Source organism: Medicago sativa, chromosome 5 (genome assembly GCF_051527215.1).
Source record: "Medicago sativa cultivar Bolivia chromosome 5, Bolivia_mono, whole genome shotgun sequence".
Classification (NCBI taxonomy): domain Eukaryota; kingdom Viridiplantae; phylum Streptophyta; class Magnoliopsida; order Fabales; family Fabaceae; genus Medicago; species Medicago sativa.
Window position 1 is genome coordinate 55,636,291 of NC_140753.1, and position 69,394 is coordinate 55,705,684.

Below are 69,394 nucleotides of genomic sequence, written 5' to 3' on the forward strand. Positions count from 1 at the left end.
GGGATGTCTTGATTGGAAGCCATGAGAAATTGATCCAAAATGACTCGAAAAAACCAAAGAATAGCAACACCATAAAACAACCTAAGAACAACGCCACAACTAACAAACAACACTAACTGAAATCCAAATTGAACCCAAAGGAACACAGAACATGAAAGAAACAACCAATTAAAAGATAAAATGCAACCCCCAACAACATTAAGTTCGTAAACTAGAAGGATGTCCAAAAAATTAACCTAGAAAATATAAAGAGGATCCGAAAATGAGAAGGAGATCTACATAGCCCAATACCCACTTGACCCATAAGAAATCTGGTGTGGTGGAACATATAGGATCGAAGAGAAAAGGAGATCTCTTGAAGGGAAAAACAAGAACCACTGATTAAAGGTTGTGGTGGCTAGGAAACAAACAACCCAACAAAGAAAACAGTCATATGGGTAGACACTATAAGCGCGCTCACTAAAGGTGAAAGCAATAATTCTGACTATCTTAAACCTCTAAAAAAGGCGGAGAAGCAGAAGAAACTTTTTGGGTTACTGTTCATTTATTGATATCATTAAAACTATGCTTTAATTGTTTGATATAATATCGGATTATGTCTTAATCCATTTAAAAGATAAAACGCAACCCCCAACAACATTAATTTATCACGTACAAGAGATATGATATTATTATATGATAATTTATTACCATATGTTCATCAAACACGTGACATTACAATCATTAAACACGTAACATAATACAAACTTACCATTGTGTTGATAATATATATCTTGACTCATCTCTTATTATATAGACATTTATCCTGACCATCAAATTCACCAAAAATAAAAATTTAAACACTCGTGTTGAAAATAAATTATGTTATCGAATAATAAAGTATACGTAATACTTTGCCTTATTAAATCTGTTTGGAAAAAAAAACATTTAATCAAATCACCATCAAATATTATCGTGGCATTGTTTCCTAATTTTAAGCATATCAAAACAAATATTCATTAATGTTCAAACATCATCAATTTTTCTCTAGTTTCCAATCTAAACCCCCTTTTTTATGGCATCACATCTAATATCATAGCTTTAATTGACCCCTTCATTTTAACTTGCAACCCTAATTTCCACGCATATTGGAAACAATTTGGTCAAGATAAATATTAGTCCTCATATAATTAACTCTACTCAATTTACTCATAGAGGAACCATGCAAATACTTCCAAGTGAAATGATGTTCAATTAAATGGAAAATAAATCAATTCAACTACATCGATTAATTTATTAAAACTCAAGTAATCTTCATCTTACACAAAAACATTGCTATCTCTTTCCACATAGAATGTATTGAATTAAAGTCTTAATAAACACACCGATTAAGGTTCTTCTTTATAAATATGGTGTTAGTAAGATGAGTCAAAAGGTATATCTTCCCACCATTGTAACGTGGAGCATATACATTCCCCACAACCACCCTCTCATCAAACTTCCATTTCCCCACAACGACGACTAAAATAAGGTTAATACATATTGAATATTATGCATGCACTAAGTCATTGTTCCATATAATAAAAATCTTCACTAATTTATCATTTGAAGATTTGAAACAAAAGCTTTCTTTCTTAGATACCCACAACATTTCACACAAAAATTCATATATAACTTCCATATATTTTTTCTTTATACAAACTGCATGTTGATATATTGCACCAATCAAAGTTTTTACCTGCCTCTTTTTACAACATCATCTAATAACTTTGTAATATTATGAATCACAATATTCATATTTTACAATCTACTAATATTAACCAAACATCACAATCCACACTTCAACCTTTAATTTCACCATTTTGTAAGATATTATTATATGTTTTCTCCATAGCCACAATTTACTTCATTGTATCCTCATTTGGTCAAAATAATGTCTTCTTTTTAGAGAAAAAACACATTTAAAATTGTTTTTAAATATGTTACGGTTCATGATTGCTTCACACGGTTAAGTTTGGTATATTTATTACACAATTATGTTTATTACTACCTCCGTCCCTAATTATAGGGCGCTTTTGAAAAAATAACGGGAATTAAGATAGTGGATATTTGTATTAAATATGTTTGTAATTACTATTGTTAATTATAGGGCCCTTTTGAAAAAATAACGGGAATTAAGATAGTGGATATTCGTATTAAATATGTTTGTAATTACTATTGTTTTTACAATTTTATCCTTTAAGAGAGAGAGTTGATTTATGTTTTCAGTATGTTATTTATTGCTGATGGAAGAAAAAGATGTATAATAAATAGGGGCATGAATGTAAAGAAATAATTAATGTAGTTGAAAATAGCAAAGAGGTCTTATAAAAAGGGACACAATTTTTTCTCAAAAGGGTCTTATAATTAGGGACGGAGGTAGTATAATTTTGGTTTCATAATAAATGCACAAGTTTCTTTAAGAAAAAAATAAGTATCAATATTAAAATATTGTTTATTTTGCAAAAACATTAAAGACTTGTAATTGAATGAAAACAGGACAACTATATACTCCCTCCGTCTCTAAATAATAGTCGTTTAAGGTTGATGCACGATTATTAAGGAAATGATTAATTGTGTTGATTTTGATGGTAAAATTAGTATCTTTTACTAAAACACCCTTATTAATTGTAGTTAGTGGAGTAGTTAAGTTGGATGAAGTTCAATAAATAAGGGTATTATAATGGAAAAAAATAATAAATGCTGCATTGGTATTCTAAAGTGACAATTATTTTGAGAAAAAGAAAAATGGGTAAAGAGACAATTATTGTGAGACGGAGGGAGTAGTTTACTTCATTACAGTAATTGATTAACTGTCGTAAAGGTAGTTATAAACTATTCTAGCCATCTTATATTAATGTTTAGATGTATAAAAAATTAACAATTAGAACATCTGACCAACAAAAACTAATAAAGAAATAAACAAAGCTTTGGGGTATTACACTTCTAATTTTAATCACTTAAATCAAGCATTCATACTTTTCTAGTCAAGTAAATTTAATCATTATAATAATACTATTATATTCAATTGCTAATATGAATGTTCTTTTAACTCATAATTTTTTGTGTCAAGAACATCAAGACATGAACCACAATTTTTTTCATCTTTAATCATAATCTTTCCAACCTTAAATTCAAAAATACAATTTAATGTGATAGAATTGAAAACTTATTTCATCATATGCAAGTATTGGAAAAGGGAAAAAACATTGATCTAACAACTAATTACTAATTATAGTCGTTTAAAAGAAGATATCATAAGATAAACTGTCATGATTTTTTTGGGTTACATAAGTTCTTTATCCCTATAAATATCCCAAAATTTATTTTTAGTCCCTCCAAATAATTTCATAAAGTTTTGGTCCCCCAAATTTTTTGAAGGATACACATTAGTTGACTTTAAAATAAGAACCAAAAGTTGTGATGGAAAACATTTGAAAAACCAAAACATGCTGAAATTTTTTTGATGAGCTAAAAACAAAATTTAACATATTTATAGGAAGCCAAAAATTATTTAACTTTTTTTTGGGTGATGGGGAGAAGAGGGGCCATCTGTTGCAACATCTTAATCATTATATTAAAAAAAAAAGTGGGGGAAAGTACAAAGAGAGTGACATAGACCAAAACCCTCGAGAAAAGCAAAATGTGTAAAAAGAAAGATCAACTCATCAAATTAAAACTTTTCAAAGTACTTGCTTTGTATCTGGTAGAGTAATTCCCTTTTCTAGCTTCAACCTGCTACTTTTGCTTGTTCTTTTTATTTGAAACCATAAATTAAAGTTATTGGTTTGAGTTTCCAACATTATGAACTTGATCAATTTTAGTCATGTTAACCCATGAGTCTCTCGTAAATTCCATATCTTATTGGACCAAATTAGGAATACGTTGAACTACAAGAGAAATTGGTAGCCCTATCAATCTCCAATTCTTGATCATTATATATTTATGTTGCATCATCAAAAGCAATTACATCGAAGGATGCCATACCACTCCAAGATTAGGGATCTTGACAATAATTCATCTTGGTCACTGCATCACATCAAGAACCACTTATACACATATAAGGAAGCTTACAACTTTGTTGGTCCTCATTCTATTTCTCATCCAGATCAGTATTGATGGACAATTTTGGCAAATGTACCAAATCATTCACAAGTAATAAAGTGATAAGTGAGATCGTATCCACAAAGGTTGTTGTGTTGACTAGGTAATTAATGTTACATATTTAAGACAAAAAATAAAGACAAATAAAGAAAAAAAAATGTTGTAAATTGGGGGGAGTTCACAAGTTAAATCTGTTTGCGCAGAGCGATAGTGAGTTTATAACCTGGTTTTGAAAAAAGAATGTTAGTGACTGTTAGAATTCTTCGAATCCCCTATATATATTTGTTGGATTTAAGTAATAGTCAATTATTCAGTGATTGGTTAAATGGTACCCTTTTAGATGATGAGTTTGTGGGGTTTTATACCCCTCCACTGTTGAGTTGCACTACATTCACTTAAGGTTATACGCGCTATAAAGGATGAAGGGTTGTCAGTCATGCAGGTTCTAGACACCTATGCACGGAGTATTAGATGGGGTTTTACTCTCTCAGAGGTAATTGAAGCATAAAATGAACAGAATTCCTAAATTGTCATCTATAGGTTATACTTCGTCTATGAATCTTAAAAGTACATCAACATATCCTATCTTACCTTAGTAGTTCTACAAACGGGCATCCCTATCTCGTCTACCTTACCAAAGGGAAAAGAGTAAAATCATTATGCAACGTTCAAAATAGAATTTTACCCTATTTATAAGTTTAGACACCTTCCATAGGTTCGTCACCTCCCTAGGTCGAATGAAAGCATTAAGACCTTTGCATAATAAAATTAAACAGCACTCAAAAGATAACTGAATAAAATGACTTAATTAAATATATCCAACAAATAAAATGGAGGTTAGTCTTAGAACCATACCCCAATTAGAATTTAGTTACTCATGGTAACTAAATACAAATCACAAAAGAAATAAAACATACCCAAGAAACTAAGGTCGAAGAGAGAGACTCCTACCTTGAAGCTCATTTTGCTTGCCTTCCTCTTGAACGACTTTGTTCTGAATGAGAATTTGTGAATGAGGGGAGTTGTATTTATAGGCTAATTTCCAAGTGGGTTTGGGCTTAAAATTGGGCGTTTCCACTCGAAGGCGCAAGCGCCTCGCGCGTTGGTGGGCGTGCAGCAACTCACCTGGTTCGTGCTAGTACAACCTGACAATATGTTTTTTTGCCTTTTTCTTGGTCCTTATGAGTGTTTTCTTCTATGAAACTTGTCTTGTGACTTGGAATATAATTTTTCCTCTTTGTAATGTCTTCAGAGACTTCTTGAATCTTCATTCATTATCTTCTGAAACCTCTTGAGATGCTTTACTTTGCTGATTTGCATGATTTTGCATTAAATTACCTCAAAAACACCTAAGAATTGTTTGGTTTCAGGAAAACTAGAATTACATGATTCGAAATGAAAAAAATTACAAAATGTCCCAAAAATCGTAGGTATTGTTCTAAAACTCCTCTAATTTGGATCAAAACTAAAATAAAATGAGTGAAAAATATGCTAAAAATAGTGTAAGATGATCTCTCATCAAGTATCATGAACTAAGATAACTTCACATACTCTGGTTGCACAGAGATTGTTCCAACAACAATATAAGGTTTATCTTCCTCAAGATTAATGATGTGTCCCAAATGATCAGAAGTAGACATCTCTTTAGACCTTATTATAACAATAAAAAACAGGAACCTCCTCAACATGCATAATTGTTGGGAACTGAACCTGTACAAAGTGTGATCACTTCATCAACTTTCTCAGGTTTAGTGTTTAATGCATTAAGCTTAGAAAGGGTACGCACTTTGTGCTTGTGCACAAATACTGAACTTGCAGAAGTATTTTGAATATATTATTTGTAATTCTTAAAAGTTTCTCGTGCTCAAAATCCACATACAAATCCAATCCATTCCTTTCAACAAATATTCTTTCATGCAAATTCAAAATTTAAAACAACATATATTAACACTCTTGCAAAGTCCCACACAATTTTAAACAAATTTTTTAGCCTCCATCATTTACGGACAAGTCCATAAATGTATATCCATATTTAGGCATTAGTTTGGCGCACTATGTGAGGATTAAAATCAATATTCCAAGCTAAATTCTAAGTAAACCCGGCGATATGTTCCAAGATCCTATGGATCTTACAACACTTAAATTACACTATGGACCATAAAGCATTTGTTTTCCACAACTTTAAGATTCTGCCATTCAGTTCTAGCATGAAAATTGTGGGAAAACCCTTTGGAAAAGTCAACACCTATCAAATATTCATCCTCAGATGTTCAAATTGAAATTTTTTCACCTTTTAAACACAATTTAGGTAAATATTGCAAGAGTTGGCCAAATCTTGAGAAAACATTTTTGTTGCTAATGAAGAACTCTTTAATAGTGAAGACAGGATGGTCTGATCTGAAGCCATGAGAGAGCGACCCAAAATGACCTGAAAAAACCAAAGAATGCAACAAAATAAAACGGCCTAAGAACAAAGCCACAACAAACAACATAAACTGAAATCCAAATTGAATCCAAACGAACACATAACATGAAAGAAATCGACGAACACATATCAAACTCATATGAATGTTCGAACACACAAACAACTGGTCAAAAGATAAAAATGCAACCCCCAACAGAACTAAGTCTGTAAACTATATGAAGACTTACAAAATCAACGTAGAAAATACGAAGAGGATCAATAAACGAGAAGGTGATCTAGATAACCCAATACATACTCGACCCATGAGAACTATGGTGTGGTGGAGCATATAGGATCGAAAGAAAGGGAGATTTCTTGAAGGGAAAAACGAGAACCACCGACGGAAAGTCGTGGTGGCTAGGAAGCAAACATCCCAACCGAGAAAAGAGTCGATTGTGGATGCTAGAGGCGCACACACTAAAGGAGAGCGATGGTTCCAACCGTCTTCAACCTCTAGAAAAGGTGGTGTTACGGAAGAATATTTTTGTGTTACTGTTCATTTATTTATATAATTAGAGCTAATAAGATAAACTATCATATTTTGTCTTAATCCATTATTTTGCGAGTCAATAGGGTAAAATGAGTAAATCTAGCAGTTGATTCTATTTTGTCTCATCAATTAATCATGTACATAAGATATGATATTGTAACACTATGTGATAATTTATTGTCAGATGATCATCAAACACATGACATAATACAAACTTACTATTGTGTTTATCATATTTATCTTGACTCATCTCTTATTATATCTATATTTATCATGATCACCAAATTGAGGAAAAATAAAATTTAAACACCGTCAATGAATATAAATTATGTAATCAAATAAAAAAGTATATGAAAAAACTTTAATTTATCAAATCAGTTTTTTTTTAAGGGGCAAATCAGTTTGAAATTTTTTTTTTTTTTTTTGCACAAACCAAAATGATATATGTATATATTAACATCACCGCTGCCAATCCCCGCACAAGGTGTGCTAAAGAGAGGCAACGATCAAAAGTTTACAACTGGCACGTGCCTAGAAAGGAGAGGCACCTCCAAGCAAAAAATAAAAATTACATTCGAACACCCAAACAAGGGAACGGGTGTTGCCACCAATCATGATAACAAAAATTGAGGGACGGCCACTTAGCTTTTAGCCACAAAAAGGAATTCAGCTTAACCTTCTCAAATAAAACCGAATGATTTGAACCTGTATTGTTAAAGACACGGTTGTTGCGATCCTTCCAAATCACCCATACATAAGCAAACCAAATTACTTTGAAAACATAATGTGAGCTGCTAGGCATACCAGCCATTAAAGTAAATTGTGTAAAATGTTCGCGCATCTGACTAGGAAAAACAGTAGATATGCCTACCCAATTTTGTACCTGTAACCAGACCATAGAAGGAATTCCGCATTCTAAAAAGAGGTGAGTAGCGGATTCCACCTTGCCACACCCATAAGCACAATCGATAGCATTTGCAAGGATAATCCGTCTACGCAGCAGATTATCTTTAGTTGGCAGACGGTTTCGAAGAAGACGCCAAACAAACATAGACACCTTTTGTGGAATGTATCTATGCCAAACATTGATGTAAGATTATTCCTACACGTCATATAACTATGTACACGTGAGTATATATAGGATCGTTTCCACAGGGAGTTACGTTTAATCATAAGCATTTACACAATCGTTCACATTAAGGGTTTGGATATAATTTGTTTGTTTGTAACACTATATCCATATTTGACACTAAAGTAAAAACGATAGGGGATCGAACTATTTCGCTTGCGGTATAAGATAACGAGCAAGCATAACAGCAGCAATCTCTCGATCGATTAACAGACTCTAGCTTTATAACCAATATTATCACAATCATTTCTACAATATCCTTCGTGTCCAAAGCGACATCGTTATTTCCAAGTTAGCGTTTAAACATTCGTGTCCAAATTCCTTAAACGATAACAAAGTCGATCGGATAACTTAATCGACCGTGTCCAGCCTGATTAAGTATCCGAAAGCATTAAAATCTTGATTAAAAGTAATTATCAAAGGTTTACAAACTTGTCAAGAGTGATATAACATAAGATAGATTGTTATTCTAGTTCTAGATTCAAGAGTTTGTGTCCAAATCATCTTGAATCTCTTTGAAAGCATTAAAAGCAAGAATAACAACAATATTGAATCATATAGCTAGAACCATATATATTAAAAGATCAAAAGATTACATAATAGCTTGATTGTTACCTCAATACTACAAAGAAGGTTAGTTACATATAGACATGTAAACTAATGCAAGGAATGAAGGAAAGATGAAGATTCCATGCCAAGATCCTTGATGTCTCAATGAATCTAGGGTTGAATCTACTCTTTAATCACTTGCTTTGTGTTTCTCTCTATGAAATAGCTCTAACCTCTCTCTAGAAATGTATAAAATGTTTCAATGGAATAGTGAATAGTCCTAGAGAGAGGGAAAACTTGTATTTAAATGGGCTAAAAACGTGTAATCTCGCTTAAGCGAGATACATCTCGCTCAAGCGAGAAGCCTAAATATCCAATCATGGCCAATGAAGTCTTGCCACGTAGCCCTGCTCCTTGATGAAGTTGCATCTCGCGTAAGCGAGTTAGACCTCGCGTAAGCGAGGTTGCTTGAAACTTAAACCGCCTTAGAATCCTGCTTGAGCGACATGGAAGCGAGATGGAAAGCGAGATGCTCATCTGATCCCTGGAGAAATCTCGCGTAAGCGAGATGATCTCGCGTAAGCGAGTTTCTAAGATTGCACAAGCGACCTGGAAGCGAGTTGTAAGCGAATGTTTAGTTTCTCCCTGGAAGAATCTCGCGTAAGCGAGATGACCTCGCGTAAGCGAGATTTGCTTGGTTCACACAATTGAGTTTTGGTCCTTGCTTGTCATTTCCTGCATAAATTGGGTAGAATTAGGCATATAAAGCATAAATGGTATAATTACAACAATTGATTGCTTTTCCGTAGATAACTTGCATAACAAGTCACTAAAAATGCCTCTTTTTCCACATGAAATATATTACTTTTGAGCACTTATCAAACATCATCAACAACAGATCGATCCACTTGCTCTCCGGTGGTTGTTATATGTCGATATGCTTCCCGAACAGAATAACCATTAACCGGATCCAGGAGCCATCGCCACTTATCTAGGACATTCACCTGCAAAACAACGTTATGTAATAATAATGTGCACTCCCTAACACTGTCCTCCTCCCAAGCTAACAGTCGCCGCCTCCACACCCACGCCCTTCCCCCTTCCGCCCACCCTAATCTCGCCATCTCCCCCACCGAACACTCTTTATTCACTGCAAGATCAAAGAGCCTAGGAAATTTGGTACACAAAGGCGTTTCCCCAACCCAATTATCATACCAGAATAAAGTATTATTACCATTACCGACAACACGGCGAGTGTTCTCTTCAAACCAACTCCCCACTCCCTCACCAACCCCACCACGAATTTGACACAACATCCTCCACCGCAAAGACCCCTGTCGCCCACCCTCTTGTAACCGCCCCCCAACCTCACCATACCGGGCTTTTAAAACTCTATACCATAAGCCCTCCTTATCTACCAACATCCTCCAGCACCACTTACCTAATAATGATAAATTAAAAGTTCCCATCCTCCGCACCCCCAACCCTCCATCCTCCTTTGGACTACAAATAGAGTCCCAATTTATCCAATTTATTTTCCTATTTTCCTCACCACCCCCCCCCCCCCCCCAAAAAAAAATGTTTAAAAATAGATTCAATAGAAGAGATAATACCTGCGGGGGCCTTGAAGAAGGAAAGAAAGTAAACCGGGAGCGAAGACAGGACAGATTTCAACAATATCAGGCGGCCACCAAAAGACAAAAACTTGTTATTCCATAAGGATAGGCGAGCTTTAATACAATCTACAACCGGTTTCCAAAAGATCAACTTTCTGTAATCCCCACCAATAGGTAAACCCAAGTGTCCCCTTTCTGCAATTCAATACCAAAGCTGCTTCTGCCAACCAAGTATCAGGTATGTTAACACCTGTCAGCATACTCTTGTTGAAATTCACTTTTAACCCTGAAATCTCCTCAAACAGAAGCAACACCGCCTGCATAGATCGGACATTCAGCCAACTCTTTTCACCAATTATGAGGGTATCATCAGCAAACTGAAGGTGAGTTAACCGAACCTCACCATCACGGCCAACCCCATACCCCTTGAACATGTCCGCCCCCACCATAGAGTTCATTAAAACGTTGAACCCTTCTGCCGCCAACAAAAATAAAAATGGCGAAAGAGGATCCCCTTGACGAAGGCCTCGCTCAATCTGAAACTCCTCAGTTGGGCTACCATTAACAAGGACCGAAGCCTTCGCCGTTCCCACACACTCGGAAATCCACTTCCTCCAAAGGGTTGGAAAGTTCATTTGAGTCATCACAGAGTCAAGATAATTTAAGTCAACCGAATCATAAGCCTTTTCGAAGTCAACCTTAAACAAAATAAGCTCCTTTTTCATGCGCCTTGCCTCATCCACTACTTCATTAGCAATCAAGATACCATCTAAAATTTGCTTCCCTTTAACAAACGCTGATTGAGCATCGGAAACCACACTTCCCATCACTTCACGCAGTCTATTTGCTAAGACCTTCGCCAGAACCTTGTACATACACCCCACCAGAGAAATTGGACGGAAGTCATTTAACCTTTGCGGACTAGCCACCTTAGGAATCAAAGCTATGAAAGTGGAGTTGACACCTTTCGACAGTTTCCCATTACGATGAAATTCTACCATAAACCTCATGAAGTCATCCTTAATCAAGTCCCAAAAATCTTTGATGAATCCAAAATGAATGCCATCCGGTCCCGGACTCTTGTAACTATCACAATCCCACACCGCTTTTTTCACCTCTTCCAACGAAAAAGGTTTAGTTAGCTGACCTCTTTCGCAAAAAGACAATTTTCGAAAATTAAGTCCCTCCACACTAGGTCGATCAATTCTCAAGGATCTAAAGTGACTAGAAAAATGAGCAAAGACAGCCGATCTGATGTTTTGCACCCCTTCAACACTAACCCCATCAACATTCACCATATTAATAGTGTTACATCGGCGACGATAAGACATAACACCATGAAAGAATTTAGAATTCGCGTCGCCTTCTTGTAACCATTTCATCCGAGCCTTCTGCCAGTTAATGCTATTATTTGTGCGAGCCATGGAGTGTAAATTGGCCGATAAATCATGAAGCTCCTTCATCTCATCCTCTATGAGCGCAAAGGTCTCACCCTTAGCATCAAGATAAGAAATTCGATTTTTTACCTCCGTTATCCTGCCTTCCATGTTCTGAGAATGTTGTTGGTGCCACTCCTTCAGACAATTTTTTATCAATTTAAACTTCTGACGCAGCACAAAGCCTCCCCACCCTTGCATGTCAAAAGATCGCCACTTTTCACGGACAAAATTCGAATAACCCGGATATTCAGACCAACATTTAAGCATCCGCAAAGGCCGAAGTCCCCAATTAGCATCATCCACATGTAACACCAAAGGAACGTGATCGGAAAGACCCCGTTGATAAGCTACCTGTATACAATTTGGCCACACATCACACCACTTTTCAGACAACAGAAACCGATCCAATCTACTCATTGAAACTCCGTCACCGCGGTACCAAGTAAATAAACGTCCACAAATTGGCAAATCAACCAACATGCTGTCCTCAATGAATTTATTAAACACATCCGCTTCAACTTGTCTGAAAATTGTGCCCCTACATTTTCTTTCATCTGCGCTTCTAATGGAGTTAAAGTCCCCACACACACAAACACAAGCATCATTGTTGCTAGTAATAATAGGTACCAACCGCTCCTATAACACTTTTCTGACAACATTATCGCAAGGCGCATACACATTAATAACAACAATATCCTCCCCTGTGAGAATGACTTTACCAATAATAACAAGGACGTGATCAAAACTCATAGAGGACCGAACATCAATAAGAGATTTGTCCCACATCGTAACCAAACCACCCGACGCACCAACTGAAGATTGATAAGAATAACCACCGGAATCATCACCCCATATTGATTTGATCAAAAAATCATCAACTGTACTCAACTTAGTTTCCTGAATACACACCATATAAGGACTCTTTTCTTGGACTAAACGACGAATCTCCACCCTCTTCTCACCACCTCCTAACCCCCTCGCATTATAAGATATAATCTTCATTAAAACCACACTCCTTCCCCACTTCTCACCACTCCTACGCCCTCAACACCCTACCCCATCACCTGAAAAACCTCCTACTTCCTCACTTTCTACAGCACCCACCCTCGCTGCCCGCAATTCTTTTCTTCCCGCCCTCGACAACAAATTAAAACTATTATTTGAATCACCTCTGAATTTCACCCCAATCAATTTACCTATCTCCTTAACATCTTTAGCTACCTCTGCTGCCTTCCCATGAGCCAAAACCCAATTCTCCCAGTCGTTATTAACTGTTGGTGATGAATTTTTAGAAGAATTCGAAGTAAAGATTATAGCTGCTTTGGAATTATTGGGAGAATTTCTTGCCTTTCGTTTCCGCTCCTGATACTTAATTATTTTTAAAATTTCTTTTCTGTCAATCGATGGCATGCGAGCAATACGTTTCAGAAACCCCACGGAATGCTTACTGGCAGATTTTTTATTTGTATTTTTATCCGTTTGCCCATGCACTATCTTCACCAAAGAATTCTGCTCGGCTGCTGTTGATGGTGCTGCTGTAAAAACAGTACCGCCTTCCTCAATTGGAACATTCATTGGCCGTGAGGTACCTGCTGAAGGCTGCACCTTGTTGCATTGCTTCGTATGATCATTTTGAGTGTCAACAGGGCATAAAACTGGTTCTAAAACCAATGTAGGAGTGACATTCTGCTGTTTACAAGTTGCTGCCTTGGACACTGTACAAGTTGCTGCCTTCTGATCACAAGTTACTGCCTTCGACACATCTTCCACAATTAATTGTTTACCTCCCTTTTTGTCATTTTGTTGAGACCACTCTTTATGCAAATCAGTGACTAGGTCATCTAACTCCCACTCCCCTTGAACCTCCTCCATATCATTAGCGTCATTGAATTGCGGTGACGTTTCTGGCACAGATTCGGATTCATCCTCCCTCAAAAAGGCATCCTCCCCCAAATTACATCCCCACTCCTCCACCAACTTAATAACATACAAACATCCATCAATAGAGAATTCAGACGTCTTGTTCACAATTTCTAGGTGAGACGTAGAAATAAGAATACGTGCAAAATCCATCCGTGCCTTATCCACCGTGCATTCATCCGTACGAATAAACCTGCCTGTCTCCATAACACAAAGTCGGAAAAAATCCTCATTCCAAGCATGAGCGGGAACACCATAAACACGTAGCCAAGCCCCACGTTCATATCGGATGTCTGTCACCGACCATCTATGAATGTTATTAAATATCATACCAAAAAAATGAAGTGCACCATTGAACACTTCCCAAATATCCTCGCCATCGGTAGTATGCAAAAAAACTCTATCACCTCCCATTGGCGTAACAATTACTGACAAAAAACCTGCATCCTCAATTCTTTGTTGTAGTGACAAGGTAGATTCACCTTTGAACACAGTAGCTACCATACCAGATTGGGCCCAATTACGGTCCTCAAGTTTAGATGTATAAATTGGTACAAAGCGAGCATTTTTATCATGAACAGACTTAGGAGCTGCTGTAACAGCTGAAGCAGGCACCCGCACATCCTCTTGCAGCCTTGATAACTCTTTTACACCAACCTTCCCTTCCACTACACCCTCTCTCACCACACCTGCTACTGACACTTCCTTCGACAACCCTCCTACAGCCTTGCCACCCTCCTCCACCCTCCTCACCTTATTCTTCCTCTCCTTGTTCGCTATCAAAACCTCCACATTCCTCACTGTTAAGTTTTTTTCTCCCTCAGCCCTAGCCTCCTCCGCCTGTTTCAACATTCTCACATTTTTAATACTATCATTCTTCACCCTCACCACTGCCCTAACCTTCCCGTCCGACTCTACCCTCCTCCCTTCCACATTATCATTCTCTGAATCCGTAACAAACCGGTCAAAACGCGCCTCTCGCGCCCATATCCGACAATGGCCTATCCACACATTATTCAACGCTAATGCTAACTTATCAATATTTTTAACATTCAAAAAACGAAGAAAGCCATATAACTGTCCTCTAAAGTTCCGTTTCCGAGCAATGTAAACATCAGATAAAATACCACAAACCTCGAAGAATTGGCGAAGTTGAGGTACTGAGATACCCTCTGGAAAATTGGTAAAATAAAAAGAAACCTTGCTGCCTTTACCCTCTGCACTCTTGTCGACTGAAACTCCCCTAACAGCAGTGCTAACGCGCCTTCCTTCTGGTCTCTCATTGTTTCCATGAACTTTGGAAGCCCTACCTATCTGTTGCCAATCATCCTGCCGAGTTCTGAACCGTGAGAAATTAACTGGATCCTCAAAACCGCGCCTATCCCTAACCCTTACCTGAACTGTTCCTCCCTGCCGCTCTGAAAAGTCTGACCTGTCCCGTCTTCCAGCTTCCGGTTGCGTCGCTTTCCGCTTCCGAGACCGAACCACAGTCCAATCTCCCCTATCCCCCCCAATTTCTGCCACCCTGGCTGGACCCCGCTCCCCCTGTTGTATCTCTCTGCCGGCGATAAACTCCGGCGCGGTTGCCCTAGGTATGCCCTAGAATAACCGCCACTCTCTCTCTCTCTGTATTCTCTCATATGTGTGATCTTTTTATCTTAATTTGAAAAATATATATTAATCAAATCATCATCAAATATTATCGTGACATTGTTTCCTTATTATCAAACATCATCAAATTTTTTTCTTTCTAGTTTCCAATCTAAACCCCATCTTTTATCGCATCGCATCTACTATATCAATGTTTTAATTAATTTTATTTATTTTTCTTTGTGAATAATTAATTTTATTTCTTCATTAAATATCCTACCTCAACAAAATCTTTTCCTTTACTCTCAAAAAGTACGTTAGAGTTTATGGTAGGGTAGGGTCCACTCTCAAAACGGCGTCGCCTACACGCTGCACCCTCACACACTGGACCACACTCTATAATAAGCCGTTAAAGTGAATCAAAAATAACATGAGGAAAGGAACATGGTTATTAAACAGTTCCATCAAAACACATAAGTAACGTGCATGGTTTTTGCACACGTGGACCAATCACAAAGAAGCTCAGAATCCTTATTATTATGTTATGTTGAAGTGATCAAACTTCAACACTCTCATAAAACAGAACTGAACTGAAACAAAACACAGAAAGAGAGAGAGAAACAGAACAAAAATCTAAGTTTTTTTTCGATGGATTAACGTTGTGGTTTTTGTCGTTTCCTTTGATTCTGTGTTTTTTTCATTGTTTTCTTGAAAAAGGGTACGTATGAATCACAGTTTCTTCTGCATTGATCAGTTTTTTCTTTCTTTCTGAATTTTCTTACATCAATCATCAATGGAGGTTGATGGTGATAAGAGTGATAATGGAAATCGAAAAAGGAAAAGAGGATTTTTGAAGAGAAAGCTTCTTGTCAATCAAAAAGTTGAGGTAATGTTATATGATTTGTGATTTCTGTTTTTTTTCTTCATTTTTGATAAAGATTTGATTTTTATTTGGTTATGAATTTCTGGGTTGTTGATTTCGTTTTTGGTTTTGTGATTTGATGTTCTTAGGGTTTCTTAGAGGTTTTTTTACACAATTGTTATGATTCTTTTATATCAAGAATTTCTTTTGTTTCTCTGTTTATGATCCTTTGATTTTCTTGTAATTCTGTTGTTGATTTATGGTTTCGATGGATTTTGATGTTACCCCTGTATGATTTTTGTTTTCATAATTCACATTTGCTTAAATTGTTTTGATTTTTCTTGTTTTACGCTGTTTTGGATTTCATGCAAGTGATGAATTGGGAATAGGATAAATACTGTTTATGGTAATGTGGACTAAATGTCATTTATTTCCTTTATCAACACCTTTCCATTTTTTTAACAATTGTTTTTTTATTTGAGATACATGCATGTTGTGTGAATGATGATTTCCTTCATCTGATATTTCCACTTGAAAGAATTTTTTATAAAAAGTTTATTTTTTTTTTAATTTTTCAGTTGAGGAGTTTGGAAGATGGTTTTCTGGGATCATGGCATCCAGGGAAAATTATCCGCTGTGGGAGGAAGACGCGTTATGTCAAATACGACAATATTCTTGATGATAAAGAATCAGATTATCTTATTGAAGTGGTGGATGTTTCTAGTGTTTTGGATGGTGTTAATTCTTCATCTGCTTTAGATTGTGGCTATCAGCGAGGCTTGATTAGACCGTTACCGCCTCCAATTGAATTACGGATAAAGGATCTTCCGTTCGGACAATGTGTTGATGTGAAATATCAGGATGCTTGGTGGGAAGGTGTGATATTCGATCGCTGCGATGGAATGAAGGATAGGAGCATATTCTTCCCAGATTTAGGTGATGAAATGAAGGTTGGAGTTAAACAACTGAGGATCACTCAGGATTGGGATGAATCAACTGAGAATTGGTTACCAAGAGGGAAATGGGTTTTTCTTGAGCTGTTTGAGGAGTGTGAGAGGGTATCCTATGTTGCAGTCTCGGTGAAACAGATTTGGTATGATATAAGGATGAGAAAGGATTTTGCTGAAACCATTAGAGAATGGACTTGTAATGTGAAGGAGTTGTGGAGAGACCTTGTTGTTGAGGTAATTGGTGATTACTATACCCTCACATTAAGCGAAGTTCGCCCCGCCTTAAACCTTCCAAACAATTTACTCGAGGGAGAGTCATTTGAACCAACTGATAATGTTCATTGTGACGCTGCTAATCAAGGCGATGCATTTGGTTCTGACATTGCAATATCTGATAAGCCTGAGGAAAACGCCGACTCCTCAAACTTGTTGGTTACTGATCAAAACTGTGGCAGCACAAGCATCATTCCTTTGGTGGATGGGGAATCTGAGAAGGAAATTCTTTTACATGAAGAGCTTGAATCAGATAAAAATCAAATGGTGGATGTGGAATTTGAGAAGGAAATTCTTTTACATGAAGAGCTTGAATCAGATAAAAATCGAAAACGGAGACGTTCTAAGTCCATAATTTGGAAGCCTTTGGAACTGTCTGAAGTTGAATTCTGTCCTGAAGTTATTGATGAGTATGCACTTGGATGTAGGAGCAAGACGGTTCGGGAGCTTTTGAAGACAAAAGTAAGAAAACATCTTGTTTATCTTGGATGGACAATTGAATGGACCGAAAACAATACTCCTCCACATAGACGATACCGGTACAAGTCTCCGCATAAACTTAATCCAAAGTTTTACACTTCGATTTTTCAAGTTACTAAAATTTTGCAAGAGGATCCTAACATGAACTCAGGACCACCTCAAATTGACAGCAATCTTTCACATCTGCTCTCTGATCCACCTCAAATGAGCCAAGGTTTCAACGTTTGTCCTCCAACCAATGAACCTTCTCCAGTTAAATTTCAAGTTGAACCAGAATTTTGTCCTCTTGCCATCGTGAAATACTACTGTCACTCATTAGAGAGAAACTCGGCTGATAAGAGAAAGTGGAAATTGAAGGCCAAAAAACATCTGTTAGCAGAAGGATGGATGATTGACTACCCAACTGAAAGAAGGAAGACTACTTTGTACAAGTCTCCACAAGATCAGTGTTTAGGCACACTTCAAGGTGCATGCAGACTATACCTTAAAGAAAAGATTCCCGAATGGACCAATTCTGATCATGGTGGTGATGATGATCTACTTTCGAGTGTGTCCCAATTGCTTCAAAAAGAGCCTGAATTACGTACTATAGATGGTTCACCACCAACTGCAAAGAGAAACCGTAAACGCACAAGGACTTCAAAGGCTAGCACACAAAAGGACTTAGAGAGTGAAGTACTTACGCGGGTGCTAAGATCAAGCAAAAGGGTGCAGAAGGTTTTGGGTTCATCATATCAAAAGCCTCAAAATATTCTGTCTTGGTTAATAGATTGCAACATTGTGTTGCCAAAGTACAAGGTCTTTTACTGGGAAACCGAAGGAGGAAACTCTCCTACGTTTGAAGGGAGGATAACTCGCGAAGGAATTAGGTGCACCTGTTGTCAGAATCTATATGGACCTAGCGGCTTTGCAAACCATGCTGGTGGAAGCAGTAACTGCAGACCTTCAGCTTGTATATTTTTGAAGGATGGTAGGTCACTGTTAGATTGCATGAGGGAAGTAATGCAAGATCACAGGACAAGAGAAATCACGGAGAAACCGCACAATGATCTGTTTGAAGGTGAAAATGACAACATTTGTTCTGTTTGTAACTACGGTGGTGAACTCATTTTATGCGACCAATGCCCCTCGGCGTATCATAAGAATTGTCTTAATTTGGAGGTAGGTTATTAACAAGTTTCCTTTTCAATCATAACATATTAAGTTCTATCTTGTTGCTATATTTCCTTTCCTTTTTGTTTCCATGTAACTCCTTCAATTCAGTGCTTCATGCCATATTAAGTTTCATTCTGCATGTGTAGGGCATCCCTGATGGTGATTGGTTTTGTCCATCATGCCGTTGCGGGATTTGCAGCCAAAATAAAATTGAAGAGACCGAGGATGGACACTTTCTTACTTGCATTCAGTGTGAACATAAATGTGAGCTGATATATAGATTTTATTCAATATTCCATCCATTCCTTTGCGATGTGTTTTAGTTTGTGTGAATAACTACATATTTTGACCAATAAAAAATTTGACCAATGAAAAATGTCTTCAACTATATGTAGATCATGTTGAGTGCCTCAGAAATGAAGAAAAAGATGATTCGAGACGATATATGAAAAATTGGCTCTGTGGAGAAGAGTGTGAACGGGTAAGTTAATTCCACCCCCCCTTTTTTATTCTAGTTTAGAAATATTTTCATCTCATTTTGCATGAAGAATTGGTTTCTGCTTCTATTTATTCTGATTTGACATTCGTTGGAAGCATTACTTTACCATTTTTATTCCTTTATCAAAACTGACTACTCCACATCCAATTCAAACACTTGATACTTTCTAGTCCAACAATGAGCTCTTTATTCAGATCATGGTTGCATCTATTAATGGCTGTCATTTAATAGCTAAGTAGCAAGTCGAGAATGCATGATTTTTGGTGATTGGTAAGTGTTAAGACATCAAAAGCAAAACAGATTTAAGTTTGATGCTAGGGAAATATTTAAGGCCTTATGACTTAAATATACACTGCTAGAATTATGTTTTATGACAATGGTTTTACTCTACATTTACGCGTATGCACTTTTTGCAGGTCTATACGGGGCTCCAAAATCTATTAGGAAAGCCGGTTTTAGTGGGGGCGGACAATCTAACTTGGACATTGGTGAAGTATGTCAACTCTGAGACTTGCGGTGTTGGCGGTGCTGAAAGTGACCTAGTGGCGGAGAATTACAGCAAACTGAGTGTTGCACTCTCGGTGATGCATGAATGTTTTGAGCCCCTGCATAACCCTTTCTCTAGCAGAGATATCGTTGAAGACGTTATATTCAACCAAAGGTTAGACATTCTTATCCTTCAATTTATGTTTATCGTTTTTTTATGATTATTTGCAAACTTTGTTTGTCGCATACTCACAATTCATGTATATAACATCATGAGTTGAACCTGCTGAAATAGCTTTGCTTACCTTCAATTTTGAGCCTTTTCCATTACACCATGGTGGTAATATTCAGGTAACAACTGAAAGTAATCAATTCTTTGATCTACCAACTTTATCATCAAGAAAAACAAACTCTACTATTTTTATACAATGCATAGATATGTTAGAATTTAGGATTTCTTTTGTTGCATATATAGTGTTAGGGCAAAGTTTGCGGCTTTATGTTTATCATGCAGGATGGAATTTCTTGGACCGTAACATATTTATTTGAAGATACTAATAAAATAGTTTCCTTATTTTTATGTACGCATTTCTTCTCGTCCAACTTATTGTGCAAAATCTATGCCTATAGATGGCATCATGATTAGTGAGCCGGTGTTTGAGGAGTAAACAAAGTATTTCGGCTCATGTTGAGTATTTATTACGATTTTGGTTATTTGATCTAAATATGATTCTAATGGATATATCATATAGCTTTTAACTCCTTCCGTGCTTAGATTTTTTTTCAATCAAACAAGATGGCATGCAAAAGTATCACTATAGGTTTTAAGATTCCAACTATGTTTGCACCTCAAAACCTTAGTTATGATTGTATTTGTTTCATGTACATCTTTGAGTCCATTCACAGATGGATTTGTTAACAGGTTTACATTGTTTGTGATCATGAAATTTTATCTATAACTTGTCCTGCATTATTGTTATATTCACACTGCGCCAATGGCTGATGTATGTACTTTGGAACCTCGTAGGTCTGAGCTCAATCGACTAAACTTCCAGGGTTTCTATACTGTACTTCTTGAGAGAAATGAAGAATTGATTAGTGTGGCGACTGTGAGGTGAGTATAGGATCTGCTACTACTAAGAATCAAATAAAATAATAGATTATGCATGATTCTATGACTGCATTTCAAGTTTCCATAACTTGGCATTTCATTTTTTAGGATATTTGGAGAGAAGATAGCAGAAGTGCCCCTCGTAGGTACCAGATTTCAGTACAGACGACTTGGAATGTGTCGCGTTTTAATGGATGAGCTCGAAAAGGTGACATAAAAATCAAAGTTTGTCATTTTATCTGGTTGTTTTTGTGAACTATATTAAATTATCTTGATACGGCCTGTGGCATTTGAATTGTAATTCATTTCTATTGTGTAAGTTATTCCAAGTTTATTATCAAATTTCTCACTTTAATTTTTTTCTTTCATCAGAAGCTAAAGCAACTGGGAGTGGAAAGACTAGTCTTGCCTGCTGTTCCCGGTGTGCTAGACACATGGACGAATTCTTTTGGTTTTGAGCAGATGACGAATTTTGAGAGGTCAAAGTTTCTGGACTATTCTTTCCTAGACTTTCAAGGAACTGTCATGTGTCAGAAACTGTTGACAAGATTTCCATCTCCGGAATCGGTTGTAACAAGAGGTTTGTAGCTTCTTATGATTCCTATATTAGCTGTTAGTTTGGCATAATCACAATGTGGTAACGTTATTGTCGCAATAACTACACTTTAGAGCTTTAACAAATTCATAGTGTCATTGTGATATCGCGAAACTCACCGACAATCCAAATATGCACATAATTAAAGAGTTTCCTCACTGATTGGATTATAACCTTATTTTTTTCATATTGCAGACGCGACTCCAAAACAACAAGATGGTAACTTCTCTGTTAAATGTAAAATTAATTTTGAAAAGGCTAGTCCAGTATCTGAAGTGGATCAAGCAGAAGGGATTAGCAAAAGAGGAATGATGGATCTACAAGTTTGGAGACCTTCCTAATCAAACAAGAAAATTAATTAGATTTTTGTGAAAGAGACAGAAAGACAAACATGGAGTATTGGAGGGGGAAAGAAAAGGAGAATAAGAAAAATTGCATTTGAACAATTGTATTAAATGTAAAGTAGGAACTTTAGTGTTTAGGCTAAGTTTATCTTCATGATTGAAAAATAATGTTGGTTTTTATTGAAATGATTAACTAATGTACTGTTTATATAATGTCTTTGTTATGGGATTTTTCCTAATGAACAAAAATCTTTAAAGTGAACATATACTTGTTTAAAGTGTATTATAATCTCAAACTTCAGAAAATTTATTAGTGAATATTTCTCTTGGTTTCAAATAGTATAAGCAACATAAAGATCTCAAATTTATTTAGTGGTTCAAACTACAAGAAAATCTCAACTAATTTTACTATGGTTAACGATGTCATGCCTATAAATTATTCTTCAGTTAATCTAAATTTTATCTTCCAATAATTTCTTCTTTAACTATGAGTACATCTTTACTTTCTAGCTTTAGAAAAAAAATCCCTAGAGTTTTGACATTATCGGACATTAAATGTGAGCAATTTCTTACCAAAATTCAAATCTTAATTTATCATATCGTCAATTTGTCATAGACTAATCTCTTTTATCGAACCTAACTCCACAAGTAGTACTATATGTCTTTTAATTTCGCCATATATGCATATGGCTTTATTTGGGAGCATGACTTTATGCAAAAAAAAAATCAATTAATGAGTTCATTTGATTAAAAGAGAGTGAATTAAGACTAATAAATTTCGGCATAAAAACAAGATGTACCGTTTCTATTATGTAATCAACTCAATATGTAGATCAGATTGGGTTTTATCCTTTTCTTTTTCATGAGAAGAAGATTTTATTATTATTTTTTTTACAAAATCATGACAAGAAGATTTGTTTTTATCTTTACTATAGATATGCCTAAAAGATTATATATTATCTTCTAAATAATTACAAAAAATATGCCTACAAGAAATTTATTAAAAAAAAAGATATGCCCACAAGATTATCTAAAAAATAATTACAGATTCAAATTAAATAATTACATAATTAAGTAAATCTGCGCAAAGTTACTCTACTTGATAACTTAATTATAATCAATAGATTCACTAACTTAACTCAACCGTTGAATTTAATTAAGAGTGAGCAAGGGAAGAGTTTGAGATGGATTATTATAACTAACCATATCCATTTTAGAAAATCATAACCCGTCTCTTAAACCCTACTAGATAGTTTAGGCATAATTTTTTTTCCCGTGAACTTAGCTCAGTTGGTAAGGACAATGCATAATATATGTGAGGTTCAAACCCCGAACACCACAAAAAAAAAGACATAATTTTTTTTAATAAAAAAAAATTCAAATTTATTTAAGATGCACATCTCAGCTCTAAAATATTTTTAGTAACTCTTGTACTTCCAAAAAACATGTTTTTTGCTCAGAGAAAAAAAATAAAATAAAGGGGGTGTTAGTTTTAAGTTGCATATCTCAACTCTTAACCAATTCTTTAATAAAAACTCTTAACCAACTTTTCTCCTAATTAAAATAAAAAATCAATACTATCCCCTTTTTATATTTCAATAGTTTAGATCATTCACATTAGTTGCTCATATTTGTTTTCACATTACAATATCTGGATCTGATTCATTCTCATGGAAATAAAAGTTAAAATAAAGGAGATGTTTGTTTTAAGTTTATTAAATTTATTTCTAGGAATGTAAAGAAGAAGTTCATCGCCATATATTATAAAATAAAGATGTTTGATTAATATTATAATATTCTCAATAACTTTTATAATAGGTAAGTTAATAGATATTTATACATGAATTATTTGTTTTCATTTTAACATAAACATTTTATACTTAGAAATAATACTTATTAAATTTGTAACAAACATAAAATTGCATAATTCTATCATTTTATTAAAAAAAAAAAAATGTGTCTAGGTTCTTTCAAAAGCCCTTGGATTTCTTCTTGTTGTTTCCCATTCTTGAACCCAACCATAATTTCTACTACTTATTGGACATCGAAATAGGTAAGCGGAAGAAAACAATTTCTAGTTAGAAATTCAACCAAATTAAAAGGTATTTTGAATGCTCATTGTAAGAACTACCGAGCTGGTCTCTATTATTTCAATCTATTACTAATTTTGAATTTGTCAATAGAGGGCAAAAAAAAAAAAAATGGTTACTTTTTTGGGATCTAAAATCGGTGGTTTGCCTCCGGAATGGGGACAATTGGATAAGCTGCAAGCCTGCAACATTTGAATCCCCCATCTCTAATTTATCCATCATTTTCTTGCAATATTTTGGGATCTAATATCGGTGGTTTCTCTCCTTTTTTTTAACATTACATTTTTTTTTTCCATCTTTTTATTTCGAATGGCTACCATTGCACAAGACCTCTTCTTTGACCACGATCCATTCCCTGTTTAACCTTGCATTACAACATACATGAAAAGAATGTGGTGGATCCTTTCAAAAAAAAAAAAAAGATGGTAGTTAAATTATCATACCAATGCCAAATCATAATTTTATATATATGATTTTTTTTCTGTTAGAAATCATAATTTTATATAAAGAAATGTTGGAACAATAGAAATTATGGTTGGGGATGTCGGGATAACCTAACATGTAAGGATATGCATAAGTTAGCTAGTTTCCCACAAACTGCTACATAGAGACAGGTACTGTATATCTTATAATTTATATCCAAACATTATCTATTGTTATTACTATTTTTTTGGTAGGAAAAATACATTAAAAGACATGATATTTGTTTTGACCAAACCTATATTTAAGAATGATATATAATTATGTTTTTTTAGTTCCCTATCTATGCATAACGATAGAAATGTTAAAGAGACTTACATCGGATAAGAGACGACCAAACAATATGTTTATAAGTGGTGACAATTCTCACCTGATATCAGAATCTCCTCCAAGAATCGTTAGACCACCTGCTATCAGGTTTCCACTTCGGGTGACCCACCATATATATCTACACTCTATATGTCCAATCTTCGGGTGACCCACCATATATCAGGATCACCTTTTGAAACGGTCAAACTATTGATGGATTAACATAACACTAGTAACTATTGATGGTTATAAATTTAAAAGTTAAAGAAAAAATTTATGATTACTCTCATTAGAGCATTGAACCTCTAAGATGTTTATGAATGGTTTTATCGACTAGTTGAGTATTGATTGTTTTCTTTTGGTTTGGTGACTTTGATTGTTTTGTTGCCTCTTTTGTAATCCTTTGCTATTGTATTTTCAATATTAACACTTTTGTGTTATTCCTTAATAAAAAAATAAATAAAAAAAAACATTTCTTGTGTTATGATTATTCCATTTAACATATTCTTTCTTGACCTTGTCAAAAATAAATTTTCTCTTTCCTTAAAAAAAAAAACATTGAGCTACACAACCTCCATAAAACATGACGATAAAATCGATATCCAAATCAAAATATAATGGTATGGAGTAGAATACGTTAACAAAATCAAACCTATTTAATTGGTTTGGATCGGATCTTGTTCTTCCACCCTTAATCATATCACTCACACTGGATTTTTGGGTTTGAAAAACAAATCATTTTCCTACCATATACACCATTGTTCAAATTTTACTAAACCGCGTGAAAAAGTTGCATAGTGAGTGAGTGAGCAACCACGTTCACGTTCATCCACCTTTACATGCACACAGTTTCTATACCTTTTCTCTCAAAACAGTTACCTCTTTTTCTTCTCTTTTTGTATTAATAATACATTTTCATTTTCCCTCTCTTCTATTCTCTCTCAATGTCTCTTTCTTGTTATGTGTTTGTTTCATTCTTCTCTCTTCTTTTTCTTCTTTCTCTTCAATGCCAAATAGCTTCTTCTTTTCATTATCATTATCATCATCATCATCATGAACAAGTTTATCATCAAAAACCCAGTTTGAAAGCAAACAATAATCAAAGTAGTTGTGCATTGTTTGTAGGAAGTTGGGTTTATGATGAAAGTTACCCTTTTTATCAATCTTCTAGCTGTGATATCATAGACCCGGAATTTAATTGTCAAATGAATGGTCGTCCTGATTCTGATTACCTTAAATATCGTTGGAAACCACTCAATTGTGAGCTCCCAAGGTATAAAAAATAATAAAAGCATAGCATTAACACGTCTGATCAAAGATGTGCCTAGTGTCTGACACGGGTGTCTGACACGTGTGGACACTGACACCTACACATGTGATTATGTTCAATAATTCATTTTCTTAAGTGTCAGTGTCGTGTCTGGTGTTCGTGTTTGGGTTTGAGCGTCATAGCAAAATATTGTGTTTTTAAGATAATGTAGTGTGTGGTTTGCTTAGTATAATTTGAATGATGATGTTTTTTGTGGTGTTTTGTAATGGTAGGTTCAATGGAGTTGAGTTTTTGTTGAAGATGAAAGGAAAAAGTGTGATGTTTGTTGGTGATTCGTTAGGAAGGAATCAATGGCAGTCTTTGATTTGTATGATATCTGCTGCAGCACCTAATGTGGAGACACAATTGGTTAGGGGAGATCCTCTCTCCACCTTTACATTCTTGGTGAGTCTAAAAAAACATTCTGAGGTTTAAGTTAATTGCTAACAAAAAGTTTTAAATTGTGGATGTGATCATTGATATATTCGGAAGAATTGCGGTCAAATGTATCTGATGCAGCCTTGATTGCAGTTGCGGTGTCTGACATGTGCTAGTGTTCGACACTACACTTTTAATTGTGTCATTTTTTTCAAATTGTTACATGTGTCATGTATCAATGTCGTGTTCGTATGACCGTGTTTGCATAGGTGCTTCATAGGTATAGTTAAAACAAAATACTTTGTTGATAACTACCAAATACCAATACCCCATTTGGCATTTCACACTGTTTCTATTGCTAGTAAGATTTAAACCATAATGCCACTACCCAAGTTTTTGTTGGTAAGATTTAGATTTTGGTTTAAAAGAAAGAGGTAGATAAGAACTAATAACTATGCTAATTTCCAGCAATAAAATAGTTGTATCCCTCTTTGTAAAGTTTCATTCATGATATCACAAAGAGGTAGGGTCATATTTTTTGTGGTATAAGACAAAGAAGCTGTTGAAAAAGTGTTTGTAAAACAGTGTCAATTGAATCATTAGATAGATATAAGGGTCCAATTAAATAATATGCATATGAGGGGCCCCAAAATATTTTCAAGAATTTTGATACATGGTTACATACTGCATACATCATTTCTATTATTTATCCTGTAGAATGTTTTGACTATGCAAAGAAGAAAAACATTTTAGAGATGTTAAAATTGGATATGATATGGTATATGCAGGACTATGGTGTGAAAATTTCATTTCATAGAGCTCCTTATTTAGTAGATGTTGATGTGGTCCAAGGGAAAAGAATTTTAAGACTTGATGAGGCAGATAAGAATGGTGACACATGGAAGAATGTTGATGTGTTGTTGTTCAACACAGGACATTGGTGGAGTCATCAAGGATCACTTCAAGGGTAGGCAAGAATAGTATCTTCCCTTTTTTAAGCTTATTCAAGAAACTACTATAGAAAAATGACATTTCGCATAAAAAAAATAGTTTTGAAAAAATTTGATTTTTTTTTTGGGCTGTCTTTGTTGATTAATTGAGTGCAGGTGGGATTATGTAGAATTAGGAGGGAATTTTTACCCTGATATGGATCGTTTGGTAGCTTTGGAAAGAGGTATGAAAACATGGGCTAATTGGGTGGATGCCAATATTGACAGAGGTAGAACCCATGTGTTATTTCAGGCAATTTCTCCCACACATTATGAGTAAGGACTCTTCTATGTCTCAATTTTGGACCAATTATGAATAATTGATTTTCTTTTTTACTAAGCTATAATTGATTATTAATAACTTGAAAATAGGGCAGTCAATATTAATTTAGTGATTTAAAAATGGTTAAATCTAACAAGTTAAAATTAATCAGACACTTGAAGCAAGATGCCAAATTAACTTTTTCCTTAAGTCAAACTAAATTTACATTTTTTTCCATTTGCATTCATCTGATGAGCTGCTTAGATCTGGAAGTGGGACCTTTCTTTTGACTATTCTTGACAAGTATGCCCATATCTTGTTGCAATTTGATTATTCTATCCTGAGGTTGAAATTTTTTGGCTTGTTAGTTGGTGCCATCTTGTCACAGAATTATGAATCCGCACTTCAATGTGCAGAGCTTACAAGAAAATATGTCAGCCTAGTTAGGGATCCAATGAAAACACATAAGAAAGATAAAGAATTAGGAAGAAAAAATGGTTGTGATAAGAAACCTTTAAATCATGCAACAACACATGGATGAGATAGTTTTAGACTCTTCCAACTTAACCAAAGTTCTCGCTTCGAAGTTAGACCTGAGAATGCAGCAGTATTAAACCTCTTAGAAAGAGTTTTACCATCCAATTTGGTCATACTCAACTCAAGAGATTCGTCTTTATAGTTGCGTGCATATGATACCCGTTTTATATTGAGGAAAATATTTTTTAATGATTTTTTAGTATAAACAAATATGGTAAATAAATTGGTTAGACAAGAAAGTATGCTGAATAAATTTCTAGGTAATAAAGTTACATATTTTTACTAGCATTAATACGACATTCTTACCAAAGAAAACAAATTATCAAAACTATGTCATAATCTGATGAGCATAATCTGATGAGCCAAGGTGGCAATATCACACATGAATATGTTCAGTTATGTGATATTGAATGAAAGATTCAGCCCAATCGAGTATAATGAAAAAAAATTGCTTCTTTAGCTTTTTTTAGAATACAAGCATTGATATGTAATAAGGGCGTTTAGATTCATTTATTTACTTGAGAATGTTGGGAGAGCTTATGAAAACAACTTATTACATTCCCATAAGTTGTTTTTAGCTTATTTGCATGAGCTTTTCAGGTTTATGACTGCAAAAGTTTATAGTTTATATGTAAACAGTTTGCTTTGTTTTGTATTTCCCAATAGAAATAATTTATACATAAGCACTTATCATGTAAGTGCTTATGCTATAAGTGCATAATTAAATTGTTTATTCAAACAGGGCCTAATAATTAAAACAGGAATTAGTGTTTTTCAAATTTGACAGTAAAAATGTAACATGGCTTTATTACATTAATATTTGGTTAAGCTAGTATGTATATTTTTTAAACAAAAGTTATGCTAGGATTTGGTTGCACTGAACACTGATATTTATATGTAGCGAAAATGAATGGAATTCAGCTGTTGGTAGAACAACAAGTGTAACGACGACAAAGAATTGCTATGGTGAAACAGCACCAATCAGTGGCACAACAACAGACTTTGGAGGAGGAGAAACATACACTGATCAACAAATGAGAGTAGTTAATATGGTGATTCGAGAAATGCGCGATCCTGCATATCTTCTTGACATCACAATGTTATCAGAAATGAGGAAAGATGGACACCCTTCCATTTACAGTGGTGAATTGAGTTCTCAGCAAAGAGCTGACCCTGATCACTCAGCTGATTGTAGCCATTGGTGTCTTCCTGGTTTGCCTGATACTTGGAATCAACTACTCTATGTTGCTTTATTCTATTGATTAAGTTCATTAGTACTTCATTAGGTATTTTACAAGGATTTAATTAACACTGTATGATTACTCTTAATAACTGTGAAGTTATATATATACTTTATGATTAAAAAAAAGTTCCTTTGTTGCTAGATTAATTAATGTAGAGTAAATCACTACAGTGTAAATTCCTCAAAAGGTATACTATTAATTAATGTAACAAATAGTAGATTTAGAATGAATTATGAAAACTTGTGATGAGCTCAAATTGGCAAAAGGACTTGCCTTGTTGATATTCCATTAGTGACATTTCCTTTCCATAACTTCAGGCTGTCTACAATTGTTTCTTGTTTTTAATTTGTTTATTATCTGCTAGTTCCAGTGGATCTTCTGAGTTAGATAATTAGTTAGGTCGATCAGCTTGTTGGTTAAGTTAATCGGTGATTTTTGTTATAACTAGCTTGTTACTACTTCGTAATGGGGTAGTATATAAGCTAATGTATCCTTGTGAAATGATAGAAGTGTGACATTTCATAGAATCATTTTGATCAAGAGAGAAAATAGAGTACAGCTGAGGGGGTTGAGATTTTCCTTTCCTAGAAAGTCTTGTACAAACTGTTGCTGCATTCAGTTTGATCATGGTGATGGGATCGACCTCAGTGAGGATATAGGAGACAGTTTCTCCGAACCTCGATAATCCTTGTGTTTTCACGCTTTTACTTTCTGCAATCTTTCATTCATAATAGCGTATAGATTTGCTTGACCAGTTTCGATTTCAACTTGTTTTGCTAAAGAATTTTCTGTCTTGTTCAAAACTCGTCTATTGTTTCGTAACATTATCTCAGTCAAGTGTTATTAAACATCGTCTGGAAACTCAGCAAGCGACAATTAAGTCAATGTCACACAAACACAAACCGGTGAACAAGTAGCATGAGACGTGATTAATCCTCAAGAGTTTATCTGTCTGGTGCGCAGATCATATAGGATATAACAGGCTCACGCCGGACAAGGTAAAACTTTAAGCCATATTGTGACAATAAGTCGAAACTGGTCCAATAAGTAAAACGTGATGCAATTTGTATATAGGCAACACATTGCTTTGAAACCAAATAGATTAAGATAACAGTTCAAATTACAGAATTCCAAATGATACAAGATGCAATACTTATTTAAAGCCTTATAATTATATTATACAGCATCATTTCACTGCCCCATATAAAATAATACAGCAGGCGAATTCTTCATTCATGTTAATTATTATCTTCATTCTAGCGCAGTCGCTTCTTGCTACAGCTCAAACTAGCTCTGAATGGCAACCTCAACAGGAGAAGCTTCCAATGGTATAATCTTCTCAAATTCTACAGTTTTGTTGACCAAGGTTTTCTGGTTTTCATAAGCTGAATCATGAACACCAAGTGCTGCTCTACCTGAAGGATCAAGGTTCTTGGACCAAGAAGCATCCCACTCAACAGCTTTTGCTGTGCTGCATGCAACAGTTGGTCCTCCAGGAACAGTTAGCCTTGCTGAGTTCTGCAAAACAATTAAAAAAACATCAATATTTAAATCAACCCTTGTTAAATTATGTCGTCTTATGGTTTATGAAGCACTGACACAGACACAAACACCAAATACGACCTGATATTGACACGTAAACACCGGTAATAATTTAAGAAAATAGAAGTGATTGAGTGTAATCATATATGTCAGTGGCCAACACCATCACGTGTAAAACACCATATACACCTTTAACCTGAAGTAGCTGTGCTACAAAGCTTATATGGTTACAACCGATTAAGAAGATTTGATTGATTAACTTGCCTGAGGGAAGAACCTCTCAAAGATCATTCTGTAGTAGTATGCTTCCTTGGTGTTTGGGGTGTTGTGGGGGTAGATATTGCCAGCATTAAGCATCATCCTATCAGTCACCTAATGGAGAATGTGAAGAACCAATTATAAGCAACATAAACTTTGCGACAATGGAAAACTCCATCACTAAATTGTAGAGTAAAAAGGTTAGATTCAAATACATGTTTTGCAGCATGAGCTTTAAGGCCATCAATCCAACTATAACCAACACCATCACTGAATTGTTCCTTCTGCCTGTATAAAATGTGCTGCATGAAAATAAATCTTTCAATGTTAGTTTAGCCTATTAATTTTGCATAAATCAATAGAATCTGCAGCAAATTACTTAGTACCTTTGGCAGATAAGGATTCTCTTCATCATCAAAGGCCTTCCTCAGAATATACTTCTCAATTCGTCCTTCATCTTTTTTTATCTGGACGTTTTAAACAAACCAGCTTAGTTAGTACCCGTTTACTTTGCGAAAACATTGCCTGTTTTCCAAGATTTGTACAAGAAACACTAAAAACAACTATTATGTTTTCGGTATTTCCTGTAGAATTATTGAATCGACAGAGTAACATATTTACTCATACCATTTTATTCTCAGGATCAATATTCATTGCAACATTGATAAACTCCTTGTCCAAAAATGGAACTCTGGCTTCTAGACCCCAAGCGAAAGTTGATTTATTGGCTCTCTGGCAATCATATTGGTGGAGTGCTTTGATCTGCATATGATAAAAAAATAAATCTATTAATCATTATACTTCAACTTCTTTATTATGTTCTAACATTGAACATCATAATTCTAATGACCTTGCGGCATGTTTCTTGGTGAAACTCTTCCTTGTTTGGTGCCTTGTGAAAGTACAGATATCCACCAAATATCTCATCAGATCCTTCACCAGAGATCACCCATTTGACACCAAGTGATTTGATCTTCCTTGACATAAGAAACATAGGTGTGCTTGCTCTAATTGTAGTCACATCATATGTTTCAACATGGTATATAACATCCTCAATTGCATCTATACCATCCTACATAACATAAAGCCATATATTATTGATTTCATAATCTTGATATCAAAAAATTGAAATATCCCTAATTGTAAGATAAAATAGTACTATTTCAAGCAGTGTTTTCAGAACCAGACTGTCGGTTGGTTCAATCGGTTCTTCTGAATACTTATTTATCAGTCATCCATTTCAACCGATTAAATCATTTGAACCATGACCTAGAGGTTTCATCGGCTTGATCTCTAGTCGGATTTTTGAAACATTGATTTCAAGCAGTTACCTGAACAGTAAAGGTAAACTCATGGTGAACAGTTCCTAGGTAGTCTGCAACTTCTTTTCCAGCCTTAAGATCAGGCGAGCCCTACTCAAAATTAGAATACCAAATATTAAGACCGACATTAAAGGTCTTTTTTCAAAAATATAGAAAATACAGAAAGTTAGCAAAGTGATTCATAAATTTAAACAAATATATGTACCTCAAGTCCAACACAGAATGAGTGTAGTTTTGATCCCCATTGCTCAGCAGCTTTGGTGGTTGCTAGGTAGCGAGAAGTGATAGATGCAACCAATGATGAGTCCAAACCTCCAGATAGTAGAACACCAAAAGGCACATCAGTCATCAACCTCTTTATCACTGCCTGTAATCACAACCAATGTGTCATTTGAAATCATGAAGAAGTTTCCAATCAAAACAAAATGGGCATAAGTTGCTTTGGAAATCCAAAGTTCGGCCAAGAGGTATGTAAAATTTAACCAAAAATTGTTTCGTTCAGAAACTGAACTCGAGTACTCTCAACCAATACATTTTATCTGCTCTAGTCAAATGAGATTTGACGACAAAATCAACCGACATAAACCAAAACTATTGTTTTCGCTAAAATCACATCTGACAAGACGCAAGATCAATCATGTTACAATGCACCGTAAATCTAAACACGCACTTAGAGAACTTTGAATCCCAATTATGTACCGAGACATTTATGAATCATACCTTCTCAAAGGCATGCCTCAAAGCTAGAGGATCATAAGGAGCTGATGGAATAGCCTCAGAGTACCAAGGAGGATTGTACCATCTTCGAAATCCACCATCTTTGCTAGAGTACAAATGACCAGGTGGGAAACACTCAAAATGTTCACAATCATCATTCAGTGCTTTCATTTCTGATGAAATCCAAACAGAACCTGAATCCAGACACATTCCAAAACATGTTCAAATACAAACTCAAAAAATCCATAAATTAAATTATAAGGTAAGATATAATATAACATTACCATCCAATCCCCAACCAATGTATAGGGAAGTTACTCCAATAGCATCTCTAGCCACTATGTAACTGTTATCACGAGTATCCAATAGAACAAAGGAAAAGATACCATCCAACTTGTCCACAAAGTCTTCGCCATATTCCTCGTACTAATCAAGATTAACATCAATAACAAACAGTTCATATGCACATGTTCAACATGAATTCAAACCGAACAAATTATTAAATCAAAGATTACTAACCAAGTGTGCAATAACATCACAATCACTTCCAGTTCGGAATGTGTGATTAGACAGCTGCTTCCTGAGAGCTTCATGGTTGTAAATCTCTCCATTTACCTGATTTTTCAATAATGACAAAATTTACTAACATAATCATTATTGTTACGGACAAAAAACAGAAAGAACAGCAGCATAAGCTAAAGAAACATCATGCTGGTCCAAGTACAATTCATATTCCAGTTTTGCATATTAAAATTAGCAATAGTACCATATGAATATAATTGCATGAAACACTACCATGTCCTATGAAATACACATAGACATGAACATCAGATACGACAAGGACACTGACACGTAAACATCAGTGATAACATAAAAATGATTGTGTATATTATCACATGTGCCAGCGTTGTATCAATATGTCAAGCATCAATACTGTTAACACTCACGCCTTCAATATAAAATGTCGATGCTACATACATGTGTTGTAATTGATTTAGTATGTCATATAAATGGCCTACCGTGACAATGACAGATTTGTCTTCATTAAAGAGAGGTTGATCCCCAGAAGCAGGATCAACTATGGCTAACCGTTGGTGTGCCAAAAAGCAGTCACCATGTTGGTGGAGCCCACTCCAGTCAGGGCCACGGTGCTTCAATCTGTTACGTCAACCAACAAATAATCAATAATCAATCAATTATCCATATTCAGACACATTAAACTAAAGGACAATCATATTCTCTTTCAAAGTTACTATGTCACCACGTATTTTTTTATAGTTTGGACTTACATTTTATTTGCATTAGAAAATCTTTATAAGATGAGTCACATAATTAATAATTGAACCAATATTAGTTTATCAAAAACAAAATATTGAGGTTATGGAAAATGTAACTTTCAATAGATATATTCTATTCGAATAAGTATTAGCATAAGGAAAAAAGAATATAGTTCTACAATTATTTAACTCCTTTTAATCTTTGTTGTTCAATTGTCATTGCTCCTTTGAATTGTTCATAGCTCCCACTAAAAAATTTACCAATAATTCCATTTCAAACTGGACCCCACATACCACTTGTTGGTCCTAATTGATAAACAATCAGTGGTCTGATTGGAATAATATTGCCCACTTATCTTATCAAAGTCTTGTTTAATCTAAATTGATAGGCATGATGACCCAATATAAAGTTACCATGGTTAATTAAACTAATTAAAAATTTAAAATAAACATTCTATGTTCTCTATAATAAATTAAAGAGTGACTTTTAAATAAAGTGGAGTGTTATGATTACAACTGTTGAAGTTATAATCATATTATATATAAATAAATTAGTATAAAATTAGTTAAAAATTTCAATCATTGGTTATTTTTAATTAATGAATATGACATGTCACTTTTTTTAGTCTAATTACAAATATGACGATTGAAACAAGGAATATGGATTATGTCACTTGGGTCCCACGTTTATTCTTAATCATCATCCAAAATGACAAGATCATCACAACCCTGTTAAAGAGAGTATTGACATGTCTTGCTATCCAAAACAGCCACTCTCAACAAGGAATTTGTTGTTGCAGGTAGTAATATTCAGCACCAATTTGCAAAATAGAAACACCCAAAAAGTCACGGTTGGATATAAATTTATCCATATTATCTAATATATTTAATTTAATAAGTAAAAGTCTTCCTGATTGATATTAGAAAGTCCATAATGAAAAGCTAAGTAAATAATTAAGAATGAACAATTTGATCATCAAAATTTAACAAATTTTAATGAAAAATAAATAAACTTTCGTTCACATTACTCTTTTTGGATTGATCAAGAATATTTTTAGTTGTGAATAGCATACAAAATGAGTTTGCTATTCAAATCTAATCTGGTCGAAGCCACTATAATTTGTCCCGTGGTAAAAGATTTAGATAGTAAATATAAGATATTAGCATCTTTCCGTATTAAGAAAACAAATTTATCATAAATTAATTTTGATGCACGGTTAATATATTACACCATCAATTAATCACAAGATCATTGTGTGCATGACTTTGAAGTTAGATACGATGAAAGTTAAACTTTTGTTACAATTGACTAACAGTGTAAAACATCTTTATACTGACTCGTGCATATAGATTAAATCCGACAAAAGCATCATGTGTAAAACATGAAATTAAGAATACTAAATAGGAAGAGAATAATTGCCTGCGTGAAAGCTCAAGGACACGAACCCTCTTAGCTCTAGTAGGATCAGAGCAACCAAGCACAGCAAGTATACCACACATTGTAGTATATGTTTAAGTGATTATGAAATCAAAGAGAGAAATAAATTTGGAATAAGCTTAGAAGAAAGAAGAAAAGATAAGTGAAGAACACAACCACATGTAGTAGTTGTAGTAATGGTTTTGAAATTGAAGGCTTAAAGGAATAATTTTAGGATACATAACACTTCTTACAACACGTATTTATAAGGCTTAATGTGAATGATAGACATAAAATGCTGACGGTGAAACGACGTCGTTTTTCTATCATTCAATGTACTGTTATTGCTACTAGTTGGTCCATGACACTAGACATGGGACCCACTACTTGTACCAAGTATATTATGCCATGTGGTGAAACGTGGTTCGTTCTTGGTATAGACTTTTTTTGTCATTTAATTTTTTTTTTTTAAGTGTAAAATAAACATCTAGTAATATATCATTATTATTTTTTGGTTTTTTATTCTAGTTTGTGTTCACACTTTACATACAACTACATGCTATAATTTTGTTCCTTACCAATATACTATCTTTTGTTAGTTAAATTTCATGTGTATTAGGCAGCTAGTTGTTAACTTCATCTTTCATCATTAACTAATGAAGGGGTTTTTTTTTTTTTTTTACAAAAGCTAATGAACCTTTTAAACTATGTTAGATTTTTTAATTTGATCCTTATGTTTTTGTTTTTTAAATAAATCATCCAACAACTAAAAAAAATCATTATAAATTATTTTATTTATCAAATGCTTGATTGTATGAGTAGGTCATCATACTTCACCACTCAATTGAATGGGCTAATCTTTTAGAACGTGCAGAATGAATTTTGAATTGTGGTTGGAAGTGGTCATATTTGGTGCTAACAATGCTTCAAAAATTATATTTATCATGGAAGAAAAGGTGAAAAAATGGGTGACTTCAATAAATTAAGTCTTTGTCGTGAGCGAGATTGTTTACGATAGAGAGTCTTTCTCTTATTTAACATTATGCTAAAAAGATACCTTCAAATAATTTGGTGCCTATAAAGATTGGTGTTTTTATAGACATCGTCTCTCTCCTATTATTTGCGGATTTAAAATACACAAATCATTGTAAATCTCTTCCATTATTATATTATTTTAATATTAAAAAATAAATAAAAGAATAGATGCAAGTGATTGGTTATTTGATCAACGTTCAATTTTTATTTTCAATCAAAGACCGTTTTTATTTTTCCTTACTACAACGTTGATCAGAAGCAAGTTGTTATTTAAATCAAGTAATTTACCATCACTTTAAATTATTATTTTCGATTTTTAATTATTTTTCAAATTATTAATAAAATTAAAGTGAGAAAAAAATAGTACATCTTTTTATAATTTATAATTGAATTAAATTAATATTTCAAATATTAGGTAATTGTGAATGAATGAATAGATAAACTATTAAAAAAAAGTTATGGTTAAAAACCAGTTAATAATTTTTTTAAAAATGTTGGGTTGAAGAGATTAAGCGTTTAACAAGTATTAGTTATAAAACTAGTGACTGTCTACAAATAAGATCTGTTTAAACATTCAAATGCGGAGCTCCATTGTGTATGATTTAAGGTCTAGATTAAGCTTATGATAGCTTTGTTGGATATTAAATTTGATCGCAATGTAACAGAATTATTTTTATTTAATTTTTGTGCTATTAAGGATGTTAAATACTCTTTCTAAGATAATACTCCACTTTACTCTTATTATTAGAACTTCTCAGATCTTTCATGATGGTGTTTCATTAGATACACAGATTTAGTAAATGTAACAACATTTTCCTCATAGTATAATGAAAATCACTTGTGATAGTCTTGTTTAGGGGTCTTCATATACCTCAATATTTTCATGCCCAAAAGATTACAAGCTCTTTAACCTTGTCTCCTGAATAGAGCATTGGTCTTTTTTCGTCTTTTTTAAATATGCAGACTTGCACATCTCGAATTAGATGTTTTTAAGATGATTGACGAATTATGAACTCTTAGTTAAAAACTTGGTGTTTAGTATTGTTATTAGGTTTAAGCCTTAAATAGTTTATTTTAATACTTTGTATTAATTAGTAGTTTTTGGAACAACAATAGGGTGGGATTGAGACCATAAATGTGATGCGCGCATAAGTGGCGTCGAATCTAAAACCAGATTGACATTGAAAACAAGAACTGGACGAGGAACATAGAAGGTGTGTGTTTGATATATATATATATATATATATATATATATATATATATATATACATATATATATATACATACATACATAGAGAGAGAGAGAGAGAGAGAGAGAGAGAGAGAGAGAGAGAGAGAGAGAGAGAGAGAGAGAGTTGCATGATGAACGTGATGGTGAGAATAGAATTTGGAAGGCCAAAATTGCTATTTGCGGGTGTAAAAATTGCAACAAAAAATTAATATCTAGAGCATAAGTTTAAGGGTTAAATATGTTTAATTGCAACATAAAATTAATATCTAGAGCATAAGTTTAAGGGTTAAATATGTTTTTCATCTCTATAGATATGTCAATTTTTCGTTTTAGTCATCTTAAAAAATTTCTTCAACTTGTAGTCCTTCGAAAGTTTTTCATCTTCACTTTTGGTCCCTCTTTTAAAGTAAATTCATATGTAGAATTCATATTTTTGAATAAAATTTTACATAAAAAATTCATAATATTATAAGAATCTCTTCCAAAAAAATTAGAATTTTTTAACAAAATATGAATTTAATATGAATTTTTATATTATTTGCAGTTAAAAATTCATATTTAATTTATGTTTTGTTAAAAAATTCTAATTTTTTTTGGGAGTGATTTTTACAATATTCTACACATTTTTGCATAATTTCATTAAAAAAATACAAAAAGTTTACTTAAAAATAGGGACTAAAAGTAGTGATTGAAAATTTTATAGGGACTAAAAGTTGAAAGAAAATTTTAGAAGGACTAAAACGAAAAGTTTGTATATTTATAGGGACTAAAAACATATTTAACCCTAAGTTTAATATGATCCCTAGAATAAATGTCAAAGCAATTGAGTTAAACGATGTTTTAATATTTAACAAACTAAAAATGGGGATATTTTAATCCTCGTTTGGCACTAGATACATATTATGAATATATTCTATCGGTTTTTTTAAATTTTGATTATAACCACAATGAGACGTATTTAAGATAATCGATGAATTATGAACTCTGAGTTAAAGATTTAGTGTTTAGTATTGTAATTAAGCTTATGGCTTGTAGTTCTAAAGTCTAGACATTGTTTTAGCGGGTTCAGAGTACAAGACCCTCGGTTTATATTGGATAAAACCTTCTATGTTGAAGTATATTGATATTAATACTTTAGAAGTACACAATTTTACATGTTAATTAATTTCTATGCATTTGGTTTGTAAATGGAGTAGACAATAAATTGCTAAGGCTTTGTTTGGAAGTTTGGAGGGGAGGGGAGGGGAGGGTTTTGGAAAAAAGGAAGGAGCAAGTGGAAAAAATAGAAGACATTGGGAGGATAGGGCTTTGGAGGTTAATTTTTTACTCAATAAAAAATCTCCCTCATTTGGGGGAACTCAAAAATTGTATTGGGGAGGGTTTTGGGGGGTTATGGAGGGTTTATATGAATTTTTTAAATCCAATCTATGTTGTTATTATATTCTTAAAATTAAAAGTATATTAATCATAAGTATTAGTTTATCATTCTCTAAAAAACGGTTCTTTCAAAAAATGTGAAATTTTTGCATTTTTCTATAAATTTCCAACCCCCCAAAACTCTCCCCTCCCTTCCCCTCCAAACTCCCAAACAAAGCCTAATTTTAAGTAATAATCTATTCAAGTGAATGTTTTTTATGATGTGGACACTTGAATGTTATTATGATTTTTTATTAAGCAAATAATATTCACTTTCAAACATCATTAACATTGAAGAAAATAAATTAAATGACTACAATGTAAATCATCAAAGACATTTTAATATTTTTCTACTATGCTGTAATCATCAGAGATTTAGTCAATATAGTTAAGTGACATTCAATATGTTCACGTTGTCAACTTGTCATCACACGCTCTGTCCATGTTGTAGAGCAATTATACTATGTAGTCTCATTTAAACCCTAAATATTACAAGCTCTAATTTAACCTTGTCTGGTAAATATGGCATTGGTCTTTTTTCTTCTTTTTTTTCTATATGCAGACTTGCACATCTCAAATGAGACGTTTCTAATATGATTGTCGAATTATGAATTCTTAGTTAAAGATTTAGTGTTTAGTATTGTTATTTAGCTTAAGACTTAGTTAAATAACTTATTTTAATACTTTGTATTAATTAGTAGTTTTTTGAACAACAATAAGGTGGGATTGAGACCAGAAACATGATACGTGCATAATTGGTGTCGAATCATTTATAAATTATTATTAATATAAAATATGGTAAATTGTTTTTTTTTACGGAAAAATATGGTCAATTGTTATTAAACACTAATTATGGATAAATAATTTGATTATAAATGGACTGTGATGGGTTTGATGATTTGATAAGCTCAATGAGAGGTCTCTATCTTGACCGCTTAACTATTAAAACGGTATCCCTAAGACGTTTGGAAATACGGTGAAACCTAATATGTAAATCTAAACGACGATGAGGATAGTTCAGGCCTCTCATAGTTGCTCTCTCATAGGTTGTGTCGAATCATAAATGTATGTTTGGCAAATGTGGATAGAGTTACCTATACTAGGTTGACAAAAATCAAAATCATTTATTTTTCTTTCATTATTTACGTGATATTCATTAGGGTCATGTTAACTTGTTTCTTTAGGTCACAAGTTAAGGAGCTTAAAATGAAAATAAAAAATAAATTTTATATTGAAAATAAAACTTTTAAAATTCTTCAGACATTGAATGCATAATTTTATTTTATTTTTAAAAAAAAGTCTACATTTAGCTTCTTAACTCATGACTTAATAGCACAAGTTAGCATTTTCCTATTTATAATATAAATTGTGAAAGACAGGGCATGATTTTGATCGATGTCAAGGCAATATATGGTAACTATCTAATTTTTTATTGATGGATAATATATATATAGTTTGTGACCAAAATAGAATATTTTATATTTTGCTAATAATTATTTATCCTGCCAGACAAGCATGGGATGAATGATCGATTATCAGACAAGTATATATGAAGCCAATGAAGTAGTTGTCTGTACAAAAACTGCATGCAACCCGAAAATTGGATATCAGTACAGATAAACCTCTTCTATACGCTTATCAAAATATCACATGCAACAAAAACACACGCATGTATTTAGTCCCACTACTTTTCTGAAACCTTTCAATATCCAATCTCAACCATTTTTCAGTTCAGTGATTGATATTTACGTTTCCATGTTGAAAATGATAATAACCTTAACTGACCCATTCTATATTAGTTCTATATTATTTCTTTTTCAAGTAATAATTAAACAGAAATAGAAAAGTTAGTTTTCCAAGTTGTGTTAAGTTCCTTGCAATGTCGAAGAAAGAAAAGAAACGTGGATACCCTATAACTTTATGTGAAGCGTATTATTAATTTATTTAAATTATGGTTGCGAAGTTTTATTATTTTAGTCCAAAAAAAAATATCTTATATGTGCTTTGCGTGTTAGAGTAAAATAAAAAAGAGAGCAATATTAATTAATTAATTAATTAATTAATTAAATCAACTCTTCTTTATATAATTTTTAACCAAGTATGGTTGAGCTATTTTATGCTCAAACTCGATCCTAAATATCCGAGTTTGCTGAGATAATCTTTTAGCTTAGTTAAGTCAGTTAAGACAAAAAAAATTAAGAGATTAGATTTTGTGCAAATTACATCATCACACTAGACCTTTTTTTTCTTTTTCTAATCAACTTCAACATGGATTAAATTTGAGATATATGAACATGTGGCCCGTGTGCATTACATCATGTGCAATTAAGTTCGATAGGTTTTGTGGCTTGGCTTTTAGGCAGATCTTAGGGTTCATTTATATTTGCATGTGTATAGTTAATCTAAGTTTGAGGTTGTACTTCATATAAAATAAAATTGAGGTTCTCTTTTATTCGGACATTTGAATAACTTGAGGACTATAATTGATTGACTATAGTGGGTGTCCTTTAATTTGTTTTCATGGTAGACAAATATTGAGGATCACCCATGTTTGATTTGTGAAGAAAAATAAAAGAATAATCATTATACTTTTTTTGTTTTATTTTTAATTTTAATATTATAAAATTAAATTATCTAAAAAATAGAAAGAAAATACAAATTTGTCTTCGATCTAATCAGAATGCGGCTCTTCAGCCCTTCTTAACATACATTCTTCGTCTTATCCATATTTCTTTGAAAACTTGGATTACCATTGTTCTTTCTCTTGTTCCTCTTTAGCTATTAAGCTTTAGTTTGATGTTATGGGATGCAGTATCCCCCAGATTAGTTCCTTCTCTTAGACAATAAAACTAATATCAACAATAAAAAAAACAATAAAAATGAAATTATAAAAAATGAAAATAAAAATATTAAGCTAAGCAACAAAAAAAAACTTGGGGCCTTCAAAACCCTACGAAGTCCCTGTCCACAAAATTAAGTCATCTTCTGATGGTTAATTTTGTTTATGAATACGATATCGATTTTTAGCATCCAAATCTTAGTGGCTTTTAGAGGTTACATAGAGTTCTTTTGATACTTCACTTCATGACAATTTAACATGGTTTATGCCTTACAAGTTTGGTTTATGACTTTTGGTATCTCTGTTAGGTCGTTTTTCAATTTTTCATCCTATTTTTTATTTTCATTATTTCCCAAACCACATAAGTGAAGATTTTGATTGATAAAGACTTTCTCAACTCCTCAATTTATTTTCTTATAGTTGCATACTGTATATATACAATAATACAAATGTTAGTTTAGTTCACTTTTGAATTAATTAATTAATGGAATACAATTAAATCGTAAGTACCCAATATGAAGTTAAAAATTAGAAAATATTAGCAAGCATTATTTTGCGAACTCTGATTTTGAACATTAGGTACGTAAGCCACGAACTACTGTCTCATTGCTTGGATTAAATAATTTATATTGATGTGATTAGTTTTTTTTTTTTTTGACAAGCTTGATGTGATTAGTTGTCTAATAGGTTTCCTCTCCAAAGGAAATCACACTCGAGGCATGTCGTACATTAAATGCGTGAACATTCACTTAATCAGAATTAGAACATTTATCATCACGTTGAGAGAGTCTAATCTCTATGCTACACACAACATGTGTTAGTTTACATCGGCTTATAAATGCATAATACTTGAGAAATGGGATAATTCTTTTATCATTTATGGATATGTTTAAATTGGCTTATTTGAATTAATTTATTGGCACCAACACTAGCATGATTTTTTAGAACTTATATAATGTTTATGATATTCATAAGTTGTTTTCAATTTACTTCTATAAGCTATCCAAAATAGTTTATGTAAACAGCTTGTACTAAAATAAATTTAACTTTATCTTTGCTATAGGAATATGTTATACATAAATGTTTGTCAAAAAAAGGACTTATGTTATAAGCTGCAAATTAAATTGATTATCCAAGCATGGATTATATCTATATGTACTAGTGTAAGAACTTGTGACGTCCACATGGTAAACATTTTCTTTTAAAATTATTTCAAAATTTTATGAAATGGTGCGTAATTTTCACAATCATGGGTGCACGAAGAATATCACTAAAATGAATATATGGGATACATAAAATACCGTAGGTATAAAGTGGGATCATGTACCATTTTAACCAAGTGGAATTTCACATACTCTTTTGCCATTGTGATGAACACTGAGACAGGAGCAATGGAATCTAAAGTTCCTTACAAACTTAGCATTGATGATACTCAACACTACCGATAACTTTGATAAATTGTAAGAGCTTAATAATTTAACATTGTTGCCTAAATCATGATCCAAATCAATAATCTCATCACTTTTGTTGTCTGTATTTTAATGGCCAAATAGAAACATAATATGATAAAATTACAAAATACAACTAGTGTACTTTCCGTGCCATGCCAACATGAATGAAAATTTGGCATTCTCTCTAAACTCATTCGACGAGCTAATGCATATACCTAATGACCTGCTTAACTCTCTGTTTCTGTTGATTTTTGTCCTTTCCGCGACCTCTTCCTTTTCCTGCTTCTCTTCACTGTGTTGTCTCCTTTTGTTTCCTACATAGGAGTCAAGTAAAGGAAACATCTAACAGATCAGTAAGAAGCATGCAAAATATAAGTTCCAGCAGATAAAACACATTTAAAATATGCTACATACAATAAAATAGCTGAACTAAACTAAGGGATTTGGAATTTGTTTAATGTGCATGCAAAAACAAAACAAGAACAGCTAAGCATATAGCATCTAAACTGCTTTGCACAGTTGTAACAGCTGATGCTATCTTAATTTGAAAAATAATCTAGCATTCCAGAATTTAGTTTTTCATGTTAGACAGTATTCTAAAAAAGGTAACCAGGCGCTACAATACTCCTGGCATGGTTAACGGAAAGTAGGAACTTTGCATTTGCAAGAGACCGATTCAATCATCTGAGATTCTACTCTTAGCTGCTGTGCCAGGAACCGCCCTTCGGATAGTTATAGTATTAAAACCATTAGAGAAATAAAAACAACCAAAGTCTTCACCATGTAGCTTAGCCATTATGTGACTAATTGATCACACGATGTCAATCTTTTCAGTCCCTGTTCTTCTAAATAAAAGTTGAATTTTAACACAAGGTAGAATGCGAGTTAAGATCCTCTCCATTTAAATTTTTTTCCATTTCTACCATTTGGAGAGATATAGACACAAATTTTTTTTGAAATTAATTAATGATAGTCAAACCTATTTAATGATATGACCCACCACCCATTTTATGTGTCTATATCTCTCCAAATGGTAGAAATGGAAAAAAAAATAAATGGAGAGGATCTCAACTCGTAGAATGCAGAGGTGTAACGCGTGACAATTTTTACACAACCGTTTAATCATGTCAATATGAAACAAAAAATTTAAGCAATAAATGAAGTTTAAATCTGACGGTGAATTAAAATCTAATCCTAAGTTCACAGATTAGTGTTTTCATGTTCAAATTGAAGAAACGTTTAAATTTTGCCAACAACCCTACCTTCGTAGGATTATTTTGGTTTTCACGACTTTTCTTCTTCTTGCACGAAAGTGGGTTTGGACCCTGCAAAGTTCACAGTAATATCATCAAAAGGTGACACAATACAATGAATGTTAGAGACAATAAATTAATATGAAACATCCCAGCATACATAAAAACATGGTTATATTTTAAGTTTCAAGAAAACATTGTAGAAACTAGAACATACAGTTAAAATCAAAACATAAAACATGTGCAGAAAAATCTACCTCTGGGACATTATGATCAATAAATGTTCTTAACTATTTGACCCATCAAATGTTTTCCAAATGCAACAAATTTTATAGGAACCCTCCTAACAACCGTTAACATGACCATATTTTTATTTTTCCAAAATCATTGTAGAAACCATAGCTCTTTTATTTTACTAAACCACAGTTCATGTTATAGAAAATTTTAAACATTCGAAGCCAAAATTCACAGCCCTATAACCATATTTTCAAACTGCACCAAGTGCTTCAGTTAAGAGAGGAGAGAAAAAGAAATTAATTTGTGGCAAAAATATATCAAGTTTGTATGAACAATTAATTTCTAATTGGCTGCTACCAGCTTGTTTTATCAACAAAAAAATACTGCTAGTTAGTTAACAATCGCTTCCATGCGGTAGCGCAAGCTGCAGTCTTTTAGTTCTGTCAGCATTATGTCCCCAAAATATTCAGTTGCATAGTTACTGTTATAATCAGCTAAGATATATCAGAATAATAGACCATCTCTCTCAAGTTATATCATTTCCTTCGGTTTCTAAATTTCCTATATGTTTCTCTCATTACCACTATCAGCTACAAACAAAATGGTGCTATAAGCCTATATATGTTTAGATATATGTAAATCAATAACCAATCAAGAAAAAAGACAAGGCACAAAATTAAAATATAACCTTTGCTTTTCTTCTCTTGAACTGAGGTTTATCCTTGATGCCATTCTGATTCCTTGAAATTATGCTTCTTTTTATTGCCTGTGCACTTGCAATCGAATCTCCTAAATCATTGTTTTCCACTATTTCAGTATTGGAATTATCAGCTTCACCATCAGCCAGTCTTTTCATAGCCCTATCCTTAAATATCTGGTACTCTTTATCGGTCATATGCAATCGTCTTTCTTCAGAAGTTTTGACATACTCCTTCTGAAAAGCAGATGGAGATTCGAGGAAAAGAGCATTTCTGAGACCAAATATGAGAGGCACGCCAGGTACCTGCAAAAAGCAGATAAAGACTAAACATATGAACAACGAGACAACTTTACACAGAGTCAACATATTTTAGACGTAAATACACAGAAGTTCACTGGCACAGAACATGCCATTAATGCAAATAACATTTTATCATGTTTAGAAAGTGACAGCAACATATTGAATTGTTACAATTAAAATTACAAAAAATTATTCCAACCTCTTCCAACTTCTTCCGTAGGTCAGTGTCCTGACTAGCAACAAAGAAGTGCTCGGAATTATTTTCTCCAACAACCTCCATGATGCAGGAATCGGCCCTCACACATTTATCATGCTCGCATCTGCAAATTGGAATTTAGATCAAATTATAAAACCATCACCACAGCAACACTTGTGCTCAAATATCTCAACCCAAAACAACAATCCTTTCCAGTCTAGTGGACTAATCAAATATTAGATACTGATTATTAAGACTTAAAAAGTTAACAGCTTCAATTCTTCATATTAGGCAGCCTTTAAACATGTCATTTAAGTCAGTCACAAAAGTGATTCAACATAGGGATCTCAAGGTCAGTTCTATACGTATTTGGGTCTATAAATATCAATTCTCAATGTAATTATATAATTTATAACAGATCTCAATGAGGGTAACAAAGTAAGTACACTAGTAATTTGGGTGATCCACAATATTAGATACTGATGATTAATCAATTGGGCGAGGAGCTAAAGGTGGCTTTCTTACCAAATAACAATATTAGGGGCAGAAAGAAATTAGAAAGAACTTCAAATATGAGCGACAAGAGTAAATGAAAACCTAAAGGATGTAAAACGCTTAGATTCTTCTGAAACTTCAAAATTGTTTCTTCGTTAAGGCAAAAGGAGGTTTTGCTCTGTGTCTAACAAAAACTTATTGGACTGAATTAGGCAGGCCCGTTTTCTTCAACTTTGTGTTTTATCAACCTAACATAGTGTTGCCAATGGTGGAATATGGGAAAAGGGCAAAAATCTGCCATATAAAGATGCCATTGCAACCAACAGTCCTGCAATGGCAGGAACCCCTTTACAAATTGCCTATGGTGATTGTCAAAAACTCCGCTATTGCCAGTGGCCACCATTTAACAACACTAACCTAACCTAGCCTTCCAAAACTACATCACCCAAACATGCTGACCGAATTATTCGGAACCAGCCCATTTGACCCCTCTCTTAAATAAAATTAGTATAATAAATTCACATTTAAAGGGTCTCAGCGTACTCAATCCGGTATCATTCAACATGCACATCTATCTTAATGACACAGGAAAAGTTTGCTAAACAATTAGGCTCTGTTTGGATAAACAACTTAATTTGCAGCTTATAGCATAAACACTTATCATGATAAACGCTTATGCATAACTTAATTTGCAGCTTAAATTGTTTTCATACAAACTATAAGCTGTTTTCGTAAGCTATCTAGGAGAACTTTTAAAAATAAGCGGAAAACAGCTTATTAACTTATCATAAATTGTTGGCGTAAATTCTCTCAAACGGTATCAAATAAGTCGATCCAAACAGCAGAAAGATGCATGTGTGTACCTTGCAATTATAAGATCATTCGCTGCATCAAGAGCCTTTGAATACGATTTACCAAGCCGTTTCAACTCAGCAACAACACATCTACATAACCACAATCCAAAACCCAAATCAACAACACAAAAAAACATCAAAACAAAAACAAAAGCACCCAAAACAAAATAAAACAAAAACAAAAACAAAAACCTTGTTGTGTAGAGCTTGACAGTGGCACTAAGAATATTGGCAAGAGCAGTATCAGCAGGTGTCATACGATTGACAACAAGGTGATTAACAAATGTTCCGTCACATAGAACTTTGTAAGGTTTCCGAAAACCAAAACATGCAGTGTAAAACGTTAAACTCTTCCTATGTCTCTTTTGTTTCTTAACCTTCATCTACATAAAAAAAACCAAAAATGGGTGTTTAAATTAAACAACAAAGAAACTAAATTTGAAGTTTGGTGTTCAGTGATAACAACAAGAACTTTCATATACCTTATGCGAAAAATCTCAGCTGCCGGCGACGATCAACTCCGACGGCGGTTCCCGGCAATGTTTTGTTTATTGGAAGGAGAGGTGTATGAAATTGTGAAGGTTAATGGGTAATAGATAATAACCGGTTAACTCAATGGTAACCGACCGGTTTAAGTTTTTCCAAAATGAACCGGATCAGGTCAAATGAAATTGCTATGAAACACTGTGATAGCAATGCTAGGAACACTCTCTTTTGAGCACTCTTTCTAGCACTCACTCTTTTATTGGGTGAAATCAATGTATGTCCCACCACTTTATGTGGGTACCATTTCCATAGTGTAGGTCCCACATTGTTTTCACCCAATAAAAAAGTGAGTGCTAGAGAGAGTACTCAAAAGAGAGTGTTGCTAGCATTCATCTACGAATAAAACCTCATCGGCATGTCGTCTGTTAGGTTTAAACTGCAGTTAACTACCTCGGTTAGCTTTCAGCAGTAGTTAACAATCAATTATGCAAATAACATGTTCTGTTTTAAGAATCAAAGCCAAAACTTGCCCTCTTTATTACCTGTAATTAAAAACAAAATTTCAGAGGCAGGACAACCTATAAACCAATTATAATCACTCATAAGCAATAACAATACATAATCTTTCACAATTGACTAAAATTAAATCAATTCGACGTTTCGTTAAAATTACATGAATGTTTGAAATTCAACAAAAGTGCAGTATTAGGTGTGAATAATAACCTATTTGATGGAAGAGGGAAAAAAAGGTGATGGCGGAATAGTGAGTAGGAGTAGATTGTTGTAATCAATAATATCCATGTGCAGCGGCAGTTAATTGCCGCTGAAAGCTAACCAACAGTAATTAACTGTTGTTAAAACCTAACTGACGGCAATTAACTGCCAATGAGGTTATATTCGTTGTTTCATGGTATTTCATAACAAACTTTGATGTGGGAGCAACAATTTTCGAGTTTTTATGCACACCCCTTGTTACAAAGGTAAAGTGATAGTGAATGATGGGTGTCTTATTGGGCTTGGGTTTAGAAATTTAGAATCTCAATGTAACTACTATCGTATTCGCCACAAGACCATAGTTAAATGTCATTCTGCATTCTTTAGATTGATTCAATCATTTTTTAAATTGATTTAACCGATTCAAAAAGTCCCTCAATCGGTAGTTAAATGTCAGTTCAGAAGGTCTAACATCAAATTATGGATCTGTCAAGAGTAACTTTCGTCATTTTTTTTGTTACATTCAAAAAGGTAGATTTATAATCGTTACTAAGATTGTACTATATGAAGTTTTAATTCATGTACACAGTAAAGTTTATACATTTTCAATCAATTACCTTTGAGTTATTTTTTAGGCGAGATATATTCATATTTGCCGCATGTTGAACACTAAATATAAATTGTGGGTACGTCTCTTAATCATGATTCAAATCTGTTTCACCAATAATAGAAGTCAATTATAGTTATATATCTTTTTTTTATATTTGAGACAGGTGTTGAGTTGAAGTCCTTTCAGGGATAACTTGTAAAATGACCATATTTGAATTAATAAAAATTTCTTCTTCACGATTTTTTTTTTTTAAAAAGTAGTGTATAATATAATTAAACACTAGTTATTATAAGACACTTGTTATTATTTTATAAGAAAATATATAATTGTAAAAATTACAAAATAAACATAACATTTCTTATAACCGGGTTTTTGCCATATATTTTTTATACAAGTTTATTTTTAAGTTAAATTGCATGTTTAGTCCTTTAAACATAAGTTAGTCTCTTACGCTATCAATGTTACGATAAGATAGTTATTTTAATCAAATTTAAGTCTAAAATGTCCATTTGGATAGCACAGACGCACAGATGGATAACTATGAAAAGTGTCACGTGGATGTTTTAAAAAGAGTTAACTCAAAATTTGACAGAAACGACAAACTTATGCTCACATCAATAACATAAGGGGGACCGGTACAAAAAACATGCAACTAAACAATAATTTTATTTCATCATATCGATTGTTGGCGATAAAAGAAAATAAGAATGAAGCCAATGAAAGCTAACTCAATTGGTGAGTAGTTAACTTTTTTAACCTTGAGGTCTACCCTAACTTGATAAATTATTGGGTTAAATATGTTTTTAGTTCCTATAAAATTGGGACCTTTTAAATTTAGTCATTGCTTAATTTTAATAGTTTTTTTAATCCCTAATATTTTTTTCTTGCACTGAGTATTAGTCCTTACTCAATTCAAATTTGTTTAATTTGTGCTTAAACTTTTAAGTTTTTGAACAATTTTTTGCATACGTGTTTAGAACATCACTAAAAGTTCCTCCGCAAAAAAAATTATCGCAAAATTTGATTTCTACATCCAAATTTTGTTACTTTTATCTTTAACTTTTGTCGTTTTAAAAATTCATATTTAATTCGTTTCATGTTAGAAAATCTAAATTTTAGTAAATGAATCTTTCATAGTGTTCTAAACTTATCTAAAAAAACCGTTAAAATTTAAGAGTTTAAGGATAATTAAACAAACTTTGTTTTAGCAGGGACTAAAATTATAAGTAATTTTTTTGTAGGGACTAAAAAAACTATTAAAATTAAGTAAAGACTAAACTTAGAAATTCTCAATTTTATAGGGACCAAAATCATATTTAAACCTAAATTATTTTTTGGAATCATGAACCATGGGTTGGAAACATGTTTATGCACATTTAGGATGCACTCCTTCGTACTAAAATATAAGAAAAGTTGGTCAACAAAAGTCAATATATTTAATTTAAAATTTGTATCAAATACATCAACTTATATTAACCCATCGTTACTTATGTTTTGAAACAGATAGAGTATCAGGTTTACGCCCACATATCCAAGTAAGAACAACCTCAGGTTTACGCTCACATATCCAAGTAAGTAAGAACAACCTCAAATTTTAGTATCCACTAGTTACAAACCCGTGCTTCGCACGGGTTGAATAATGTATCTTGTAAAAAATTGTTCCAAAGGAAAAATTAGCAAATTAGAGAATATTGCACAAACAATATTAGAAATATTTATCACAATATTTATAAAAGCCTTACCAAGTCTTGATTCATGAAAAGAACATATATTTTGTTCATGTGACCAGAAAAATATGTGGAATAAATTGGCATTACTAACTTCCACTTTAAATAGCATACTTTTATCGACAAAAGCATTAAGTTCAATTGGATACGAAGATGAGGGATACCCTAAATGGCACAACCCATATACAAAGTTATCAGCAAGTTGGCAAGTGAGTAAGCAATGTATCATAGTATGCATATGTGCGATTCAAAACAAAAGCGCATACATTCTGCATTGCATAGAGCAAGTCTTGAACACTTCTTCCTAGAAACTAAGAAACAACTCAATCAAACAAAATAAACCTAGTTGACCCAATGTTGTCGATCACTCGAACGTGAACCTTAAACCTGCCAAATTTAAACTCCTCAATGAGCAATCTAACAAACAACCAAACAAATAGTATGTATATAAACCGTTATTCTATAGCTTCTTACCTAGGAACAACATTCCGGGGCATTTTGCATTTGTCACAGTAGATTGTCCGGCCGCAGTGGTAACCCTCGACGCACTCTTGGTGCAGGCTTGATAATACCAACCGAGATCAGCTTCAAGCTCACATGTCCTGGCCAGTACAAATCCAAAGCCTCTCTGAAATAATGTTGAGAGCATGGGTTAAATATTGTATTTTTAATAAAAAAATTAGTGCTAAAACTTATTATTATTTTCAACTTGAGTCGCTATTAAAACGATAAACTGTCAAATTCACAGGTTTATAAACTAAAAAGGAGAGAACGAATAGATTTTAATATAGAGAAATAAAAGCATACTTCATACTTGAGCAAATTTGTTTTTGCTGTCAAATCGCCGATTATACCCTTACATACATGGTTACATCTTTGTGTATAAACAAAACCGTTTGCTGTCAAATCGCCGATTATACCCTTACATACATGGTTACATCTTTGTGTATAAACAAAACCGACCTTGACCAAATTTCTAAATTCAGCTATTGGCCTAACTTGAGACAGATTGGAGAAATCGTCATACAAAGTACGTTGAGAAGAGGTTGAACCCTGACTCAAATTCTGACTGAAACTGTGACTCTGAGCTTGAAAATTGTCAAGGTCCCGACAACTATTAAGGAAATGCAATAAACAAATCAACGACGTCGACAACAATGAAATCATAAGATTCCCAATCATACTTTTTGTGCAACTCTCATAATACCATTCAAGCTATCTTATAATCTTTCTTTAGACATTCTACAAAATCAAACAGCAGTAGATATCATGATGTGATTATCGCTAAATTTATTAGTTGATTTGATTTGATCATAGTTATTCAGAAAAATGGAAAATTAGACTTTCAAAAATCTGTTTTCAAAAGCTTCAAACAGATAGACAAAGTCACGACAAACGATATCCCACACCTTTTTTATTTTTTATTTTATTTTATCAAATTTGTAATTTATAAAATGACATCCATGTTAAACAACAGATAGTGTTACATTGATGATATTTCAAGACACGAATAGAAGAGCTCAAAATGAACTGTCACTATATGAAATCCAGTATTCCACTCCTAGTTTCTACTTATAAGTTTCCATTTAATTGTGCTTTCTTCATGCTCCAAGCACTCAATCTTGTGATCTTCACATCAGTAGTTCCATTATTGAAAGCATAATAAATAGTGCTTTATCATTGATGGCCAATGTAGGATAAACTCTGGATGTGATGCATGCCTTCCCTTCTCCTCTAAAATTCTCTACCACAGAGTGATCAATCTGTGAAAAAGGCAGAAACTAATTTAATAGGAATGCCAAATGGAAAATATAATGAATGCAAACATAACTAAGACCTCTTATTGATGATGTATTTCCTCTAGTCTTAAATATACACAGAAAAGTCTATGTATAAGGCATGTGTTAGGCAAAAAAAGTTGCAAAAAAAGTTTTCTGCATCGTACTACTATCTCATTTCATGACTTCATAAATTGTAAGTATTGATGGAACTTTTGTGGACCACTACAATCCATAAAAAAAAAAAAAAGTTGGCGCATCTTAAATATTGTCAAATGCCTTAAATGCTCAATCAATTAGAACTTACCTAACTTCTCAATGACAGTTTCTCATGAAGAACATCCACGTCTATAAAAGTCCCATAAGCGGTCAAGCATTATCTTTATTCAAAGACCTGTTAATTAAAGAAGCATGTTTATAAGATAGAGTTGGAACTCAATTTTGAATATAAGCCTAGATTATACAATCAAATCAACTCTCATCAAATATAATGTAAAGAGATGCATATTACATATCACAGAAATTGCCACCTTAAAAGATAACTCAAAACCATGAAACAACATAGACAAAGAAAAAACACTAATTAAAGTGGTCATAACCAACTCTCCAATATTTTCCAAAATAAACCACCCAAAAAATATCCTCTACATTAAGGGAGACACTTGAAACAAATTGATTTTCAGACCATTGATCAAAAGATCTCAATTCATTAACCATGGCAATATGAGAGTAAAGTAAAATGAGGTGGAATAAGCTAACATTCCATTGTTAGATTTTAAAGGAAGGGTGTAACCATATTTTATCCCAATCAACTTCATCTACTCTATATCATCAATCCAAAGTACATATCCCAAAAAACTATCAATGAAGAGCAAGCTAAACCTGTTGAAGGTGGTAGGTTTCGAAGGACTTTCTTTGAAAGTTCATTCACTTAGAGTAAAAGCAGATATTTTTACTATATGAATGAATGAAAAAAAATTTAACATAATGTCAGAGATGTGTGAACCAAATTCAGAAAAAGTAGCTATCAACTGACTTCAAGTAGGCAGAAATATACATTTCGGATGCTACATACAATCACTACTGGTCTACATGCTCATGCTATATAAGGATTTTCAATTCTGATTATAAGAGTATCATGTGTGGGAAATATTTTGTCTGCCATATGCAGTGCTGCTGTATAATTCTACCTAGTTAAAAGCAATGAAAGAACTGTATTACTCTGCAATTAGAATTATGCATCCATTATAAGGATTCGCGCCACTGTTTCTATTATACATTCCATGTCTTGAAATATATCAAAGTTCATAAAAACATGTGCAATTACCACCCAAAAATGTTGGCAAGTTACTGAAAAATTGAACAATTAGATCTAAGAGTTTCATTAAATGCAGAACATCACAAATAGACCTGATTGTCGGTAGTAACATATTCATCAGAAAAGGCTTCAACTTCCTCAGAGTTGTACAGACCAGAATGGTTAAAGCATCTTTTCAAGAATGGATCCATTTTATCTGCACAATTTGCCCTACAATTCAAAAGAACTCATCAATATATGGGAAAAGTAAGAAAGAAGGTTTTACATCATGCTGCCACAATAACATGAAAAATGTGAACTGATACCGATGAGTCTTACTAACGACTTAAAAAAGGTGAAAGAATTTTGTTAAATATTTGCCAATTACCTGTTGATTTTTCGTGAAATGACATTATGACACAAATTTAATATCAAATATCAACATCAATTTGGATGGTTAGCCAACTTCAAATATGCAATCAATCATGTTCAGTGGATGGATAATGAATATTACAATTTGCTGTCAAATTGCGTCAAAATGACAACTCTTATTTTCAAACCTGAAATTTGTTTTCCCTCTACTATCATGAATAGTTAGTTATATGACCTTTTTAGCAACTTTTGTACAAATACTTTCATTTCAAAGAGAATTGCTACTATAACACTTACCTCTTGTCGATTCTGCATGTTAAAGTCTGGCTAATCATGTTCCTTATCATTTTGGTCAGAGCATATCCAAACACAATAAAACTCTGCATAAACATTACAACTATAGAGGCTTAGATATATTGTTCCAAACATTTAAATCATCTACAGAAACTCATTTAGATGATGTTCAAGCTGATGAATTAAACTGAATACTATCACAATTCAGACCTCAGATAACCAATCTTCATAGAAAAGGGCAAAGAGTGCTGGAAAAATCTTCTCTTTGGCTAGGTCTCCAAATGCTCCAACAACAGTTATACTAAGGTTGGATCCTGTGGATTCAGAGCCTGACAACGAAAACAATCCATTGCAGCCATTTCCTCAATGGCTATCATTCTCTTTGTGATAGCACCTTGCTGAGACAACCTATGTAAACCAATAGCCATTGTAACTGACAAAACTGTTGGCATTGCAATAGGAATCCCTCCAATGAGAAGCACCAATAGATTGTCAATTCCACTCCTATACTTGCGGCGCTGAATACGATACATGACAACAATCTTGATGATCATTCCCAAAGCAATTGAGCAAATGCAGAAGTTACCGATGTAAGAAACTGCAAAAATGTGAAATTTATATAATTAAACAGAAGGTGTAGTGAGGAAATCCACCTCCCAACTACGGCAAATATTTTCTGAAGATTTTGATGGGAATGATCGTCAGGTAAATTCTCTGCCACAACAGTCCAAGACTGCAATAATAAACAAAGTAATTTGCATTATTTATGCTACAATTAGAAAAAATTTAGTAATAATCCATAGAAACCAAAACAAACTATCCTATTGCTTTACCATTAATTCAATAGCCTCATATCAGAACTTGCAATACACATAGCAAGTAAAAATATCTTTGGATATTGGTAACTCACATGAAGACTATAAGTGCTATCCATACTATATTGTAAAGCAAGTTGCAAAGAGAGCAAGCAAAAGTTACAAATCTATCACAAGTGATAGCTAAACTATGTTCCTGGGATCTATGATTGAAACTTAATAAAGCATTGATAAAAAAGACACACCAATCTGTCAAAAGAAACTGTTACAACAATTCAACATTTGAATGAAATCAAGTTCACTTCCTAGCTTTGAAATCAAGAGTGAAATCACAATGGCATACATCCCAAAAACACCATTGTCCACAATAAAAAAATAAACAGAACATAGTTTTTGGTATGTCACATGTAATTTTGAATTTTATATACTTAGTTAAAGTTGTGACTGAAATAGCCTTAACTACATTGCATGAAAGTACAAAAGTGGGAGAGAGATTTGACATGTTGAAGAGAGATTCTCTTAAGGAAGTTCACCTTGTTGTGTCAAGAGCAATCTTCATTCTCATATGCCAAGTCAATCCTGAGCCATGAGATGGTCCTTCAACATAAAATTTTGCACAAGAAAAAGAAAAATGTAACTGAGTTTAGAATGTTATGCAAGTGAGAGTTGTAAATGTCTTCTACTATGTATATGTATATATAAATCAGCATCAAATACAAAACATTACCATGTAATAGAGCTTCCAAGGATCTATTTTGCATTAACTCATACACAATAAATCTCATGTCTCCATTAATGCTACAATCGAGTAAAGAAATTATATTTGGATACTGAATTTTACTCAATAAATCCACCTAAATTTATAGTCATCATTGACCCTAAATAGTTAAGATAGTATCCTAAAAATACATCCAGAACCACCATGAAAAAAACATCAACCAAATTCTAGAAATTCATGAAAGAATTCAACAATAAAAATGAGTCAAATGATTGAAGAAAACTTCACATACCAGCTTAACAGCCGCCACCTCTCCAGTTTGTATATTAAGCTGATATAAGAAACAATAGAATCAACATGTTAATATTAACAAAACAATAATGTACCCAAATAAATGAATTAAAAACAAAAAAAAAAAAGGAATAAAGATGACCAAACCTTGATAGAGCTCTCCAAAAGAACCACTCCCAATTTTCCTTGCAAGTTTAAACTTTCCACCAATCACATGATCCATGATAAAATCACCTTTAAATTTTCAATTCAGCCCTTGATTGTAGATAAATTCAAACAGAGGAAGGAAAATGACCAAATTGATTGATTCTCCACAGATTCTTTCACCTGAACCAATAAAAATCCTAACTTTCTTCCAAAATCCACCAAACCCAACAAAAATTCACAATCTAATAATCAAGATGAAATGCAAATTGGGGGTAATGAATCAAATTTAAGAAATTTGAAACATCCTCATGAAGATTGATGAAAAGATGAAAAACCTAAACATGCATTGATCAAAAGAAAAGAAATTTTTTTTTACCTTGAATGATGATGAAAAAGCAATTGTTGTTGTGGAGAACTGGTTGTTGTGGAGAACAGAGAGAAATGAGGAAGGAAATGGAAAGAATGCTGTTAATCACCAAATATATAGCAGGAATTGTATGAGGTGTCAACAAACAAATTTCAGCAATTAAGAAATTACCTGAATGCCCTTATGAAGGGCAAAAATGGAAATATAAAGGGACTCTTTTTTCTGGTAGAATAAGTAGATTCTTAATCCCAACGATAGTGCTTCTTCCGGTGTATAAAGTAATAGCAATATAAACGATTCAGTGAATGCATAGCTGGGTTCAAGGGATTGTTCAAAAATTTCAGGAGCTTTCTAGTTGCTCATGATATGCTCTTGGATCAAAGCAGGAGCATATGCATTATTTTTTTAAGAATGGAGCATATGCTATGCATTTTCAATAACCCGTTTAAAGTGGTTCTTTCTTTTTTTTTTTTTTTTGAGGGAAGTGGTCAGGGGCGGATCCAGACTTTAGGTACATGTGGAGCTAAAATTTTAAATAAATAATAATACAAACAATTTTTTTTAATCGACAAATATTATTACCTCATTGTTTGATACAATACATTACAATGAAAATCATCTCATATCCATTTGTTGAAAATGAGATAAAATGACATCATTGGTAATTGTTAATAAAGCATATCTTAACCACTGATTACTCATTTTATTACATAGGTTACTCTTCACAACTTTCATAGCTGAAAAAACATGTTCAACATTTGCGGTTGCTACCGTGCGTGTATGTTATATGTGTTTTATCTACTAAAAATAAAAAAAATAGGGAAAAGCATGTGGAGCTATAGTCCCACATAGCTCCAACATGCATCCGCCCCTGGAAGTGGTTCTTTCTTATAAATCCAATTTCCTGTTTTTCTTTTTCTTGTTTTACCTTTTTATTATATTCTTTTTTCTTGAATTTTATTTATATCACCTCATGTTTATGCAGTGGCGGATCTTGACTTAAATTTTTGGGGGTGCCAAACTTCTATGACATATATATTAAATGGTTTCAAACAATAGCAGTAGTTAATAACTGGCCTAGTGGTATGAATTGTTTGAAAGGAGCAGGAGAATGTGGGTTCGAATCCCACCCATCAAAATCGTTTTTTTAAATACAGTTTGTAAAAGTAAAAGATAAATAAGATAAAGAGTAATGATATTTTGACATCCATTTGATGACAACTTTGTTTTTCTCACTTCTTATTGGTCAAAAACAATGGAGAGAGAAAAAGGAAGAGAGAGGATAACAATATCATGTATATCATGTGAGTATGAGAGAGAAAGTTGTCAAAAAGTGGTTGTCAAAATATCATTTCTCTAAGATAAGATAAATATGTGAAAAAGAAGCCATGCAGGTGTCGAACCTGCGACGTTTACCACATTGTTGGCACCCCCCAACCAATGAAGCGGATAGTATTTGTTGGACAAATTACATCTAATATACTATATAAGCAAAACCTGGGGGATGTCGTGGCCCCCGCCGGCCACTGAAGAGATCCGCCACTGTGTTTATGTACTCTTTTCTTTTTATTACGAATAAATTTTTGGCTTTAAAAAAATAAAAATTAAATCAATTTTTTTCTCATAAACTGTCACCTTTATCATGTTGCATAATTCATAGGCATATCCAAACCTCATCTTATCTTTTGCACATGATATGATTCCCTCTTATGATTTGATATGTGACTAGGATTAGGCAAATGCTATTATATAAATATAATATATGTTTTTTTTTTAAGGAAAATATAATATATGTTTGTTTAAGGTAATCCCTTCATCAATTAATCACGGTCCTCCCATGACATTATAATTGTTGTGTTAGTGGGGGATATCCTATAAATTATTGCTTCCATCATGAGAGGGGTGAAGAGAGAGATCGATAAGCTTATTCATTTGCTTAAAAAATTGAATTACACGAAAAAGATCAAACATATATTTTATGACTAAATTATTACATTGTTTGCTTTGGCTAAGATATGGCACCCCAAGCAAATCCTAACAACCACGTGTATAGATGCTGTAGGTGCGTTATACATTCAAGTTTGTCGTTTTTATTTTGGGAACTTTTTTTATAGATAACCCCATTTAAGTTTTATTCTTTGGAAGCTACTGATGCAGCTTCTCAACCATGAATGCATTCTTGTTGGATAACCCTATATGGCAGTGAACAGTGATGGGATTTAGGTTCACAAATCACAATCTCAAAAATATAGAAAACGGTGAGGAACCTTGTTGCAAAACTTCAACTGAATGCTACAATTTGAATTTGTGAAGTAAAGTAGATTTTCAATCATAGATCGATGGAGAGAAAAAGATTGAGTAAATAATCAAATTGGTCCCTGTCTTTGTATCAAATTCTCAATTTGGTCCTGACTCTATTAATATCTCAAAATGGTTCATGTCTTTGTCAAATGTTTCTCAAATCGGTCTCTGACTCTATTAGTTGTTTTGTATTTTGAGTGTTAATAGCTCAATGTCTTTTGGATATTATTTAGTGGTTAATGACATAATGCCTTTTGGATCTTATTTGGTACGTGAATGACTTAAAATGCAAAACAAGTGATAGTGTCAGGGACCAATCTAAGAACGTTTTGACAAAGACAAAGACCATTTTGAGTTATTAATACAGTCAAGGACCAATTTGAGAATTCGGTACAAAGACAAGGACCAATTTGGTGGTTTACTCGAAAAAGATTATATTCTTGACAAATGTTTCATAATAAATAAATTAAAGGTCACCCTAACTTGTGCTCTATAAAGTTAAGGCACAAGTTAAAAAATACAAAATCTATTAACACGTTCATAAATCAATTCAAATTTACAATCAACGAATGTATACACTATACATGATATAAAGAAGTGTTATGAACACTAACTTTTTAACACTCTGTAAAACTTTTTCTTTTATTGAATGAAATCTATGTGGATCTCGCACTTCATAAATAAATCTTGCATAAAATGGTGAGACCAATATGTATTACATCTCTCATATGACACCCTTACGTGTTAGCTATTGAGTCTACACAGAGGATGTCCGATGTAAATCTTAATCTTTCAATTGGTCTTTTATGAGATTCCACTATACCTTTCATTCACCGGAGAGGATCCATGTCCACCATTGTTAGTGATATAATGGTAGTTATTCTTAAAGTGTTTTCTATGAGGTTGTTTTAGGTAATTAAAAGGGATCAAACTCACTAATTCATTACATCATTTGTGATGATGGAAAAAGAGAGAGAGGAAGTGACCAATAGGAGAAATTATTATTTGACACAACCCTAAATAAAAAATATTTACGCACATAAACAAATAAAAAAGTTAAAAGAAAAAAATGATTGAATAATATAAAATTATGTGACTATATACTATGTCTCTTTTAATTATTATTTCTTTCATTTATGTATATGCCTAAATATTTTTTATTGGAATATTGTGCTTATGTAAGACAAGTCACCAAACCTTATAGAAGTGTCTTCTTTGTCATCTCGTGGGTGCAAACCCCACAATTAAAAGAAAGAAATATCATAAGTGGGATAATTATGATTAAAGAAATAAATTATTTTTAAAATGTGTGATATAGAGTTATCAAGGGATACATTTAGTCATTTAAAAAAAAATTAAGTCGAAATAATTGAGTGTTTAGAAATAAGTTGTTCCCTAACAAACTATGTTTCTTTTGGAGAAAACTTTTTATGGGCACAACGCCAACTAAAGAATATTTGAGCAGAATTATATCAAATGAAAAATTAAAAGAGAATAAAATTAGATGATGTTGATTGATGTGATGAAATTATTTTAGTTTTTTTATTTGATGTGAGTGTGTCTAAATGTTTTTTATTTGGGATTGTGTTTATAGAAGAATTGTTCGCTGGTTTGTGGGAATCTTAATTAGTCCTACCAGCAATTTTAGGACATCACAATTTGCCCATGTTCCACTTGAGTAACTTTGAGTTTTTTTGATTGTCTTTATCTTTCTCCTAACTAAAATCACCAATTCTCATCAAAATAATTTATTTTAATCATTTATTTATCATTTTCTCTCATCAAAATACATCAAAGTCATTAAAACTCAAAGTCACCTAAGTATTTTCATGTCGCTATGCTATGCCTTTTGTATTCTCTTTTTCTTATTTATAATTAGTATAAAATTTTGGTTTGCTCGAGAGAACTGATATGTTAGTATTTGGAGTGTTAGGGTATGTTTGGATCCATGGAAAGATAAGGGAAAGAAAGGATAGGGAAAGAAAGTGAGGGGCTACAGTACTTTTCCACTGTTTGGCAGGACAAAGAAAGGGTAAGGAAAGAAAGTTTTGAGGTGGGACCCACGCTCAAAAACTTTCCACAGCCATGAGGACGGAAACAAAGAGGAATGCACCAACTTTATGGGAAATGTCCAAAATAGCATTGTCTTTTTACAATATTTAATTTAAAATGACATATGTAGCCAAAACTTTTTAAGGATGTAATTGTCTTTTTACATATATACACATCACTCTTTCCTTTCACTTTCTATTCCACTTTTTTTTAAACCAAACAACCAAAACAATCCTCTCACTTTCTATTCTTTTTCTATCCTCATATAATCTTTCCTCACTCTTTCTTTCCTTTCACTTTCTTTGATCATCCAAACAGACCCTAATGTAGATGGAATTCCTTGCATCTTTGTTGTGTATGCATTTTTTTGGGCATGTAATTTGTATGCATGTCAACTCTGTTATTAAAAAGAGTATATAAAGATATAGTAAATAAGAGAATTATCTTGCGAGAACGAGTTAGGGTTTTACTGCAGGAATTTCTAGGATTGACCTAATCCAATGAAGACGGTTCATATTTATTTATTTATTTAATGAACATATGTTATAAATTATAGGCAGAGGAAATTTATGGCTTATTATGTTTAAAAAAGATTTAGTAAAAAAAAAGTATAAAAAAATACCTTTCCTTAAAAAAAAGTTTAAAAAGATACCTTAGATTGTACCTAAAAAATAAAAGATTCCTTAGATAGCAGCATTAGGACTTTAGAGTAGTGAATTTTATCTATAACTGTTAGACAATAATAGAATAATATAGTATTTTCTATTGATAAGAGATTAAAATTTAAAATATGTAAAAATATAAAGTCAATTGAATTGAATGAATGAATTTTATTTTATTTTTAAGGAAAAATTGAATGAATGAATGAATATTTAAAAAAAATTGTGCTAACAAGGAGGCCTTGTGTTTAAGGAGGGGCGGGATAACAACACCCTCATCCCGTCTCAACAAGTATAAGAAAAAAGTTGAATCGAAACTCACACTTAGTTATAACAGATTTTCTTATAAAAGTCTTCGGATGAGGTCATATATAAAAGTTTTCATATGAGTAGTTAGACTTTGATATGATTGATCCTTACAATAACCTGTTGAATAAGAATTTAAATAAACCAACCTATTTACTTCAAACACACCCCAATAGGCAATAAGTCAAGAATCAAAATTGTAGAAAAGAGAGAGGAATTCAAGTTGCCAAATTTTAATTGAAAGCATACGTGATACTAGAAGTAAAAGAACAACGACAGCAATTTGTTGTCAAATAGAACATGTCAAGAATAAACGGATAAAACTATGACTATATTCTTTATATAGATCGATGATGTAATTCAATTTTTTTTTCTACATATAGAAAACATTCAATCAATTCATGAATGTCTTTTATGATTCTACATGAGATATCATCGGACACTAAATGTGAATATATCTCTTGAAAACTTAAACCTTATAATTTGTTATATTCCCAGAGTCTGACATCCTACGCTAAACTCGTATTTTGTTGGTAATTATGACTTTAATGGATGATGTTAACTAATGTCTTCGAAATATTTGTTAGAAAACTTTTTCACACTTTTAAAATTTTGATTACACATATTCTAAAATACTTTTATTATATTTGATACTTTAACAAGTAATATGAACAACTTCTTAACATTTTTCATTTTATCATATTCATTTTCCACAATTAATGTTTTCCGCAGTGGATGACATCAAATGTGGGGGACATGAAAACGTTGTAGGTATAGACAACAACAAAAGCAATTAACAAAGATACATTTTAATAATCAACCATAGGAAAACAATAAAACAAAACCTTCTTTTCCCCCACTTTATCTTTGTATGATTTTTCTTTGAGAATATCGTCACAACCATAATTAGATACATAATATATAATAACTAAACAAAATAGCACCGCTAACGTGGGGTGACTAAGATCCAAAATGAATCATGCTGGCTTTGAAAATGAAAGCAGAAGAGTGACATCAATCGAATAATTTAGTGTGCGGCGACACGAAGTTGCGTATGTAATTATAACAAGACAGGTTAGTGAGAGTGACATGTATTTTGAAGGATTGAATATGGTTTGGTTTTTGGTTCATGTTCAACTTACTTGTTAAAAAAGTTGAACTTAATTTTTGCATTTTAGGGGTTTAAAAGTAGATAATGGACCACCTTATCTATGCTTCAATTGAAGAAATTGGTGTCATTCGGGTGATATTATTGAATCAATATCCCTCAAAAAAAAAAAAAATACTGAATCAATAGGCAGGGACAATTTAACGAGATAGATGATAGTGTGGAAAGAGAGTTTTAGCAACAAAAAAAACGTGGCAAGAGAGTTTTTTTGTTTTGTTTTTGAAGGATGGCAAGAGAGTTGTTAGTTAGCACTCTTATTTATTTATTGGGTAATAGCTAGTTTGGTCACTGTATAATGAGTAGTCATAATAGCCCCTCAATGTATTAAAATTTTGAAATAGTCTCTGATTGTACACTTCATTAGTCAAAATAATTCATGTTAAAATGTTTCATTAATGTTGTCATATTAGTCCTTCAATATACTTATTGTCATATCAGTCTTTATAAGTACTTACTACTATAATTTTAGTCCCTTTTATGTAAAGAGTTATTATGAGCATTTAAAGTTTATTTTAACGTCAGAGACTATTTTGATCAATATAGTGCACAATCAGAGACTATTTTAGAATTTAGATACATTGAAGAACTATTGTGACTAATCATTACATATTTAGGGACCAAAATAACTATAATCATTACACATATATTATGATATTTTCTTTTGTATCTACCTCTTTCAAGTGAATCATGTCTCAGGATAGGAAAGTGGAAGGTCATGTTTGATATGAAGTTTTCAAGAAAACAATTAAGATTTTTAACCGCTACCGACAAATTGAAGTTGGATGAGTTGAAGACACAACTTAACCAATGTTTTGTTTATGTTGGTGAAAATCAAATCGTGTGTCATGTCAATGTACATGTACCACTCATAAATTTGGGGGGATGATAACGACGAAGGAACTATTGATGATCATCTTGAGATGCTTAAAGATGATGACATTTTTCTGGATGGTTGAAGATAATAAGTTCTGTCTTTGGCTTCCTTCGAACTACAAGTGTACAAATAGTTTGTAGAGACTTTTTGTCAAGTTGTGGAGTTTTCAGTTATTTGATTTAGTATTATTTAACGTTGTCAATTTCTATAATGCTGAATTTCAATTGTTTATGTATAGTCAATGTGATGTTGAATTGATGTAATATTATTGAATTATGAATGATAATATATTGTTGAATTATTAGTGGTAATTGTTGCTGGAAAAATTATTGTTTTTTGAATGGTGTTTTGACTGACGAGTGTGTCTAAACAGTCATTTTGTGTCGTAGTTGTGCAGTCTAGTTCGGCACATTGTGTTTTTCTCTGTAAATAACTTATGTTCCTGAAACAGTAATTAACCATCTTTAATCACCGAATGATAATTAATTATTGTTAAGGGTATTTTCTATAGTTCGAGGTGTCTATGAACAATTCATAGGTGCCTAAAGAGCAATTTTCCAGGAGCAAAGTATATTCAACGGACAATGAACAAGCCCATAATTCTTAAAGAAAGTTACAATTGGGCCGAAAAATAAAGGACAAGTGGGTACTAATACAACCATGTGAAGAATTTATCCCACACCCCTATATTTAGCCTTCTACACCTACTAGTTTGAGAATTGAGACATGTCATATTTTGCTCGGGAAAACTTTGTTGAATCTAAATGATATAAAGTTTTTCCTGAGAAATATGAGATTATAAAGTTTTCCTGATAAATATAAGTTATTATATACACCTCTTATAAATAAAGGGATACTCCCTCCATATCCCTAATTATTGCCAAAAAAAGGCATTTTGTTTGTCCCTCCATCCCTAATTCTTTTCAACTTTTGTTAGAGAGCATAAATGGCAACAAGAATTAAGTTTCTTTTCATTGTTTTCAAACTCTGTAACAAGTGTTAAACGAAGGACAAGAATTAAGTTCCTTCATGTGTATATATATTGTTTAGTTTTCTTGTAACATCAGCTGATCCTGTTCAGAATGGACACACTACTGCGTCAAATGGTGCTGGAGTTTTTGAAGATACTTCTCAGGCTTGGAGTTAAGGCTGGCTGGGTATGTAATTTCTAACTCTAACATAATTTATAGGCCAAATATCTCCCTGGGTCCTTTAAGTTTCACGTTTGTAACAGATAGGTCCTTTAAGTTTCAAATGTTACAGATAGGTCCTTTAAGTTTCAAAGGTTACAGATAGGTCCTTTAAGTTTCTAAAGTTTCAGATAGGTCCTTAACGGAGGTTGATAGAAAGGATCTATTTGAAACAAACTCGAAACTTAAAGGACCTATCTGAAACTTTAGAAACTTAAAGGACCTATCTGTAACCTTTGAAACTTAAAGGACCTATCTGTTACAAACGTGAAACTTAAAGGACCCAGGGAGGTATTTGGCCTAATTTATAATGATTTATCTTTAGATTGTAGAGGGGAGGAGGCCGTGTTGTTAGAGTCGGAGGTGGATGAATTAGAAAATCTTAGTTCTAATTTACATTCCCTTTCTCGGGTAAATTCTAGTATTTCCAATTTTCAAATTCTTAGTACAACTTATCTATCTATCTATTTAAATTTAATTTATTAAAACAACCCCCCAACTACTCAGCTCTTCTATTGCCATATCAAATATATTTTGATGTGGCACCTTCAAAATTGATAAGCCATAATTTGACATAGTTTATGTGGTGTTTAATTGATAATTTCACTTAAAATTTGTGTGTTTTTTATATTTTATAAAACTAGTTTACTTCAAATAGTGTGTTTTAATTTCAGGTCAAAATAATGAAAAAACAATGATTGAGGACCAAGTCAAGTGTTAGAAGCCAAAGAAAATGCTGAAAAACCAAGTTCCGGTGAAAATTCATCGTGCACGATCGTGCCTCCCATTGCACTGACCGTGCCCCCTTCTACTCAAGTCGTGCCAGCCAATTACGAGAGCCACGCACGGACCATGCGCATCGCACGCACGATCGTGCGCCCCCTTCTAGTTTCAACTCCTGTGCGTTTTTATATGACGCACAGTCATGTGCCTCTTAGGCACGACCGTGTGTACCTTTCAGGCCTATTTTGCAGTTACAAAACCTTTGGTTTCTGCCCATTATTGCCATGTAATGATAGTTCAATGCCTTGTTTAAGGTTATAGGCTATAAATAGGGCTTCCATCGACATAGAAAGTATCTTGGATCATTGTGAACTTGTTATACTTTTGAATTATCCTTTCTGATGATGTATACAAACTTCTCATTACACTGTCACATTGAATTATTTATAGCTACATTTTAAAAATTATTCAATTATTTCTTGTTTGCCTGCTATGGTTTTTATTTATTTTTGGCCTTCATAATCCCAGTTAAGATTGAATATTTTTCAAGTGATTACACTGATTCATGGAAGGCCAACATTAAGTGTTGGAAGTTTCGCTGATAAATGCCTTTATTTGATTTTACATCAAGGTGTTTACTAGTAACTTTACCGCACACTCATTTCTAAGTGATGAAAAGAGACTTCGTTTTGTATTATTTGCATGTTTATGTTTTCCTTTTGGTTTCATTCTTTTCAATATTGTATTTGTTTTCAATGATATGTTTACTTATTCTGTTCAATGAAACTGAATTGGATCGTATAGTTTGTTAACTAGGAGAATGGGCTGCCTCTTCAAATCGACAAGTTGTATCAATTGGATTGAGATTAGCTGTTTTATCACTCAATCAATGTTTCAATTTTTTGAGGTCAGTTTTTCCCCGTTGAAATGCCATAAATCTTTTTGGTTTAACTTAATTTAGGTTTTTGGGAAGGTTTATGGCATTTCCGTGGGGATAACTGATCTCTACAAATTGATTGTTCCTTGTGTTTCTATATTGTAAATTTTTGTTCTCTCGTCACACACAGAGAAGCTTTATGTATGGAGTTTATTTATATAGTGGCCACACTACGGTCTTAAGTTTAGCAATAAATAAAAAAGTCAAAGTTAAATTAATTTGGTTATAAAATTTAACTAATTAGCCTTACAACGAACACATACTTGATCGTGTTTGGTAACCTAAGTTACTACATGAACAATGCTTGCTTATGGTATTGGTCTGACCCAAAAATTTGGAATTGGCATTGTTGACTTTAACATTGTAAAAACAATTGAAGCTTATATTAATCTCCAATAATCCAGTTTGTATTAGTGTGACTTAATATCTGATTGTTTTAGAGGTTTATGATACAACTGGAATTAGTAGGAATAGTGACTGGAATGAGAGGTTAATGTTAACAAATATGCGGCTGATCTGATTCACTGTATTCACTCTTTAAATTGTTAGTGATTGGTAATATGGTGCGGTGCTCCAAGTTTGTGTCGTTTGAATTTGATACCAAATTATAATAACAAAATATGGGGATATTGCTACAACAAACTATGAGGCTATTACTTCAATAGCTATGTCTTAAGTATGGTTTCAATGACGAAAAACTAGCCTGATACAAAAACCCTAAAACAAATTCAAGTTAATCAACAGAAACTAGCATTGCATAGTCAAATTAAGGCCTCAATGACCAGAAACTAACTTTGGTATGCAACAATTACAAGAGTTAAATCATCTTGCAATGCTAAGAAACTAGCATTGCTAGAAGGTTAAGTTATTAAAGGAGTCATTGGAACATCAAATATAAGGTTTTAATGGCAAATTTTTTTATTTTTTTATAATAGAAATAATATCTAAATTCACGTTAGATTATTAAAAGCATGGTGTAAGATAACTTCACAGTAGAACTAATGAAAATCTCGTCACATGAAAGTTTTAGCATAAATGTCAATATACAAGGTCTATTTTCTATAATAAAAGCGTAGTGATGGACACCCATTTGACAATTCCATCATGGGTGGTGGTTGATGGTGTTCAACCTTAGTGAAGCTTAATCATCTCTATATTTTGTCTACTGTGGACTGGATGTCCCCACTCCCCATATACAATCCATTTTGAAGAAAAAATAGTTGAAGAAAAAATAGATGGGTTATAGTTCATCCACTTCCTCCACACCTCAATTGCAGGCTAACTCCAACCTCCACCTTTCTCTTTCAATATCCAAACCCCTTTCCTTTGGATGTAGCTTTATGTTGGGTATTGCGT

The 69,394-nt window shown here is 33.1% G+C and overlaps 4 protein-coding genes, 2 long non-coding RNA genes and 1 other non-coding gene across 20 annotated transcripts; 4 read left to right on the forward strand and 3 right to left on the reverse strand.

Annotated features, from left to right (window-relative positions):
• Positions 1–15,893: 15,893 nt before the first annotated feature.
• LOC146923231 (uncharacterized) lies at positions 15,894–22,338 on the forward strand. The gene is made up of 9 exons (XM_085715923.1): positions 15,894–16,205; positions 16,760–19,045; positions 19,186–19,303; positions 19,435–19,520; positions 19,955–20,199; positions 21,052–21,138; positions 21,244–21,343; positions 21,508–21,715; positions 21,926–22,338. Exons 1-9 carry the CDS (start codon positions 16,113–16,115, stop codon positions 22,069–22,071), a joined length of 3,369 nt encoding a protein of 1,122 aa, XP_085572049.1. The 5' UTR covers positions 15,894–16,112; the 3' UTR covers positions 22,072–22,338.
• A 3,149-nt stretch (positions 22,339–25,487) lies between these two features.
• On the forward strand, positions 25,488–29,983 carry LOC146923232 (protein PMR5-like). Its single transcript, XM_085715928.1, has 5 exons — positions 25,488–26,226; positions 26,496–26,667; positions 27,429–27,607; positions 27,747–27,905; positions 29,330–29,983. Exons 1-5 carry the CDS (start codon positions 25,898–25,900, stop codon positions 29,688–29,690), a joined length of 1,200 nt encoding a protein of 399 aa, XP_085572054.1. The 5' UTR covers positions 25,488–25,897; the 3' UTR covers positions 29,691–29,983.
• A 771-nt stretch (positions 29,984–30,754) lies between these two features.
• Positions 30,755–36,443, reverse strand: LOC146923233 (asparagine synthetase, root [glutamine-hydrolyzing]). The gene is made up of 13 exons (XM_085715927.1): positions 36,209–36,443; positions 34,531–34,669; positions 34,031–34,126; positions 33,796–33,937; positions 33,515–33,705; positions 33,000–33,161; positions 32,804–32,884; positions 32,323–32,544; positions 32,100–32,234; positions 31,859–31,939; positions 31,688–31,774; positions 31,479–31,586; positions 30,755–31,190 (listed from the first exon to the last, which is right to left on the reverse strand). The coding sequence occupies exons 1-13, from the start codon at positions 36,286–36,288 to the stop codon at positions 30,960–30,962; spliced, it is 1,755 nt and encodes a 584-aa protein (XP_085572053.1). The 5' UTR covers positions 36,289–36,443; the 3' UTR covers positions 30,755–30,959.
• A 5,578-nt stretch (positions 36,444–42,021) lies between these two features.
• On the forward strand, positions 42,022–44,380 carry LOC146923234 (uncharacterized). Its single transcript, XR_015012766.1, has 2 exons — positions 42,022–43,305; positions 43,790–44,380. It is a non-coding gene; the product is annotated as an uncharacterized LOC146923234 (long non-coding RNA).
• MEE21 (PIN domain-like family protein) lies at positions 44,119–48,928 on the reverse strand. The gene is made up of 7 exons (XM_085715924.1): positions 48,695–48,928; positions 48,405–48,595; positions 48,222–48,302; positions 46,867–46,987; positions 46,356–46,670; positions 45,440–45,502; positions 44,119–44,491 (listed from the first exon to the last, which is right to left on the reverse strand). The coding sequence occupies exons 2-7, from the start codon at positions 48,593–48,595 to the stop codon at positions 44,405–44,407; spliced, it is 858 nt and encodes a 285-aa protein (XP_085572050.1). The 5' UTR covers positions 48,695–48,928; the 3' UTR covers positions 44,119–44,404.
• Positions 48,929–53,135: 4,207 nt separating this feature from the next.
• On the reverse strand, positions 53,136–57,916 carry LOC146923236 (uncharacterized). Of its 14 annotated transcripts, none has more exons than XR_015012789.1 (10): positions 57,838–57,916; positions 57,462–57,641; positions 57,316–57,354; positions 56,839–56,902; positions 56,144–56,223; positions 55,701–56,008; positions 55,494–55,576; positions 54,938–55,055; positions 53,835–53,921; positions 53,136–53,512 (listed from the first exon to the last, which is right to left on the reverse strand). It is a non-coding gene; the product is annotated as an uncharacterized LOC146923236 (long non-coding RNA). The 14 variants fall into 14 exon arrangements; XR_015012785.1 differs by having other exon boundaries at positions 55,701–56,032; XR_015012792.1 differs by lacking the exon at positions 56,144–56,223 and adding an exon at positions 57,033–57,103 and having other exon boundaries at positions 55,701–56,088.
• Positions 57,917–67,622: 9,706 nt separating this feature from the next.
• On the forward strand, positions 67,623–67,761 carry LOC146923237 (small nucleolar RNA snoR83). The gene has a single exon (XR_015013112.1). It is a non-coding gene; the product is annotated as a small nucleolar RNA snoR83 (small nucleolar RNA).
• Positions 67,762–69,394: the final 1,633 nt, after the last annotated feature.

Bases quoted from the DNA above. Each gene is read 5' to 3' on its own strand.
- LOC146923231 (XM_085715923.1), top strand. From the start codon at position 16,113: ATGGAGGTTGATGGTGATAAGAGTGATAATGGAAATCGAAAAAGGAAA. The intron at 19,304-19,434 runs GTGAGCTGATAT...AACTATATGTAG, and splicing joins CATTCAGTGTGAACATAAAT to ATCATGTTGAGTGCCTCAGA. The intron at 21,344-21,507 runs GTGACATAAAAA...TTCTTTCATCAG, and splicing joins TAATGGATGAGCTCGAAAAG to AAGCTAAAGCAACTGGGAGT.
- LOC146923232 (XM_085715928.1), top strand. From the start codon at position 25,898: ATGTCTCTTTCTTGTTATGTGTTTGTTTCATTCTTCTCTCTTCTTTTT. The intron at 26,227-26,495 runs GTATAAAAAATA...TTGTAATGGTAG, and splicing joins CTCAATTGTGAGCTCCCAAG to GTTCAATGGAGTTGAGTTTT. The intron at 27,608-27,746 runs GTAGGCAAGAAT...AATTGAGTGCAG, and splicing joins CATCAAGGATCACTTCAAGG to GTGGGATTATGTAGAATTAG.
- LOC146923233 (XM_085715927.1), bottom strand. From the start codon at position 36,288: ATGTGTGGTATACTTGCTGTGCTTGGTTGCTCTGATCCTACTAGAGCT. The intron at 33,706-33,795 runs GTAATGTTATAT...GTCTGGATTCAG, and splicing joins CATTGGTTGGGGATTGGATG to GTTCTGTTTGGATTTCATCA. The intron at 31,587-31,687 runs GTATTTGAATCT...ATTCTCCATTAG, and splicing joins AAGCTCATGCTGCAAAACAT to GTGACTGATAGGATGATGCT.
- MEE21 (XM_085715924.1), bottom strand. From the start codon at position 48,595: ATGAAGGTTAAGAAACAAAAGAGACATAGGAAGAGTTTAACGTTTTAC. The intron at 48,303-48,404 runs GTTTTTGTTTTT...GTGGTTATGTAG, and splicing joins GTCAAGCTCTACACAACAAG to ATGTGTTGTTGCTGAGTTGA. The intron at 44,492-45,439 runs GTAGGGTTGTTG...ACTCCTATGTAG, and splicing joins ACCAAAATAATCCTACGAAG to GAAACAAAAGGAGACAACAC.